Raw genomic sequence first — 72,089 nt, 5'->3', positions numbered from 1 at the left:
CTTAAAAGACCCCCCGACAAATGTTTCTGTTAGACTGACGGACACATGGATAAGGGAGTCTTCATCTTCCAAACTGTCCATTACGGAAGAATAGTAGAGCCCCTTGACTGAAGTATCATTGAATATAGCGTGTTTAGCAGTTTCTTTGAAGCAATTCTCTGGATCATCTTCGTAATGTAAGTAAATGTTACACTGGATGGAGACTGATTCGGGCTCGTGGATTCCGAGGGCCTTTGATTGGTTCGCAATCATTTCACAAAACAGCAGCCCTTTATTGGTACTTCTAAAAATGGATTCATCTCTCATTGCTCTGTAATGTCCCGTTACTTTGCTTATATTTCCAGAAATATTCTGGTCGTAAGTGAAGTTGTCCGGTGACCCAATATTGTCAAACAGATCAGCGATAAGCTTTTTGGGCAAGGGATAGTCCTTGCTTGAAGTTGATTTGAAATCAGCCGATAGTATTGTGATCATAGAATCCCTTAGTCCTTTGTCACGAACGCACTTGGCATCCAGAAAACGATAGCCTTGGGAACATTTTATGGGTCTGCAGATAGCTAAGATAGGGTCGTAGGTATGCCCTGTCGGGCACGATCTAATGCTTTCAACTAGCTCCGTGCTGAAGTCGTTGTCGAAGTCCAACAAAATTGTGAAACTGGGAGCGTGAACGGAGCCAGGCCCTGTCAAGCACTGTTGCCGCTTAACTCGGCTTCTCGTGGTCGGACAACTCGTGTTAAGTTTTGTGCTAAGTACTTTTGTACACATAGCACAGTGGCTGTTCTTGTGATCTCGCCAGTAATAGGAAGTGTGATGGTTGATGTCTTTGTACTGGATCGAAAGGAAGCCTTGATAAGTGTTACACGCTCTATAAAGCATTTCGTACTGCTCTTGGGACTGGAAGACTCCCGGACGATAGTGACACGGGTTGTCGTAGATTCTCATCTGGCTGCAGTATCGGATGTAATGCTCAAGTGACGTCGGCAGACTGACGTTGTAATAGCACTTAATTTGCAACGTTAGCCAACTGTCTTCGTCGTCAACCGTTAGGTTCTGCAAAATGCGGGATATTAGTGGATCGTCTGGACATTCCAAGGAAGCTGGTAGTTTCACGAGGTCATGTGACGTTTCTCCATGACACTGAGCGCAGTATTTGTTAGCGTAAATATAGCCTCGTTTTCCGTACACGGGAGCCATGTAACCCAAGCTGAATGTTTCACAACGTTTGCTTACCAAAGTCAGGTCGAAGAACGACGGACAAGCGGCGATCATTTTGATGGACACATGGCAGTGAGGACCTCCAATGGTTCGGCACACAAGTCTGTCTTGCGGCATCGACTTCTCGCGCGAGATTTCGAGAGTCTCATTTTTGCACGTGGACCAGTAGTCATAGCAGCAGTCTCCATACATTTCACAGATGGCGTCACAATGGCACGTGTCCTCGGCCTCGCGCAGAACGTAACATTGGCCTTCACAACTCGCACCGGGGCAAACAGCAATGGTTTGGTTCAAGAAGGTGTCATATCGAAGTCCTGATACTGTAATATTAAAACAAGACAAATGTTAAGCGCCCAATAGTCTCTCATCTATAGTTGAGTGTTCTATCTGTGTAAGGAAGGGGAGGGGAATCGGGATTTTTCAAGAAAGAATGAGCCGTTGTACGTTATAGTATGACGAAAACAAACATCTGATCCCACCGAAGGAGGATGGACGATAAGGCGATAAAGACGGTGCAAAAGCGGAAACAGATTTCTAGTGATTATACGCCCACGTTGGTAAAATAGCAAGTAAAAATGTGTAAACGGCTCGTGTAAGAAATTATTGTCACACTGGTGTAAAACTAAAAAACCGACAAACGGACATCCATTTGAAATGTTGTTCTTAATTAGCTCTACGTTTGTTTTGTACAGACCACTGTGGACCAAAATTTTATTTCGCATGCTGTCACAACTGCTAATAATCTTTGCATTAAGAGAAAATATTTTTGTCCAGGATGTCCCACGGGTTAACTTAAGAGAGCTGGGTTTCAAAACTAAGTTCCTCTTTAAAAGAAAAATCAAATAATTTTTTTTATCGAAAAGACTTGTAGTCACAGAAAAGAAAACCGCAACTTTTCTCTTTAAATGATAACCACATGCATTTAAAGGGGTCTCTTGTAGAGACCCATGTCTCTGTCCTAACTTTCACTTTTCTTGGCATTAGCTCGCCAAAAGCTTACATGTCACTAAAGAGATTATAGTAAACGGTTATCAATATTTATTCAGAACTTTAAGGTAAAATTCCTACAGATACAAATGGTGCGTGCAGAATACTTAATGGATGATGAGAAATGTCTTCATTTGACTGAAGTTTGTCCATATATGTCACCTTCTTGTGCAGGAACACTGCGTAACCTTTTTGGTTTTTCAACAATACCGGACGTAAACTCCCTAACAAACCCGACCGGGTTTATCTAACACAAACCCGGAAATAATCCCGAATAATTTTAAACAAGCTCCTTGTACCTTCGCTGAAATTATAAAATTAGACTGAAACAGAAATCTCCCGAGAATGTTTGTATTAATACAATCCTGGTGAAAAAGCTTCCTTTCAGCGGACGTATCCGATAAATTAGGTATTGGTGAAGGAATTTTGTACTTTATTAAAGTAAATATTAGCATAAATATGAACATTTCAGGCACATGCTAGTATACTGTTACAAAACGTGGTATTTAGGTACTATTTTTTTTTAGATTTTCGTACCATTTTTCGCATATATAGAAAACCACCGGATGAAAGAAATATATTTACAACTAAATGAAGGAGAACTGCTCGTTCATTCAAATAAAGTGTTGTACCAGTTGAATGAGGTCACCTGTCCGAATGCAGCTATCACTGACTCGAATCAAGCTTTCGTTGGTTTGCTTAAGGCTTTTACTCAGACCTTTTATACGGTACTTGATGAAGGGCGGTCGTTTACTCCTCACTGTCATCGTATCAGCGAAATATTCTGGACAACGCCATTGAATATCAACCATACAAAACAAGTCACCTTTTTGTTTTCATTTTGTTTTTCAATTCTTCTATGCTTACCTGTCAGGGAACCAAAGTAAAGCCAATGGGCTGTGATAAGAACAAGATAACCTTTCATCTTCATGGTATATTTCTTTTTTCGTTGATCATCCCCAGGTCTGTGCTTGAAAGCCGTTCGCTTCCCCTTGTGCCGCTCCGACTATGCTGATTGTAGTTATATATACGCAAAGGATTATGTCTAAGTATGTCTAAGATGCAAATATTGGCCAATACTGTATCCCATTTCACCAGCCCTGTGCGTGTCTTGTGTTATAGACCACGGACACGCGCGGAAAGCGAAGACTAACCCAATTTTGGTACCGGTACAGAAAAACCCAACTGTGCAATGTGACGTCATCATGTTCAGGTATCCAATTACCATTAGCATGATAATCCCTTTGGGTGTGCGTCCGGGCGGGCGTCTTATAGCATCGATTTTTTTATGAAGTCTGTTTACATTTCGTGGTGAAACAGAGCTGGATCAGTCCTTGCAAATGTCAAATGGAATTTGTTAAGCGGTAGTCGACGACCAGAACATCTTTTCTTTGTTTCATGGAGACGAGAAAACTTATTTTTGATAGCCAACCGGACGTATACAAAGCATCGGCTCAATCGTGTTCAAGGAGGGAATAACTGTAGTTTCTTTCATTTCTTAAGTATCAACCGTGCTTAATTTAAAATGTGCTTGTGGAAACAGCTAAAACTCTTATCGTTTAGGTACTTATCATACGAAAGCCCATGTATATACATATCATGTATACATAATATCAAACCAAATCGTGTCATCTTAAATATTAATGTACATGTATTAGTGGTTGACATCGATCTGGAAATGTCTAAGCAAATTTAAAAAAAAAAAGTAATGTAAATTTGCTAGTTTGTTGGTTGGCTACTTATATTCGACATTATAGTGGATTTTTTCCTCATATCATCAAGGACAAATCAATCACATAATTATTTAGTAAAATTAATTACTTTTTTAATTCAAAGCTGCGGATGGTCGTGGGTTTCCCCTGGGCTCTGCGCGGTTTCCTCCTACCATATAATGTTGACCGCCATCGTGTAAGTGAAATATTTTTGAGTGTGGCGTAAAACAATAATCAACTAAATAAATAAACCAAATTAATACATTTGAAAGTGAACGCTATACAGGTATAATTTCAAGGTGTAAAGGGGGCAATTTTACTTTTGTATCCTGTCCTAAAATTTTGTACCTGCATGAAATGGCAGAGGCGTGTTGAGAAAACATCAGAAACGTCTTTTTTTATCAACATGTCTGCACCATAATCCTGACTGTTATCGTGGAACAGTGTACAGTTATCTTGAGCAGTTCATGAAACATTAGCAAAAAATAAACAATTCTCAGATGTGAAGTGGAAACAGGTGGCATCTTTTATCACCTGATGTGAAAGCCCTAATCAGACTCTATAGCACTCCATTCGGGATTTTTCTCACCAGTTCATTGAGCGCGAAATGGAGTAATGGCGCGCCCAACTACTCGAGTGATAACGGGTTTTTCCGTTGACAACTTACCTGTTCAGGTGTGATAAAGTATCGCGGAGAAATAGTGGTGTTTCTGTGAGTTATGGTGCAGCTGCCGATCGGTCATGTCTGTCATTGCAAAATAAATCAATTAAATTTTAGAATAATTAATAAATTTTATATCCTTGACGAGGTACTTCGTAAACATCTGATATATTTTAAACCGGGGTTAATTGTTCAATGGATTTCAATACGTTTCAGTATTATTCCATGCTTAATAAAGTGTTTGAGACAATCTCTGGGCCTGTGAAAGTTATTTTGCACAGGAAACAGGACAGTGTCCGATGGAGGCCCAACACCTTTAGTAATGAAACGCAAGGCTGCGCACAGAAACTAGTCATTTTCAACATTACGTTTATTAAAAGGGTGACATGAGAAATTCTCTTTCTTATTTATAAAAGTAATTTGGAATGGTTCAAAAAACTTTCTTGTGAATTTCCAAGTACACATCAAGTGCATTGAAACTAGGCAAATATTTCCTGTAAGAATCTATTGGCGCTTAACATGTATTTAGAGACGGCTAGAACCAGCAGTGCGCATGTGTGGATCATGAGAATCTCTTCATTCCAATGCAATCTGCCGTTTGCATAAGGAAAAAAGAATATCCGCCCAAAAGCATATCCCCGCAATTTGCAATATAATTCATCTGAAAACCACTATCATCAAACAAGACGATATAGCCAATTAACTAATAATCCGGATAATAACAAGCTACGTGCCAGCTTTTATCTTAACTTGTAAGGAAACGCTAAAACGATCGCGAGTAATAGTCATACTGTTCACGTTTACCTGTGTTTGTACAGTTAGAGCTTATAGAGGTTTGGCCAGAATGCATTGCTAATCTGCGTGTGTCGGAAAGATCAATATCGTTCCTTGTGCTTAGAATTGATTTTGGTTTTATATCTAAGACCGGCATGGATTTCTATACCCAGGTCCTGTAAAATATACAAATGTGTCAAACGAAGTAATGAGGGAATAGAAAATAGCATCAATGAGCAACGCTGTGGTAGTCTCTGAAAAGACTGCTACCATTGCATAGGATTGAACAAGCCTCATGCAGAATGTTGAACTTTCACCAACGACGTCTGGTTCATTTTTGTCATGTGCTTAATAATGCAGAAATAATTGGACTTTTGAGGTGAATACTTTGTGGCTCAGTTATTACAGCACTTGTAAGATGTTCAGTATAGTGACGGGCTCTGTGGCTGCAGCACTTATTAGGTGTATACTACTGTGACAGGCTCTGTGGCTACAGAACTTGTAAGTTGTTCATCACAGTGACGGGCTCTGTGGCTGTAGTAGTTGTTAGGTGTTTAGCATAGTGACGTCTTCCTTGTTTGCAGTACTTGTAAGTTGTTCAGTATAGTGACGGGCTCTTTGTCTGTAGCACTTGTGAGTTATTCAGTATAGTGACCGGCTCTGTGGCTGCAGCACTTACTAGGTGTTCAGTATAGTGACGGCTTCTGTGATTGCAGTGTTTGCAAATTATTCAGTATAGTGACGGGCTCTGTGACTGCACTAGTTGTAAGTTGTTCAGCACAGTGACGGGCTCTGTGGCTGCGGCACCTAAAAATCGGTGAGGGACTCTGTGTCTGCAGCAGTTGTAATGTGCTCAGTATAGTGACGGGCTCTGTGTTTGCAGCACTTGTAAGGTGTTCGGTGTAGTGACGGGCTCTGTGTTTGCAACACCTTATACCACAGTGATGGGCTCTGTCGCTGCAGCACTTGTAATGCGCTCAGTATAGTGATGGGCTATGTGACTGCAGTACATGTAAGGTGTTCGGTACAGTGACGGGCTCTGTGTCTGCAACACCTTATACCACAGTGATGGGCTCTGTGACTGCAGCACATGTAAGGTGTTCGGCACAGTGACGGGCTCTGTGTCTGCAACACCTTATCCTACAGTGATGGGCTCTGTGACTGCAGCTCTTGTAATGTGCTCGATATAGTGATGTGCTCTGTGTCTGAGGCACTTGAATATTCTGAAATGGCATGGATTTGTATATCTCAGTCCAATCCTGTTAGTAAAACAAACAAAAACACACCGCAAAGCATTTAAAAACATGAAGTCGCTAGCCATTTGAATATCTGTGACATCAGCTACAGTGCTCGCATACTTTTCACAGACTATAAATAACACATTACATTCTGGTTCAAACCCAGCCCTGAGCAAGGTATTTTTAGATTAATCCTCTGTCACTGTCCGTGGAGACTTTACCGTCATTAGTGGCGCTAGCAGCCTGCAAAGGATCACTTTTTGTTTGCAACAATATAGTGTACATATATGTACGCCTACGTCAAACGTCGCAAAGTTCGTCAGTAATTTGACAAATGTATAACCAAGGCATTCAGGATTTCTACACTTATATGATGGCCGTTATTTTTAACTGACCAAGAAAATAAATAATTAATCAAAAAAGTGAGCTATTTGCTATCTGTAATTCACTGGCTTACATTTTTAGTTTACATGTAACATTTATTTCCTGTTTTGTCCGAAATGACTACAGTTAGTTGTTTGGAGTAAGGTTATCGTTTATGGTTCATATTAATACATGTAGGCCCCAGGAGTTGTTTCTTCCATACTCCATGTTTATATTCTTACTATAATTCATTGTCATGTATAACAAACTCATTTGATCCCGGAAATCTTGCCAGTGGCGTGGTATAAACGGTATTTAAACCCTGACGTACGTACATGTATATACCGTCAGTATCGTGTACACTATCGGCGTTTAAACAGCTTACAGGATTCTAATGTGAAAAATTTAATTTACCTTATTCACCCCTGTTTGGGAGCTGACAAAGATTAAGTTCTAAAGAAAACTTTTCATTAGTCTCCACTATTTCACTAGCAAATACTAGTAGTCTGGTAGGGTCTTACACACTACAAATATGTCCAGTTCTACCAGACTAGCTAGCAAAGATTTATTTCCTATGCTCAAGAAAAACATTACGTTAATTTGAACACAGTCTTTTGTCTGATGTTAGAATGTGAACTGTTTTATAACATAATACTGAGTCATATTCAACACTGTATACTGCTATAGTCTAATAAACCCTTGCGGTATTAATAGAATAAGACTGTCATATTTATCAATCTAAACTATTGCATTAGCAGAATTCATTGAAGCATCATAAACTTTCTGTTGTGTTTATGAGATTCCTTTCTGAAAGTACTTAAAAACATGTAATATGCTAATGAAAACCGGTGGTGTATATCCTATATAAATAAACGACATCTATTAATACTGAAATATTCGAGATGAAGGGTATATCAATAACACTGAGATATCTATTGAAGGAAACTATACTTGCGGACAAGTTTTAATCGTAATTTGTTCAGTCATATGCATGGAATCTGACAAATGATTGAAAGCTGACAAGTGTAAATGATAACTTCGTAATACATTCTATTCATATTTCCTTGCATACCAAGTAAATCGGGCTGAACTGTATTTATGTGTTTTAAGGATTATCATGACACGTTATTGACAGTTTAACTTTATTCTGTATTCAGTCATAAGTTATGCTATATCTTATTTTAGAAAATTATAAACACGAGCTGAAATACCCTCTTTTCTCTCTTTGAGTAAAAGTTTGTGATCGGAGCGATTATTCTTATAGATCTAATGTTAAAAGTTGACATGCAGTTGCCGGAGACGCACGAGTAGTTCCGAGATAAACCGTTTGCACGAACTTCTCATCCAGATGCACATAGCAGGGAAAGATTCACGCTGCACGATACGTATAGATTGTAAGATACGCACCACTGAATACAGCACCATACTATCACTCTTAGACAAGAGTATCACCCAATCACACATATAACAGCTTCTAAATTATGGAAATTTTTTTATCTGTTTTATTTCTTTTAACTTTTTTAATTACAGGTTTAACCTTGTATTGTAGTGGTTTTAACCATAACTTATGTCTAAAAGTTAATTAGTATTTGTAGTACAAAAATAAACCTTACCCGTTGGCTCAGATCTAGATCAACATCTGGGACACACAAGGTGCGGGTTCAAACCCCGCCTCGGACAGGGAATGTGTTTATTCCCACGCTCTCACCGTTAAAGAGGCCTTGGTGACAATAATCTGTTGACGACGCTCGTGTCGCTGCTTGAGCAGTCTAACATTCGTTTAAGACCGCTTGTCACCCAGCAATTTGGGGAGCATGTCTGTACGCGGGAAAGCTTGTTTGTGACATGCCAAAGGCTGGTGGTTAACCCCAAGTACTCCCAATTCCTCCACAAATAAGAGCAACAATCAAATTAAACTTCTGGGCCCAGTTTTTCAAAAATATAGTAGCGGTTAAGCCAGAAATTAAGTTTAGTCCAGAGCAAATCCCCATTGACTTCGTATTAGAACAAGACTGGTGTTAAGATTTAAGCCCGGCTTTTCATACACTTTTGAACCATCGACGATGTTTAGTCTCAGTTAAATAAACTACTCATACGTGAACTGCCGCCATGGAGTACTGTAACTCATTACTCTGGCGAAAACTTAAATGGACAGAGTGTGAGGGTTAAGCTAAAGCTGAAATTGGTACAGAGGTACGTTAAAAAATCACGTTAAAACGTTAGACTCGTTCCTGTACCATTTATAGTGCTAAAATGAGTCTAAATTTTGAAAAAGTCACTTTATAAATTTTAGGTACTTTATTGTCGACATAGAACAGCAAATAAAGGTTGATATCTTGTGATAGGTAATCATTATGGGCTACTCTAAAATAATAGCGAAACCATTGCGTTTGCACGCTGATCGATTTTTGACATATTCTCTTCAAAATGGTGAAGTAGAGTCTCTATCAGGCTTCTACGGCTATATGTTTACTCAATTGATGATGAGTACAGCCACAGGGAGACGGCCGGTAATCAATTAACCCACAATTGCATGTTGATATGTAAATACAGTTCGCATTTAAGATGAGTATTAGAAATCTGGCACAAAGTGTTCCACTTCCTACTTTTTTTAAAAATTGTTTCATGTTTTTTTATGATGTATATCTGCCATGCAATGCCAAGTAATTGTATATGGGAAATGCTCCATGCAGTATTGTTTAATTTTCGTGAGATTTGAAATTTTTAATACAATTATAAACTAAAAAGTTATTTTGTATTTTCTGTAATGTGTATGCTCCAGTATGTTTAAACAAATAAATTTGTGTAATAAAACAAAGTTGTATGATAAAACATAGGACATACAATCGATTAAGCTGTAGTAGGTGGACTAGGGAAAAAGATTCTTTGATACTGCGTGCATTTGTTTTCATACATGTTGCCTGCTCAGTGGATCAGCATTTGTGGGTGTAAACACTGACCTGAAACAATTTAATTATGGAATCTGGAGTTTATAACAGCTGTAACATTCCGTGACATAGTTATGTCTAATATTGCGTAATTTTGCGGCAATTACGCAATGAAACATTTGAATTCATCGATAGGTTCACTGCTCTACAATCCCACTGATTAAATACTGTAACTATATCTGAGCCAGTATGGCGTGATATTTCTTTTTACATATACTTTGTAAATCTGTTCCAAAATAGCTTCAGTAACTGGATGCTGTTTTAGTACACTACCAGTGAATGCATCTCACAATCTGTTAAACAGATAACAATTACTTAAACAAATCTATATAGAGAACAAGTGTCATTTCCGCCTGACAAAGCTGATTGATCAAATAACAAATTCACCAGCGCGCGTGCGTGAGTTGGTCAATACGCCATTGCCAGATTACATATGACTTTCTCAAAATCAAACCAAGCGTTTGAAACGGTTTTGGAATCTGTTAACGAAAACCTGCAAAGTAGTGTTACGGACAGATGTATTTGCTGAGTGAGATAAAGAATTATTATAAAACGAGGAGATCGAAATGTTCTCATCGGCAATATAACCAAGCTATAGCTATATTTTTTGCCGTATGCCCACACTTCCATGAATAATTATTCTAAAATAGAGCAGTAAACACTTTTGTGTTTCAAAGGAAAGGAACATGAAACATGAAGGAATCATCAGTACTCAGACAATAAAGAAAACTTTATTTTTTTTTAAATACCTTTTCATTTTTGAAATCTTCCCCCACTGAATTAAATGTAGTCAGGTGTTTGGGTTTTAAGGGAGGGTTTGTCCTTCATATTGATGGCGTATATCGTTAACATTTGACTTCACCTGTGTAGTTCTGAATGTAATTCTGGTGGACTTCATGTAAATCGTGTAAATCGTACCGCATTAAATTCATATTATAGACATGAAGAAAATAAATGTTTTAATGTTTCTTCCCCTTTAAGTCACCTGTTCACATTAATTATGCATGTTCTTTGTCTGTTATGAACTGTTACACTCAAAAAATTAATCTGTTAATTTTAACAGTAAGTATATGTTGTCTGAGTCATAGCAGAGTGTTTTCTGTTGCAGCGCATTGTTCTGTTGAATATAAAACACATATTCTTTAATTCAACATAAAGGTTGTATTACACCAAGAGGATATTATGTTGAATATGACAGAATATTGTGTTATAATATTTTGAGTGTATTTTTTGCATTTGGTTGTAGACCACAGTGAAAGATCCGTTTACAGACCACGTTACATGTTAAATCGTCCTCCATATGAAAGGTTTCCGGGAATTCAAGGGCATTTTTCTGTATGTAAGTTTTTAGCGTAGTTTGAATGTGTTAACAAGAAGATCGATTACCCTGAGGTCGTGCAGATCTCTTGATGCTTAACTCGCACATAACATATGTACACATTTCACGCACCGCTGAACCGAATCGAATCGGTATAAATATATACATATAATGTATTTTCAAGCACCTTCGAATTACTGAACCAAAGAAACCCGTGTATAACCTGTAATATTTAATACATTTAATATCTGACAAAAATACCTGACTATACAACGATCAATAGTTGTGGAAAGACTGCATGAATGGCCGTATGACGTCTTTGTAGGAGTCCCCCAGAAAGCTTTACGCAAAGAAGTATAAAAATCAATTCACAAACTCGCTCCGTTTGTCAATTCGAGATGATGATGTGCCTTTATTATTAACTTATCGCCCTGATCCCCATTTGTGACATATGGTTTGATTGAATGTATTGCGCTTGCACATGCCTGATAAAAACTCTACTGTGGAAAGATTTATTTATTTCTTTGACAGGTGTTTTACTCCGTAATCATGTATTGAATAACTCACTTCTACGACTACGCCCAAGGTTATGGTGGAAGGAAAGCGGACTAAGTTTGGCGGAAATCCACGACACAATTCCCACATACAACCGGAGAGGAAGCCAAAATTAGCTGGACACGAACTCAAACAGCTACCGCTTTGATGAGTCTCAGAAACTGTGGAACAAATCTCTACTGTCAAGCGCCTGAGAGGTTATGGCGGCATAAATGTGTTTGGTAGAAAGTTGGGATATTTGCAACACAAAAGTAAAAGCATTTTGCAGAAAAACACATGAATAATGTCCCCACTAAATCTAATTTTAACATTTGTAGCCCTATTTGCATGTACATATAGTTAATTGCAGAAAACTGAGAGATGAACATTGGCTGAATGGCATCCCCTTATATGTACTGGTGATATCTGGGGTCGAACTCACACTGGATGTATGTGGGTTATATGGTTTCTTCAAAACGTGCATACATGTCGCGTGTTTTCAGCCGCTTAGAACCGCGTTCATCATGACTAAGTATCACCGAGTTTCGCGCACAATCCCGCCCATTGCGTGAGGACATACATATAAACTGTTCCAGAGGGTTGAACAAATATGCAAAAAATATTTCCTATGCGCATCCATAATTGAACCTGGCATGCATTTTCATGAATAGTTTGTAGGTTTACAAAGGTTGTAAGGATCATTTTGCTTTAACATTTCCTGACTCATAATTGACGCTTCCCTGTGGATTTATGGGCCAAGCCCCTATGGCGTCTCCGGGGTGAAACGAAAGACCTCAGCATGCTAGGCAAGCCAGTCGTGAAAGATGAGTGACCCAGAAATCATCCGTTGGGACACGGTGAACAGAATGTGTCCACATTGTTTAAAACATAACTTTGTCCTTGATCAGGGTTAAGCAGTCAAATGTGTTTTGAGCCACATTGGACAGCGTGACTGTCGAATTTGTAGATATGCCGAGCCTACATTGTTTACCATTGTGATTTTAGGGTTTCCATTACTTTTTGATTGTTTAGCTGGTTTAAAAAGCTTGCGTTTCCTGTTTGTTTTAGTTTTCATGTGGAAAGACAATTGTATCCTTTTTCTAATACTTTCGTGCCACAATAAGGCTGAAATACTGCCGACGTGGTGCTTAGCCCTAATCATTCATTTAATCATTATAGCCTAAGGAAAATTCTTAACCAAAACAGTTACGATCGAGAAAAGGGATCTTCAAAATCTTGTATGCCATGAATGATCTCCCTCAGAAGAATAACAATATTTACTCGCCAAAAAGTATACAGTGTTTTTAAAAAAAAAAAATGCTCACATAATCCTTTATAACCATCCGATTTATAATGTGGTTGGGAGATATAGCGATAAAGTTGTCTCTCAGCCTTGTTAACACATCTCCCCCTTCAGTTTTCGATTGGATTTTCATGAAACGGAGCACGCATGAGCAGAGGCCATGTGAAAATACACATGTGCGATTTGGCTTGCAAATGGTTTTTTTTTTTGACAGAGTTGTTACCCTTTAAACATAGAATGTAGACTTTCAGATACCGGTAGTGAATTCTTGCCAATATAAAAGACTACACAGCATTTCCTCCTACAGGTATATGAGGATACGCTATTTCAGTTGCGCCACATCGATATTTTCATGGGTTATTGCTTTTTGAACATAGAATTTTGTAGTTAGGGAATGCTTGTTAGACTTGCATACTGGTCTCTCAATGCTGATGCATAGCATGTCCAGGCTCTTGATTTTCACTTCGTGATCATTGCTGTTTGGTTTATTCATGCAAAAAAAATGTGCTGAGCTTTCTTAGATTTGTTGACATGCCTCATTATGCTTACATATATAGCACACATGTATGGAGTGTGGTTCGACCATACCTTCCATTTTACTGTAAACAAACCTGCCCGTATTTTAAGACCGTAATGCATATTGCGTGCAGGCGACTGCGTCATTATGCAATCAGACTGCTGAGTAGCTCTTGGTGAGTCTCCTGGTAGCTCTTGTTTAGCAGAGAAGAACTGCAGCATAGTTTAGTGGACCAGCTGTTTTGTATTTTAATCGGCACGTACATGTACATATATTTATATCGGCACGTACATGTACATGTATTTATATGATTTTGATATAAATGTTAATAAGCATGTCTTTTTTCTGGTTTTAACGTCGCTTTCACCGTTATTTATGTATTTAATTATTTATTTTTATTTTTTTTTATTAACGTCGAACTCAAGAATTTTTGGCTCATATGACGGCGGTCAGGTTATGAGTGAAGGTGTGACCACATCAACCAACCCTCTACATCCGCGCAAGCAAGAACTGGATTCGAACGCTTTCACAGTTACTTCGGTCAATTCACCACGCTGTCTCCTGATTAAACGTCAATCTCTGTGATGACATTTGTGCTGCCTCAATGGAACCCCATGCCGAAGACACCGAAATTATGCCCTGCCCAGTCACATTTACCGACACAAGACCCACGGGTTTCTGTATATACACTGAGAGCCAATGGACTATTATAGTTACCAAAGTTTCCAATTATGTGGTGAACCGAGATTTTTGGTGTGTCAGTCGGTACGTACGATTGTTTAAGAGGATACCTAAATTTAAGCCATTATATTTTCCAAAATACCGTTCATGTTTTTCAATCTAGATAATAAAAACGAAACAAACAGCATTCTTAACTGTTGCTCAATATCGTCAAAAAAACAAAGAGATAAAATCATTGGTATAATTTCATCCTGACACTGGTATAAAGACATAAATGCAACTTGTGTTATTTAGGTTGCATACTGATAAAGACAGTTACCGTTTGTGATTCGTTTTAATGTTCGTGCAAGGTGCATGTTCATGCTGGGGAAATGCGTTGTAGAGCTCACATGCAATGTGCTACCTTAAATACACCTTCCCGTTCAGAGGATAACTGATGTTTGCATTAGATGTCTTATCAGATTTTTCCACACGTGTGGATCATACCCATTTATAACACAAATCCCATTAAAATGACCAGTTTTCGTCGCTTCACTGACTCGATGATAAAAAGAGAAAAAAAAAAACAGATATAGAATTTGTCCTGATTTACTTTGATTTTCATGACAGTTTCGTGACTAACTTTTAAAAGTGGTTTGCGCCGGATTCATTTGTTATAAAAGGCCGATGAGCTTAGAAAATGTATTAGTAAATTGACGATTGAAGTATTGGCTATAGCAAAGCCAAACCAAACACTGGACTTTAAAAAGGCTTTGTGTACACGTATATCCAGCTCATTGCTTTTCCAGGTAAGTTCAAGTTTTTGGTAGTATAAAGAGATTACGAATAATAATTACTATTTTCATTGTTCATAATGTGAATCGTGGAAGGTATTCACATGGACATGTTGGTACATACTATATCATCCGTTTCAAAACTGTCAAAGTGTAAAGATTTTAAGTTGTAAAATAATTCTTACTTATTATTGTATCCAAATGTTACCAATTGTACAAGAATAAATATTTACCTTTTGAAGTGATAAGTTACCCTTTGTGAGTTTGAGATGCATTTTCTGGGCTTCCCATTCTAATAGGGGAGTTTCGAGTTGGAATTCTTTTGTCATCAAAGGTAAAAACAGTCCCACTGTGTTATGTGAATGGTGACAAATGCTAGGTAACCTTTGTTGACATTAATTTACTGATCACCTGTCTGACAGGAGCTTCTGAAGTTCATGAACGTTCAGCACCTCTATTTTCTCCACCATTCGTCTAATCTAAATTACTTTTTATGAAGCTTTTTTCGGATGACCATGTTATAGTAGATGTGGTCGGATAGAGTTGCCTGACGTTTTTGACAGCTCACATGATACACATGATGCCTTTAGGCATAAAAGAGTTCGAACTCAAAACTCCTCTCATGAATTTCAAAGATAACTCACGTCATATGGCTGTTATGTTGCCGCAGAAGAAAAGCGTTAAGCCCTAATCATTGATTCACAAAAAGCGAACAACTTGCATTCACCAATAATGAGAACAGTGTCGGTTTCCGAAAATTGTATTTGTAGTCAGCAAAATCATATACATACATGTAACTGTATTGTGAACATATGACTAAAAGTGAATACAAACGTTGCTCGGTAAAAGCTGCACTAACCACATATGCAGTTGCCGGTAGAAGTGCTTTAAACCAATATGGAGTTGCGTTGAAGTCGATAGTTGTGCCTTATTAGCTGATACGATAATATATGAAGTGGTTCGGTAAAAGTGCGCTGAACATATATGAAGCTGTATTGATGTTCGGAAAATAAATAAAGTTGCAGTGAAGTCGAAAGTTGTACAGTAAAAGTTGTATTGAACGCAGGAAAAAAATTATTAGAGGTCGGAAGAAAAATGACAGCAAAACACAAGTCTTGCCGTTCGCAACTACACCAACCATTAGGAATTGATAACATTAGTTTTAATATTTTTAAGGTGGTGATGTTCAGGTTTAATTTAGCGCTGGCAATGGATAATTTATAATAATAAGGCTTTAAATTAAATGTCAGACAATCCATCTAGAAGCATATATCCTTTTTTCTATTTTGATAAATTTTAATGTCATGTTGGTACATTATAACAGTTTTGGCAACCGTTTTTTTTTCACCTCACAAAGTCTTATTTACTTATTAATTTACTTATTTATTAATTCATTTATTTCATGCTTTACACTATTCTACAAAACGTTACACTTAAATGATTGCGACCAGGTTTATGTAGAGAAAACTCGACAGCGCGCTGTGTCCATATACCAATGCCCTTCGCCACACCCCATTGATCACGCGCTCTTTCCTCTCGGAAAATCCATTAGACCTCCCTAACGTGTGGCTTATTAACAATGATTATTAACAGGGACATATCTTGTATACATGGAGTTGCATAGCAACGCGGCCTGTATCGCATAAGAATTTTGAATGCAAGTTTTAAGACTTGATAGGTTCCAAATGCATCACCAATTATAAAAAAAGCTTGTATTCAAAGTTAATTAGATATAATTCCACCTTCCCATTTATTTGGAGTTTTTTTTTGTTTTTAATTTGGAGAAGAGGAGCTAATTTGCATGCAATTTAGGGAAAGTGATGAGTGCGTTCAAGAAATTTATCTTAATAGTTTATATTTAAATAATTAAACAGAGGTTTAAAGCTGAGTGTCATATTTATTTATTTATTTATTTGACTGGTGTTTTACGCCTTACTCAGTTAAGAATATTTGACTTATACGACAGCGGCCAGCATTATGGTGGGAGGAAACCAGGCAGAGCCCTAGAAAAATCCCTGGCCATCTGCAGGCTGCTGACAGACCTTCTCACGTACCGAGGTAGCTTAATGTCATATTGCGTGTGCGAAAAATTGCACGCAGTATGAGTATGTGCACATTTCCGCCTGACTATTTCTATTGACAGTCATTTATTTGACTAGTGGTTAATTCACTGTTCAGTAATAGTTAACTTCTAAGGCGGTTGTCTATTTCTGTTGTTGATAAAACGACAAAGAGAACAAATTTAAGTTTTACTAATTAGTTAAGAGATGTTATCTCTTGTGATGACACGATAATCACAAATAGAGATCTCTCGAAGCGTTTTTGATGAGTGCATATCGTGAAGTATAGTCTGTAGTGTACGGTCTGTCAGCGAAGCGAAGATGTCCTACAAGGAATGTGACCAGACTAGTCGCGCGAACTCAGCCTCGCTCTGGTGAACAGCTCACGAGACACTGTCATTTGGTTGTCTGCTTCATGACAGTCATCTCCATGACGTCACTGACCACTTTGATGCAGAGTAGGTTAAGAATATGGAAAGCTATCGTGGAAGTCTAGGTGTCTTTCTTCATAGCGTAAGTTTATTAATAACTCAAGCACAGGCACTAATTTTCAAATTGCTATAGGTTTTCGAATTTGAAAGAGAAATAATCAGATTCACATTTCTGTCGCGTTCTGGGTACTAAGCCATACACAGGTTTTTTAGACAGCTATTTGATATAATTTGAAGAAGGTGCCATTGTTTGTTGCATGTGGTCAAATTCTCTAGTTTATCCTAAATGTCAGCAATAACCTGAAGCTAAATTATAGCAAATGCATTAATTTGTATACAGCTTGTTTTTCGTATACTAGTACTGCTTTAGACTCACAGTCGTCCGTGGGTTCATTGGCAATAATGAAAACAATAAATCATTATCACGTAAATGTAGGCCTACAAGGCCTCACAAGCTTCCGATGCTCTTGTCAAGTTTACAAATATCCCCCTTATAATATATAAATATCGATAGCTTGTGAAACATGTCTTTACGTCCTCAGTATTATCTTTATTTTTCGTCTTATAAGATTGCTATATCTTGTCAACTCTATGTACTTTGTAATTTATATATCCGCTCACTGATTTGCTTTATTGATTGATTGGCGTTAAAGTTCAAGGGTCGAGGAAACGTAGGTTATCCACGAGGAAACCGAATCCAGAGACACTAAAGATGAAATGCTGCATTTAGCTTGGCAAAGTCTATTCATATCAAATTACAGTAGACTAGACAGAAAGTTATCGAGTTATTACTTAACTAGTGGAATGGGCAACAACTCCTTTAACCACGGCATGTCAAAGACCTATTGTATTCACAAAAGAGCATTACCCACTTCCACAAAATGTTACAAATCAGTTCTTGGGATTTTACGTCAAGTCATACTAAATAATTTTTCCGTCATATGACGACGATGAGTCATTAGGTGTCATTAGGTTACATATAGTGTGCCACTGAATTATCATTCAGACATGAAACCCCACCTAGTCGCATTATCCTGACACCGGGTCAACCAATACTGTTTCCTTGCTCTAATGTCTCATTGCTGAGCGCAAGGCCAGGCGGCAAATATCACTTTTATATAATCCACCCGGGTTCGACCCCACATCTCGCGACGTCGAGGCGGACGCTCTAACCATTAGGCCACCGAAGCGGTTTCAGTTTGTCGTCACTTTTCCCGTAACTCACGTCGTCTTTTTTTACGACTAAAAGTTGCGAGAAGTATGATTTACGAAGTTTTGAAAAAGTGGCCCCAGAACATGAATGTACCGATACATAAATCAGGGTCTCTTACGTATGCAGCGGTGACCGTTTGAACTTGTGAGACCTAATTCTAAAGAAGCGAACTCCATGGATCTTACATGCATGTATTTTTTGAAGAAATTATTACACCCGCCCTAGAAAGTGTCCATTCAAAAAGTTATAACTGGGATTATGTCTTACTTTTTTATATTGAATACGTTCTATTTTAAGAGAACTGTTTGAAAACGAAGAGCAATATCCCTTTTGCATACTGTACATGTATTTTTCGGCTATTGTCCACTAGACCCAAAGTACTAAAGGGTGTGTTTAATTCTATAATTCATGCATTGTCTAAAACACTTACAGGGAAACACCTGACTGACGTAAAGTGCCATCATCATACGCATGTGGCGGTTAATTTATCATATCAATTATCACGCTATCTTCGCTGCATCACCAGCTCTATGTGACCAGATATCAATTGTGACACTGTCGTCGCTGCATCACCAGCTGTGTGTGAGCAGATACATTTTATCACACTGCCTTCGCAGCATCACCAGATGTGTGTGACCAGATATAAATTATGACACAGTTTTCGTTGATTTACCGTCTGTGTGTGACCAGTGACCAGTTATTACATTGTCGTCGCTGCTTCACCAATTGTGTCGGACCATATACCAATTATCACGCTGTAGTCGCCGCTTCAACGGCTATGTGTGAAGAGATACAAACTATCACACTGTCGTCGCTGCTTCACTGTCTCTTTGTGACGGGATACCAATTATCACACTGTCGTCGCTGCTTCACCAAGTGTATGTGACTAGATAAATTTATCACACAGTTTTCGTTGGTTTACCGTCTGTGTGTGTCAGTGACCAATGATCACATTGTCGTCGCTGCTTCACCAATTATATATGACCAGATACCAATTATCACACTGCCGTAGTAGATTTGGGTTTAAATAACCGCCATTCGTGTTTTCTTTATAAGACTTACCACTTGTTCATGTAAATTGTATAGCATCCATGTACATGAGAGTGGATGTGTGTGGAAACGACTCCCTTGTGGCCTTTTAATTAGTCTTACATTGGCTGTAGACCGATTGGCTTTCCCCCATATAGCGTGCAGCAAAGGACGCTAAGTGAGGGAAAGAGCTGTCAGTAGATTGTCACTAGTTGATAGTTTGCCGTGAATACTCTAGCACCCATAAAAATGACTGCCATCGTAAAAGTGAAACACTTTTGAGTGGGGCGTTAAACAGAAAAGTAGATAAATAGATAAATTTAAACTTATGTTTAACCGGTTTATGTTTACGTTACATGTAAACTATGCTTGGGACATGCCAAAGGGCACATTTTGATCTACTTCTTGTTTCCTACTTCTTTATTTTATCCTCACAGTGACTTGGCCTGACAGCCTGTTTCCGTTAGAAACAGAAATCAGATATTACCGTCACCATGGAGACAGAATTTGTCAGACCCTTGTTAGCCATACTCATATTTTTTGGTAAGTGAAAACATTCCATTTGTGATAAATTTGTGAAATATTGTTTCATGAAATCACCGCAGTCTACGTAATTAAATTAAAGATATTCATACATCTTGATAACGTTATCTTCCAAAAGCATTCGTAAAAAAATTTATAAGGCTAAGTGCTGCTCGGGTAGCACTTTAAACGAAATCTTTTACATTCGACTGTGAGTATATATTTTTTCCTGTGAAGAATTCATAAATTATATTTTGATATGTTTTTATCAATTTACTTGTATATATCTATAAACATAATTTTAAATGCCCCTGTTTATTGTATATCACTAAATGCTCTTTTTTATTTCATTTCAGCTATTTCCCAAAGAGTTACATTTGCTCAAAGTAAGGACTGTTATTGCATTATGATATTAGATTAAGTTTCCCCCCATCGTCTAGGTTTCCTCTCCGGTCGTCCGTAGGGAGATCTGTCAGCAACCTGTGGATAATTGTGGGTTTCCCCTGGGCTCTGCACGATTTTCTTTCCACCGCAGTCGTAAAAAGGGAAATATTCTTAAGTACGACGTAAAACACTAAAAAATGGGAAACCGAGCAGACCCCAGAGAAAAAGTCCACTATGTGATCATTACTGGCTTAGAATTGTTTCCACATCACAGTTTCAAATCTATATATCTTGAGTCCCAATAATCAATCAATCGATCATTCAAGTAGATCAAATATTTTCGGATTCTTGCTATTTTGTATACACCGTTTCCATAATTGTTCTTTCAATTGCATTGCAGTTTTCAGCATAATCATTGCCAATGTTCATACTGGCTACAATATGTTACATATGTTTGCCATGGGTACAATAATATCGTTTTTGTCATTTTAGCTTTCACATTGTCAACGCATTTTTATAATTATTGTGTTCAAAATGTCAATACCTTTTGTCATTATAACGTTGACAATGTCAACACATTTTCTGTCAATCACGCTCAAAATGTCAGTACATTTTCTGTCACTAAGGTTTAAAATGTCATTCATTAACGATCAAAATGTCAATATATTTTCTTTCATTAGCATTCACAGTGTTAGTACATTTTCTTTCATTAGCTCCAGCGCTGTTTTGCCTCCTATTGCAGATTGTCCTAAAGGCAAAGCGTATACATATTGTTTCTTCGATCCTTGTCGAACCGCTGACTGCCCCAGCTCATCCGTCAGCAGAGTGCAAGTAAGTATGTGCCATCCTTGGTGCCCGACAAGGTGTCACCATTACGTTAATGTTAATAATGTGGTAAATTTCTGTAATGCTTTTCATCGGTTTAAGTTTTTCGATGGACGAAGTAACATATATACGAGTCAATCAAATAGACAAATAAAGTCAAGAAATTAACACAGCTATACATGAATTTTACAATTACTTTATTATTACTCACCTTCATTAAAACTTAAATGTTTACCAGAGCAAACTACTGCGGTGGGTGTAAAGCGGAATTCACAATTCAAGGGGAACCCGTTGAGTGCGGTAAGACACTTTCACTTCTCCACAGAATCTCGACAGCAGTGTGATTGTCCAGTGTAACTGATCTTACACACCAATAAGCCGAATTCATGAGTTCTTCCCCCTTTCTTGTCATACTTTTTCGCACTATTTACGGGTGGTCTGGTCTCTATTTTTGCTTGGCGCTTACTACATGAGGCTTTGCCAAATACGGGTAGGTCTGTCCAAGTATATTGTAATCTGATCTGGTGTCCCTTCTGGTGTCTGAAATATGATGCTCCAATGCAGCAGCATTACCAATACGATGGTCGGGTCCTGGAGCTTCTTGCACTGAAATAATACTGAAATCGAAGTTCAATCTCAAGTAGACAGGCTTAAATTTATTTGATAAAAGGAAATCAAGCTAAACACAAAGACAACATATATTGTTTTCAACATACAAGTGCTAGTGCTGATCAACCTCTCGCACACAGAAGCTATTTTATAGGAGGGGTTTTTTTTCTTCCCATTTCAGAGTGTCCTAAATATCGTCCCCGGAAGTACTGTTTCAGGGACCCGTGCAAATCTGCATATAAAGGCTGCGCTGCATTTCCAGAAGCCACTTGCATGTGAGTATATGTGACAGTCCAAAAAAGGGTAACATGCACTGGTATGTGATATCCTCGCTACATCAGCATATGACGAGCGAGGTCTCAGTCTCGAATCCAGCTACTGCGAGTTTCCAACGGCATTGTGTTGGAAAGCTTGTACAGTATATTGTGAAGAACTCCAGTGTCCTCCACTGATAAACCTGACCCCTGCTGTTTTACGGAAAAATCATTGACTATATAGGCCTATAGGACGTTAAACTCAAATAAATCAAATAAAACTAAATTCGGTTCTGATCGGATACTTAGTTGTGATGTATTTGAAGAAGAAGTCCCAGTAGTTTAGCACATCATACATAATGATTGAAAGGGAATTTTTATTTCCTCCAATGTGTTAATTAGGGTCATGTCATGATCAATAATTATTCGCTCGAAATTAAGGCCCGAAAATAAAGATCGATCAATAACTTTTGCCAACCAGCTTTGTCCAACAAAAACCGACTCGTAAGGTTGTCTACAGGGTATTGTTAATTTGAACACTTTGCAAACAAATTTAAAGTAATAGAGAATCGACGCTGCTTGACCATCAGTAGATATAGGATTTCCTTGGTTAAACATTTCCGCTTTGGTCACGTTTGAAAAACACTTGCCTATCTCTCACGCTAGCCAATCAGAAACGATACTGTATATATCTTTAATAAAGTCAGGATTGGAGAAATACATGTATAGAAATGTATAAAATGCCATCTAAGCAAATCCGACATTCCCTTATCGCACCCACCAGTAGTCTCTATAGAGGTTCAGAGGTTAAGTTATTTAAACATTGCTCAAGAAATAAAATTAAGGCTGTTCTTTTTACTTTGCTTTCTGTTTTCAGAGCTGATTACTGTGGTGGATGTAACCCGGCGTATTTCGTTGATGGGAAGCGGGTGAAATGCACAGGTTAGTTCGCGAAATATGATATACATGTCAGAGAATTATATAAAGGTACATGTGACAAAAATCAGGAAAAACTCATGTACAAAACAATTGTTGTTTTGTCGCTGTGACGAACACTTAAATCATAAATTGCAAGGGGTTAATACTTCGTTAAACCTCAGTGACAGAATGTAATTAAAAAATCGACGTCATTTTGGACTTCGGTTGCAATCATTATTTTGTAATTCTATGCGTTATGATCACATCAGTGTAGTAAAATGCGCCAAGTATTTTGTAAGTGAATGAATAATGACCTGACCAAATATCATATCGTCAAGTCATAGATAACGATTTTAAGTGATAATGACTCAGTTACACATCGAGAATGATTCATTATCCCTCCATCCTTTCGTTGTTGTTGCAGTGTGTGAAGTGAATGACGTGAAATACAAGCCTGGTGAGACCTACACGGCTGATGACGGCTGTAACGAGTGCACCTGCAACGACGATGGCAGTGTGACCTGTACGACAGAGGAGTGCCCAACAGGTATGATATGTACGAAAGAGGAGTGCCTAACAAATATGATATATGCGTGCGATGAGTGTCCTACAGGCATGACATGTACGTCCGATGAGTGTCCTATAGATATGATATGTACGGTAGATGGGTGGCATATAGGTATGATATGTACAACAGATGAGTGCCGTACAAGTATGACATGTACGAAGAGTGCCGAACAAATATGATATGTACGTCCGATGAGTCTCCTACAGGTATGACATGTACGACGGATCAGTGTCCTGTAGGTATGATATGTACGTCAGGTCAGTGTCCAACAGGTATGATATGTACGACAAATGAGTGCCTTACAGGTGTGACATGCACGACAGAGGAGTGCCCTACTTGTATGATATGTAACGGCAGATGAGTGCCCTACTGGTATGATGCGTGCAACAAATGAGTGGCCTGTATAGGTTTATACTGCAACCAAAATAATATTTACTCACAGATGTCAGTACTCACATGTTACAACTTGATTAATACTCACTCACAGATGTCAGTATTCACATATTGAAACCAGATTAATATCCACATAGAGATTGTATGTATTCACATATTACAACAAGATTAGAGGGCCTAGGTGGTTAACACGTCCAGTGCGGCGCATGACACAAGAGCCTCCCACCAATGAGTTCGCTTGAATTGAATTCCAGCTATGCTGTCTTCCTCTCCGACTATATGTGTGAAGGTCTGACAGCCTACGTGCAGATGGTCGTGAATTTCCACCGGGCTCTGCACGGTTTCCTCCCACCATAATTCTGACCGCATGTTTAGAATAAAGCCCTCAAACTCGCTCTGTGGCGATATGAATCGCCCCATAAGTAGTGGCCATTGTCCACTACACGAAATTCGGGCTGTGTTTTTACCAACATGTTTGCTGTAGAAGCACTGATGCATATTTACTCATATGAAAATGTCAACGGACGTGAAATATTTGTCTTTGTCAAGAAAGTGCACCTAAAAGGTATTCATTTATTTATCTGATTGGTGTTGAATGCCGTGCTCAAGAATATTTCACTTATGCGACTGCGCCAGCATTATGGTGGGAGGAAACCGGGCAGAGCCCGGGGGAAACCCACGACCATGAGCAGGTTGCTGCCAGACCTTCCCACTTACTGCCGGAGACAAAGCCACCTAAAAAGTACAAATAAAAGTCATGAAATATTATATTTTTGGCTGAAAAATAAAAATTACATAATTTAGGAGTAACCAGTACATCATACGACTTTCCGAATAAACCGCCAAAAAATCTTCCTAAAATCGATAGAATCAACGCAAAATGATCATCTTAGCCATTTGAGAAAGTTTAGTCAGAGATAGTTTTCTTCCCTCGTGCACATTGTTGTTGTTGCATTTCAGAGTGTGAATTTGGCGGCATGTCCCTTCCCGATAGGAGAGAAGTTTACGGATCCTAATAGCTGCAGTAAATGCACGTGCTCAAGCGCTAAGAAAGTGTGAGTGCCATATGAGGCTTGTCCAGAAGGTATCACCGTACAGTCTTTAACATTATTACCATTGCTTATAAAACAATATGGTGAAGATTAACAGAATACGTGCAACTAAACCAACCATGTTTTTAATCACAAAACTAATATCAAAAACAATAGATGTGACAGGTATTTGAAAAAGTACTAATTCACGGACTAAGAACCATGAAGCAGTGCTCTTAGCAAAGGAGTTGTTGATGTTGTGATGGAGAGAGACGTGAGCTTGATGAAATCACACTTGTAGATAGACACGTTAACTCATTCTCTGGCACAGTACATTATTTGTATTCAGTTGTAGTGCAAGACCTATGAGAAGACTTACAAGGCCGGAGAAACATTCAAGGACGGATGTAAAGACTGCACGTGCGGGGAAGACGGCAAGATCACGTGTTCGGACAAAAAATGTCCACCCGGTGAGTTCACAGTATATTAAGTAGCTAGAGGAATAAGTCATACTAAGGCAACAATAAAGGCGTTAGTCACGTAGAAGGCATGGGACTGTAGACGTTGACGCTTTTCTCCTCAGGAAATCTGCTGTAGTACTGATTTAAGCCCCCAAGCTTAAACCACATTAATAACAGTAAGGCCTCAAGATAATATGGCATTTTCACTGCTATACAACATGATTCAAAGGGCACTGGAGTTAAGCGAACGCTGGAAAAATAATCTGCTAATTTTGACAGAAACTCTGTCATCAGAGTGATGCTAATGTGGCAGATTATTCTGTTAAATATTCTGTTAAACACACAAATTAATCAATTAATTCCCATAAAGATTCTATTAGAATAACACGATATTGTGTTAACTATGACAGAATATTTGTTATAACAACAGAATACATACTGGCATCCCTCAGAACGGATGACTTTCTGTTAAAATGGTGAAGGGCGGGGATTTTCTCCTCAATCTCTCTCGACTCAAAAGACACTTAATTCAAGGAAGACGTTCTCCTAATCACAATAAAGAACACAGTAGTTATGTTTTAATTTTTCACAGTTGTCCTGAGAAAGCCAAGATCACAAGTATCACTGCAAGAACCTATGTGATAACGTAAATTGTCCTGGAGACAAACAATGTGTGTAAGTATAACCTATACATGTTTGTTATGTAACTGCTATGAACGTGCAATCGTTGTAATTCTTCAAACCTGTTGGCATGTTTGCAAGTGTTCTGAAGTCGTTTGTCTGTGTTGGCTGATAAAATTGTACTTTTTGTAAAGCCCTGAAACTGGGCAATTCAACCAATGTAGTTTTTATTTCTAAAAATGTGCATAAATTGCTCTGAAAATTGTTCTTTGATATGATAGAATATCGTAGAATTAGGGTAAGTACGTGTATATCACGTAACTGCTGTGGACGCGCAATTAAGTACATGTATATCTTGTAACTGCTATAAACTTACAGTTAAGTACATGTATACCAGATGAAGGCTTGTGGATGGCCAGTTAAGTATGTGTATCTCATGTAACTGCTGTGAACGTGCATTTCAGTACAAGGACATCTTGAAACTGCTCTAAACGTGCAATGAAGTACAAGTATATCTTGTAACTTTGAGAGCTTATACCTACCAAAAATCAAAGATATGAAGAAAACGTCGCCCTGATAGGCTTATTAGGGCTAATCATCTGGAGCAAGTGATATGCTTCGTTATCGTCAGCCAATCAGTCCTACTGTTGCTTCACACCCTCATTTTCAGCAATGATATGCTTCTTTATCATCAGCCAATCAGTCCTGCTCTTGCTTCAACACCATCTTTTCAACAAGGTCAATCAATGGTCGTCAGTGACAAGTTGGGTTTCAAACCGTGAAGCATATACGTTCAATGAAAGAAAATGCTGTTACAGATTGATTTTTAAATATATATAAAACTAGTTCCAGCACACCTGACGGTATTACAGAAATTAGCAATAAAAGAAGAAAGAAGAAAGCAAAAAACGCACAGAAAAAGAAAACAAGACATTTTTGTGTCTGCATCATCTATATTAATTCAGTTATTGATTATTTCATCTATTTTCAGGCCAAATTACTGCACAAAACCTTGCGGCTTTTTGTGTGTTCCAAAAGGTAGGTTCAAACCGTACGTGGTCATTGGCCTTTGCAAAATCTTGCCAACATCATTGAAAACTGTTGACTGCTTCTCTTTGCACGGTTCGTCCTATATTCGTGCTTTATGTACTTTCTTAGTTTGTGCTATACGTCGTTTTTGAGAATGGCCTGCGATTATTGACCTGGGACGTTTTTTAGTGGTTGACGGCTGGTATACGAATGTCTGTTCCGACGCATAGGGCTCATGACTTCATGTACTTTCTGGAGTTCTTTAGTGAAATGCGCTGTTTTTGTAGTTTATCTTGCGGTTATTGAACTGGAACATCCGTTATGGTTGACTATTGGTATACAATTGTCGATTTATACGCCGAGCTTTGTCAACAAACTAGGTTGTCATCAAGGAAGGTCATCATAGTAGAACACATTTACGTGCAGTTATTGACCTGGAACTTCCATTAAGGTTGCCGGCTGGTCTACGAATGTCGGTTTCAACGCCTAGATTTGGAGTACGTACATGGCAAACTAGGTTGTCATCAAGGAAAGTTATCATATTAGAACACATTTACGTGCAATTATTGACCGGGAACTTCCATTAAGGTTGACGACCGGTATACGAATGTGGGTTTGGCCGCATAGATTGAAGTATATACATGACCTAGAAGGTCAAAGAAGGGCCATAATAGTGGAACACACTTACCTAAAACGTATGCAAAATCTCCGCTGTCTCAACTTCTTGGCTTTTGTTAGAAATTCGATAATGTGTGAAATGTGCGAAAACCAGTGTTATACATACTGGCTGGTTTTGACCACATTCTAACTAACAGAAGAGCTGACACCGATCTGACTGGGTTTAATTGTCGTTGTTGCTGTCGTTACGCTTCAGTGTGCAGTTATAACGGAGGCACGTTTGACGTAGGGACAGATTTTCAGGATCCTCTCAGCTGCAACATGTGCTTCTGCAAGTATTCAGGTGTGGTTCAGTGTGAAGACAAACATTGCCCCACAGGTAAGATTTCAATTAGTCCGATTAGTACCAGATTGTTATCCCTGGCTGTTCCTTACAACATTGTCAATCGGTAATAAAGATGTAAGTTTGCGGATCTGACAGTAGCTCCTGGTGAAGTTAATTGTCTGTGTCGTAGATTTGCTGACGTATTTTTATGAATCTAAATTGCTGGTAAATCATTTCTGATTGGTTTAAAATATCACTATAAATGATGCGGACTATGAGCTCTGATAGCTCAAAGGTTTAACCACCGTAGAAAATGCACCACAGGTAAAAAAGAAAACTGTATCTAAAATACCTTTACATAATTCTTTTTGACTTTTCTGAATAGAATTAAATAGATTTGACTATTTAAACTGTAAGATGGGCTTTATATTGCTTGGCAGGGATATTGTCTTATGGACGCTGTTACCTCTATGCCTGGTTGTTGTCTTAATGGGACGGTATTCCGCAATTTGAATTTACCATTGTTCTGTCGCAACACATGATTACAAGAGTCTCCAGTTTGTCCACAAACCGTCGACGAAAGGACAGAAGTGAACTATAGACTACACACTTCCTTTTTTCAAATGAGAAATAAATGTTGGACAATTCGGTTTATCACGTGGATTAGATACATCCAGCCTTAGTAGTGCGGTAGATACAGTGTATGGCCCACCATAGAACTGTAGCATTCATCTGATATAGGTTTCTTCGATCTGTCTTTTATGCCTTTTCATTCTTTTTACACAAATTATGAATTATTGCAACAATTATTTGCTCTGTCTCTTTTTTCATCTAGGCTGCTTGTGTGACGGCACTACATACAAAATCGAAGAAACATTCAAAACGGCCGACAAATGCACTACTTGTGTTTGCAACAAAAAAGGCCTTATTCAGTGCAACATGAAAAAATGTGGTAGGTATAAATCACTAAAACCTAAATGGCAAGACGATAAATTCTGTTGGGCTGGAATTGTTCTTTATATTGTACAATTGCATAATAGAATTAAAGACGTTCAGCATAGAGGGTAAAACCAGAGCAGGGGCGACAATGTGATAGGCCTACAACGACAGTATGATACGCGTACAGCATAGAGAGTAAAACCTGAGCAGCGACGACTGCGTGATAGGCGTACAGCATAGAGAGTAAAACCAGAGCAGCGATGAGAGTGTGATAGACGAACAGCATAGAGATCAAAACCAGAGCAGCGACGACAGAGTGATAGACGTACAGCATAGAGCGTAAAACCAGAGCAGCGATGAGAGTGTGATAGACGAACAGCATAGCGAGTAAAACCAGAGCAGCGACGACAGAGTGATAGGCGTACAGCATAGAGAGTAAAACCAGAGCAGCGATGAGAGTGTGATAGACGAAGAGCATAGAGATCAAAACCAGAGCAGCGACGACAGAGTGATAGGCGTACAGCATAGAGCGTAAAACCAGAGCAGAGATGAGAGTGTGATAGACGAACAACATAGCGAGTAAAACCAGAGCAGCGACGACAGAGTGATAGACATACAGCATACAGAGTAATACCAGAGCAGCGACGACATTATGATAAGCGTACAGCATAGAGAGTAAAACCAGGGCAGCGATGACAGTGTGATAGACGAACGGTTTAGAGAGTAAAACCAGAGCAGCGACGATAAAGTGAAAGACGTACAGCATACAGAGTAAAACCAGAGTAGCGACGACAGTATGATACGCGTACAGCATAGAGAGTAAAACCAGGGCATTGATGACAGTGTGATAGACGAACGGCTTAGAGAGTAAAACCAGAGCAGCGACGACAGAGTTATAGACGTACAGCATACAGAGTAAAACCAGAGCAACGACGACACGACATTGTGATAGACGTACAGCAAGGAGAGTAAAACCAGAGCAACGACGACAGTGTAATAGGTGTACAGCATAGAGAGTAAAATCAGGCAGCGACGACAGTTTGATAGACGAACGACATAGAGAGTAAAGCCAGGGCAGCGATGACAGTGTGATTGACATACAGTATAGAGAGTAAAACCAAAGCAGGAACGACAATGTGATAGACATACAGCATAGAGAGTAAAACCAGATTAACGACGACAATTTGATAGACGTAGAGCATAGAGAGTAAAACCAGAGCAGGAACGAGAGTGTAACAGCCGTACAGACTAAAGAGTAAAGTCAGACCAGGGACGACAGTGTAATAGAGGTACAGCATAGAAAGTAAAACCAGAGCTGAGACGATAGCGTGATAGACGTACGGCATAGAGAGTAAAATCAGAGCAGGGACGACAGCGTGATAGACGTAGAGAATAGAGAGTATAACCAGAGCTGAGACGATAGCGTGATAGACGTACATAATAGTGAGTAAAATGAGAACAGGGACTACAGCGTAATAGTCGTACAGAATAGAAATGTAAAACCAGAGCACGGACGACAGGTTGAATGCTGGCAAATGGTCGCTTGTAAAGAACGAAATACGGCTTCTTGTCAGTGTACCTCAGTTAGTGTTTTATTCTAACTGTTCATATATAAATGCTTAAATAGTAGCAAATTAACCCCTAGAACCAAGGCTTAAGCAGAATAAGGTTAAGAAATGCACTGATGTTATTTGCTATATATTTGAGGGCACAGGTGTAGTAAGCGTGCAATGATATAACGAGGTGTCTGTATGTTTTGAAAGGAAGTGGAGATAACTCTTGTTTATATGACACTCTCCAGTCCTTGTGATGGATGGATGCAGCTGGCTCCAGTATTGCTGTTACAACCTCAATCGGGATTATCTGAACTATTGCATCTAAGTCAGCAGTGACTGGCAGATTGTTCCATTTGTCAGTGGGTGTCATTGACCCTTTCCGAATGGAAGACTCTTTCCGAATGGAATACTCTGTCAGTAAATTATGCCTTAGATGCAGTAATTCAGACAATACCGATTGAGGTTTTCGCGTAAATTGTAAAAAAAAATTTATGCAGAGGTGAATGTAATGGGCGTGTCCCAGAAAGAATCCCAAAAAGCGATACATCAGCATATAGCTATTTCTTAGTTGTATAAAAGCATTACTAACAGATGGTCGCAAAATATAATGCAACTGACCATCATTTGCTGCATCCCAACTCTCTTTCCATGAAGAAACAAAGTCAGTGTCAGAGCAAGAACTCTGGTACTTGTGTCCATGAGAAAAAACTCCATATTTACCTCCCTTGAATTTGTATGCAGGGTGTGAGTACAAGGGTCGCTATTACAAATGGGGTGCGAAATTCTACGAAGAATGTCGTTATTGCGAGTGCCAAAGCTCAGGAAAAGTGTGGTGCGAAAAGAAAACTTGTCAACCAGGTATGACGGTTTAAATATTAGATGCGCAGGTGTCACGCCATTACAGTTTGTGTCTTCTGTTACACCATGTGATCGCTGCGCCCTTCATATTTTGGTTTTTATTTTAGTGACTTGCCTTAACGGTGATCTTAGGAGATAAATTGCGAAGCTGACATAGACTTAAGTCAGTGTTAGTCTAACCTGGTGGTATTACTGCTGAACATAACCTTGAAACAAAACAATTCTGATACGGTACAGTATCTAAGTTTAAAGTCTGACACATTCTTTATTTTGGGTTGCGACAAATCTCTCTCAGCTTTAACCTCATAACTCATACAACTCAACATTAAAATAAATTTTTAAAATTTTAAATTTTAATATGTCCGAAATTCTTTTCCGGAACTGGTGCGACGTCCTTTTTAACAATGTGCTTTATTTTTAGCCAAATCAAGTTGTGAGTACAATGGTAAGGTCTATGCTGAAGGCGATACATTTCATGCCGGCTGCAAAGTCTGTACCTGTAAAAAATACGGCGAATTGGAGTGTGATATCAACAAATGTCCCACTACCGAAACTCAAGAGAAAGGTAAAACCAAAGTTGTTGTTAATCCATTGATTAAAATGGCTCGTAATGTTTACCTAAGAGGTGCTTGGCGATGCTCTTTACAATTAAAAGCTTTGGAATACCATACATGACTGGCAAGTAATGTGAAACGTATAAGAATGGAGCGGAGTACTAAGGTACTGCTGTGAATATCTAATTATACGGTATATATTATATCCAACATTTAATGTATTTACGACAGAGAAGAGCAGCATGATATTACGTTCATTTTTCTCTAATTGCGTTGTGTATATTCCATAGTTGTTTGTAACTTTAGAGAATTTAGGCGGCAAAAACAAGCGTAAGAGACATACTTTTTCAGCGCCATTCTTACATTACTGCGCAATTTTGCCTGCAAATTTAGTTAGAATAGAGCAGCTTATCTACAGGCAAATAGTTTTGTAGCCCGAACCGCCAGCACATTTTACTGTAAAACCACAGTGTGTTCAGAGTAAGCCTTATATTAAATTACAATATAGTGGTATACTAGATTACTTTGGTAAAATTCTCAGTATTTTCACTTGTTAACAAGAACGAAATATTATTTTTCTCTCACAGAATGCAAGTATGAAAAGAAGATTCTTAATCCTGGTGAAAAGTTTTATGACGGCTGTAAGCACTGTACTTGTATGAAATACGGCGAAATCTCGTGTGATGTGTCCAAATGCCCCAAAGGTAATTAAACGTGCTTATATCTGTATTAATTTTCTATGTTGCTCCATTCGCCATCTTGAACATGCCTGATTTTTAAAAACCACTCCAGGCCCAAGAATGGCTAGATCCATTTTTAGTGAAGACTGCATGTAGAACACCACATAACCCGTCGTCAAAAAGAGAGACTATTACTTCCATGCAATTTGCCACACCGACCAAATCAGTTTATTAATGAATTAATTTAGGCCTAATTATTTGATTGGAGTTTTAGGCCGCACCCAAGAATATTTCACCAATATACGACGGCGATCAGCATTATGAGCTGGACTTGAACTCACAGCCTTTTTTTTCTGTAAGAGACTCCTTGCGTCACTGTGTTACACTAGCACGCTAACCACTAGATTTAGAACTGTGTGTAGAAATAATGATAGTTAAACGGCACAACACATATGGTTCAGCATATAATTAAGCGTTCTAGAATGCCGGATATTATTTCTATTTCTGCCTGCGTGAACCCCGGACCGGTTTCGATTTCATTGTTACACTGTTTGATGTGGAATTCTTGACCTTTTCACCTTTCAGTCTGCACAGTCGGTGACAAAACATACAAACCTGGCGAGCAGTACAAGGACGGGTGTAAGCTTTGTACCTGTAACGTCTACGCTAAGATCACATGTGAAGACAAATATTGTGATAAAACAGGTAATTTTATGTTGTTGTTTTTAAGTATTAATTTGAGTTATCTTTGGATAATGGTTCAAGTACAATATGACGGATATACGAATGTTGGAAAGTCGGAAGGCTTGATAACGTCATTTGGTCGGTAAATTGACGCCACTTTTATGTTTCTCATTGTTTTGGTTGTAAAGGAACAAATTGGTGTTGAGTGCATGTGTAATGTTTTTGTGATGTGGGGAAGTTAGGTTCTATTTGCAAACCTCTCAGGTCGTCTTTACCCAGAAGTTTTTACTGGAGATCCCTACTCACCGAGAACAAAGTCCCATAAAGTCGCAAGGATCCCTTTTGTATTACTGTGGCATCAATGAGATTTCGTGTTGCCTCAGATAAATCAGCTAAAGATTTATGCCAGGCACACATGGTCAATAGAAAATAAGTACAACATTGATAGTCATACAGAACAGTCAGTTGAACTCATTCTTGGATGTTATTGCGAGTAATTGTGACGGATGAAGTCCATTGACTTCATTGAAATTTACATCCTAATAATTTTCGTGATTTCCGTGTGTGTTGTAAACTACAGTACTCACAAATCAGGAGATAAATTTAACATTTCTTGAATATAACAACAATCAAATATGAGAATTTTCTTGAGTATAACAACAATCAAATACATGAACTATTCTTGATTATTACAACAATCAAATACGTTGAAATATTCTTGATTATAACAACAATCAAATAGGTGAAATATTCTTGATTGTAACAACAATTAAATACGTGAAATATAGTATAGAAATGAGTATAACAACAACGTGAAATAATAAAAGTACGACGACACTTTCAGTTTTTATGGTTTTGGCGAAATTACATGGCTCGAGAAATTTCTGTGATATGGTGACAATTTCTGCTCCATTGACTGAGAACTTTACACCACATCAGCGAGCGCCCTAGTTCACATTTAACAGTCCATGGAAACAGGATAATGACTATACCCGACTTTTCTGGTCACCCGAAACACTAAATAGATTTCAGGAATGCAAACTGAATATAATGGATATAAACCTTTAGGATTTCTGAAATTGTACTCCAATTTAGTTGACAACACGGGGTGCATATAACTATTGTATATGAAAGTTGAACAGATTTTTTGGAAATATATGTAATAATCATTTCACTCTAAGTAAAACTCGATCTCCATTAAAAATAACTCAGCTTAACTAATTTGTAACTTTCAGTTTGCAAAGTTGGAGACAAAACATACAAACCTGGTGAGCAGTACAAGGACGGATGTAAGCTTTGTACCTGTAACTACGACCTGACGGTCACGTGCGAGGATAAAGATTGCAAAGGTGAAGATGACCATTCTAGTCAAAAACAGCCACGTGACATGTTGTCATTTACTGATGTTCATTTTCTCATATAATAAGTCACTAATTCGAGTCATTCGCTTTTTATATAGTGCAGAATTTAAATTTTAATGAATACATTTAGCCTCCGAACTATTATTTTCGAGCACATTACTTACCGTGTAGTTGTGTTAGTTGGCATTTACGCAGTTTATAAGGATGGGAACGGTGTTGATCTAAGTGATCTGTTATTATTACAGACACTCATGATTAACATTAGCTGCATTCAGGTCGGTAGAGAAGGATGTTTTTCTGTGGAGTGGGAGGTTACATATATCTATTTTTGGATATATATCTACATTTGTATTGTATGATTTCTTCATGGCATCCATATGTGTATCTTGTTGTTTAGTTTGCAAAGTGGGAGACAAAACATACAAACCTGGTGAGCAGTACAAGGACGGATGTAAGCTTTGTACCTGTAACTACGACTTGACAGTCACGTGCGAAGACAAAGACTGCAAAGGTATGCATACATGTATCACAAAATCCATGACAACAACATCATGTCTTTTTGCCCAACGGAAACGGTCCATAGATTTGAAAAATACAAGACGATTATTCATAATTTAGCGCAGCTTTGTACAGGAATTAAAATTAAACTTATTTTACACATCCATTGCAGTAACAATTGCGTATGAAAACGTAACTCACAAGTTTCAAAATTTGTGTACTAAACACACAAGTTCTTAGAAATAAGTTTGCCTCAAATAACATGTCTTTTCAACTTTTAGTTTGCAAAGTGGGAGACAAAACATACAAACCTGGTGAGCAGTATAAGGAAGGGTGTAAGCTATGTACGTGTAAATACGACTTGACAGTCACGTGTGAGGATAAAGATTGCAAAGGTAAGCAATCAAAAGAGTTGCTTTCAGTCAGTGGCTGTAAATACGCACCGACTGTGTTAATTGTACAAATTGGTAAACATTGCAAAAGTGAGGATAATAGACACCTCGTAATCAATGATAACAACATAATGTTTTGATAATATTTCCTGGCCAGATTTCAGAAATGCAAGAAGTATTTTAAGTTTTTTTCTATTTCCTTGATACTCTTTGTTTCTTTTCTGATTAAATTAAATTGACAACACTTCATGCAGAAACCATTGCATATGAACACGAATTAGACAAGGTTTTACCTTTGATCTGATATGAATTGATAATAATAAGTCATCAACGTGTAAATATAAAAGATTTCGCAAGCGTTCCACCCACTTGCAGGGTCTTTGTCAAGATTGACCAAAATGTAAAACATTTCACAAGCTTTCGACCCACTTGAAGGAGTCTTTGTCAACATTGACCAAAATGTAAAATATTTCACAAGCTTTCGACCCACTTGCAGGGTCTTTGTCAACATTGACCAAAATGTAAAACATTTCACAAGCTTTCGACCCACTTGAAGGAGTCTTTGTCAACATTGACCAAAATGTAAAACATTTCACAAGCTTTCGACCCACTTGCAGGAGTCTTTGTCAAGATTGACCAAAATGTAAAACATTTCACAAGCTTTCGACCCACTTGAAGGAGTCTTTGTCAAGATTGACCAAAATTCAAATGGTTTGATTAGTTTTCGACGTGTCGCGAACTTTGTCAAGATTGACCAAATGTAGAAGGCTTCACCAGCTTTTGATCCACTTGAAGGAGCCTTTGTCAACATTGACCAAAATGTAAAACATTTCACAAGCTTTCGACCCACTTGAAGGAGTCTTTGTCAACATTGACTAAAATGTAAAACATTTCACAAGCGTTCGACCCACTTGCAGGAGTCTTTGTCAACATTGACTAAAATGTAAAACATTTCTCAAGCGTTCGACCCACTTGAAGGAGTCTTTGTCAAGATTGACCAAAATTGAAATGGTTTGATTAGTTTTCGACGTGCCGTGAACTTTGTCAAGATTGACCAAATGTAGAAGGCTTCACCAGCTTTTGATCCACTTGAAGGAGTCTTTGTCAAGATTGACCAAAATGTAAAACATTCCACAGCTTTCGACCCACTTGTGGGAGTCTTTGTAAAAGAATGATCAAATTTATAAAGATTTCATAAACTTTCGAAACACTTTCTGGGATCTTTGTCAAGATTGTCCAAAATGTAAAAGGTTTAGGAAGTTTTTACCCACTTGAAGGAGTCTTTGTCTAAGAATGACCAAAAGTGAAAGACTTCACAAGCTTTCGACCCACTTGAAGGAATCTGACAAATATTGACGAAACTGATGAAGGATTCTCACATAAAGGAGTCTTTGTAAAGACTGGCCAAAAATATTTTACTTTTACATTTACGTGGTAAAATCATTAAAATACTGTACACACGTACGACAACTATACCAAACTGGTATATCTTATATATTGTTTAAGGATCTGTTAAGTTCGCATTTCAACAAACACTATTCAACTCTCAGTTTGCAAAGTGGGAGACAAAACATACAAGCCTGGTGAGCAGTACAAGGACGGATGTAAGCTTTGCACCTGTAACAAAGACTTGACAGTCACGTGCGAGGACAAACACTGCAAAGGTAAGGATGATCGTATTCATGAAATTGTCGTACACGAATTATTTGATGGGGAGAGGCTGGGGTGGTGTATGGGGACGGGCAATTGTTAGATTTTCACCTACAGAGCGACAATTCAAAAACAGATTTTGTAGTTTTGTTTATGAAAAAATCTCCATAGAAATTTTTTTTATCCAATTAACAATTTCCGGTAAACTTAAAACTCATTTTCTACTATAAATGATAGTACAGATGTAAAAAAAATAATTTCAGTTTGCAAAGTGGGAGACAAGACATACAAACGTGGAGAGCAGTACAAAGACGGATGTAAGCTTTGTACCTGTAACTACGACCTGACAGTCACGTGTTCATTGCGTTGCAGAGGTAGGCCTAAAGATGAAAACGTGTATCTCGTGGGAAATTTTCGCGCTTTGATCTAGAAGAATGGTATTTCAGCTTCATTTAATTCTGACTGTTCCGATTATTAATTTCTTTATCATATTGGGACAGGAAATGGATGTAATGATTTTTCGGTGACATGGGTGTGTTTTCTCGGGTGTTTCAGTTTGCAAAGTTGGAGACATAGCATACAAACCTGGTGAACAGTACAAGGACGGATGTAAGCTTTGTACCTGTAACTACGACTTGACAGTCACGTGCGAAGATATTAAACATTGTAAAGGTAAGACATCAATAGAGATGATGCTCTCACTCAGTGGATGTAAGTACATCCTGACTATGTTCATCGTACAACTGATTTCCTCATTCATTACAACCGGTCAGTTCTTCAAATTGTGGCTGCAGAGAAGCCAAATTATTTGGTGCTGTGGATATGCTCTTGATATGTACCCTCTCGGGTCAGATAGAAAGACATTCACAAACCATTTAAGTCGCCCACCTGCAACTTTTGCATTTTATTTAATGCTTACTGTTTTAGTTTGATTCATTTGCCAGATTCATTTGTAAAATAATATATTAGTTCTTTTAAATGGAAATTACGGACGGACTGGTGCTTTCTTATGCGTGGTAATCAGAGAACAAAATTGGCGTATGCATTTGAACAATGCATGTACAATGGAATTTGTATTATTTGGCACTCTGCGTATGCTTTGGATATGCCCTCTCTCCTATCAGATAGAAGGACATTCGCAAACCATTTAAGTCACGCACCTCTAAATCTTATTTACTACTTACTGTTTTAGTTTGCAAAGTGGGAGACAAAACATACAAACCTGGTGAGCAGTACAAGGACGGATGTAAGCTGTGTACCTGTAAATACGACCTGACAGTCACGTGCGAGGATAAAGATTGCAAAGGTAATCGTCAAATGAAACGAATATGAACACCAGATTCATTTGTAACTGTTCATTTAGACTGGTAAATTCCTAAGCCATGTGATTAGAGAACATCTCTCTATATTGATATGCAATGCTGACATTTGCGTTTCAAGGTCAACATTAGAGTATTTATTTAAAATCACGACCTGAATTTTCATTTTCAGTTTGTAAAGTCGGCGATAAAACATTTAAGCCTGGTGAGCAGTACAAGGACGGATGTAAGCTTTGTACCTGTAACTACGACTTGACAGTCACGTGCGAAGATATTAAACATTGTAAAGGTAAGACATCAATAGAGATGATGCTCTCACTCAGTGGATGTAAGTACATCCTGACTATGTTCATCGTACAACTGATTTCCTCATTCATTACAACCGGTCAGTCCTTCAAATTGTGGCTGCAGAGAAGCCAAATTATTTGGTGCTGTGGATATGCTCTTGATATGTACCCTCTCGGGTCAGATAGAAAGACATTCACAAACCATTTAAATCGCCCACCTGCAACCTTTGCATTTTATTTAATGCTTACTGTTTTAGTTTGATTCATTTGCCAGATTCATTGGTAAAATAACATATTAGTTCTTTTAAATGGAAATTACGGACGGACTGGTGCTTTCTTATGCGTGGTAATCAGAGAACAAAATTGGCGTATGCATTTGAACAATGCATGTACAATGGAATTTGTATTATTTGGCACTCTGCGTATGCTTTGGATATGCCCTCTCTCCTATCAGATAGAAGGACTTTCGCAAACCATTTAAGTCACGCACCTCTAAATCTTATTTACTACTTACTGTTTTAGTTTGCAAAGTGGGAGACAAAACATACAAACCTGGTGAGCAGTACAAGGACGGATGTAAGCTGTGTACCTGTAAATACGACCTGACAGTCACGTGCGAGGATAAAGATTGCAAAGGTAATCGTCAAATGAAACGAATATGAACATCAGATTCATTTGTAACTGTTCATTTAGACTGGTAAATTCCTAAGCCATGTGATTAGAGAACATCTCTCTATATTGATATGCAATGCTGACATTTGCGTTTCAAGGTCAACATTAGAGTACTTACATAAAATCACGACCTGAATTTTCATTTTCAGTTTGTAAAGTCGGCGATAAAACATTTAAGCCTGGTGAGCAATACAAGGACGGATGTAAGCTTTGTACCTGTAACTACGACTTGACAGTCACGTGCGAAGATATTAAACATTGTAAAGGTAAGACATCAATAGAGATGATGCTCTCACTCAGTGGATGTAAGTACATCCTGACTATGTTCATCGTACAACTGATTTCCTCATTCATTACAACCGATCAGTTCTTCAAATTGTGGCTGCAGAGAAGCCAAATTATTTGGTGCTGTGGATATGCTCTCTCTCCTGTCAGATGGAAAGACATTCGCAAACCATTGAAGTCACGCACCAGGAACCTTTGCACTTCATTTAATACTTACTGTTTTCAGTTTGCAAAGTCGGAGACAAAACATACAAACCTGGTGAGCAGTACAAGGACGGATGTAAGCTTTGTACCTGTAAATACGACTTGACAGTCACGTGCGAGGATAAACATTGCAAAGGTAATCGTCAAATGAAACGAATATGAATACCGGATTCATTTGTATCTGTTCATTTCGATTGGTAAATTCCTAAGTCATGTGATTAGAGAACATCTTTCTATATTAATATGCAATACTGACAGTTGCAAGGTCAAGATTAGAGCATTTACATACAATCAAGTTTAAGCCACACACCTGCAACTTTTGGATTTCATTTAATACTTACTGAAATTTGCTTTTCTATTTGTAGTTTGCAAAGTTGGAGACAAAACATACAAACCTGGTGAGCAGTACAAGGACGGGTGTAAGCTTTGTACCTGTAACTACAATCTGTCAGTCACGTGCGAGGATAAACACTGCAAAGGTGAGGATAAGGAATACAGTACAATGTATCTGTTTTATCTGGGTTATGCTTTATATTTTGTTACCAGACGTTTAACTAATCCTGAAACATACTTAAAAAAACCCATTCTGTGATATCCATTGTCTTCTCCGACAAACTGTATTAGCCAAAATGTCATTTGCTTGTGGTATAAATTGTCGAAACTTTCAGTCTGTAAGGTTGGATAAATAACATACCTCTGAAATTGCTTTTCCACTTTTAGTTTGCAAAGTCGACGACAAAACATACAAACCTGGTGAGAAGTACAAGGACGGATGTAAGCTATGTACCTGTAACTACGACTTGACGGTCACGTGCGACGATAAATACTGTAAAGGTGAGATTAGAACATGTTGCCATGTGTAACTTACAAGATAACATACAATAATTACGAAGAATGAAATAATACCATATACTTCACTCTCTGCTCTAAAATGCAAGCTACATATGATTAGGACATTATTTTTATCCTTTTGAATCTTCTAACTTTGCTAATGGGTTTACTTGATTCAGTTTTTCATAAAGCTAGTGTAAACGATGTGATGATGTGAGTGTCATTCAAAGCGCTGGAGAACACACCAAAACTTTTCATTAATTTTTTTTTTGAATTGTGTTTTACACCATATAATGGATTTCATTAATTTTTTTTTTTTGAATTTTGTTTTACACCATATAATGGATTTATGGTAGGATAAAAAAAACTGGCCTTTTCGGATCATATCAAATTTATGTGACGTCACATCACCTTCTTCATAATAACTTCTCAACTGTAACAATTTCTTTACTGTAACAATTTCTCTACTGTAAGAATTTCTCTATAGATCATTCTGAAAGTAGCCCTTTTCTGTGTTATCGTAATTGGTGAACTACCTTTGGGACATTCAGGTGACTTTCAGTGGACTTTAAAATGCGCTTGAAATAGTGTGAACAGTTTGCGACACATGTCTTAAAACTCATAGTACGAAATAATTTCTGAGTGGAATTTTCAGTTTCAAAATTTCAGAGTTCTCTTGCCTTTTGTTTCAGGCGCACATTATTTTTGACTATATATACACTTTAATGTTGAGTCATTGTGAATAGACAGATCGGTAACCCGTCAAAGCCGTCAACCGAAAAGGACGTTCCAATAATTGCAAGACCAATTCCCAAACAGACGTATAACACAAACCTTCAAAGAACTAAGAAAGTGTATAAAGTCCAAAAAATTGAGCTATGTGTAAGATACTACCAGGCTTATAAAATTAAATGCATTCAAAATTAAATGATTTCTGATGTGGGCTTTATGGACGATGTTTTGCTTTTCTGCTCGTAACAATGATGTCTCATTCAGAATGCATTGCATACTGCTTTTCACAAGACCAGTCTGAGTAGCCAAATGTCATAGGAGATAAATCACACGTGACGTCACCAGGGACCACTTTAGAATTCAATCCATTTCATTTGGGAGGTTTAAGTCGTGTTTCTAATGGTAATGACTTGTGTTTTGTGTATTTTCTTTTTAAAGTTTATGGGTTTTGCCCGACTCATTTTCTTTCTGTCTTTTAATGACAGGTTGCGATTACAAGGGCTTGAAGTTGAAAAACGGTGAACACTTTTACTACGGCTGTAAGAAGTGCAAATGTGACGGCGACAAGATCACGTGTGATACCAGCTCGTGCGCACCAGGTCAGTCGACAGATTAGCCAGTAACATGTTGTTACAGTGACGCTCACGCCATCTACCGGGAGATGGTTCGATGAGCTTTGAAGACTAACTACATTGTTGTACATACCATTTTCCAATCCAGCAATGTTTTTTGTCATTAAAAGAAGTGTCTTCACAGTAGAACAGACATTTCAAAAGCAGAGACAGTTTTGAAGGAGCTGAACTGTAAAACAAGAACGGAAGTTACATGTTTTATTTTCAAAAAGGAAGTAAAAAAAGCAATCCATTTCCTTGTCCCAAATGCATCGATGAATTACTATTATTACGCTCCACAACATTTTTTACATATTATCTATCATTTGTAAACTTGTATACAGAACAACCATTTACCCTCAATGCAGAAAATTGACTACATACACATTTTGTTAAAATGACACAGTCCTCCGTGGTTGACGGGATTAGCACGCCAGCGCGACGCAATGACTCAGGAACCGCCCATCAATGCTGTAGCTGTGAGTTCAAGTCCAGCCTATGCTGGCTTCCACTCCGGCCGTAAGTGGGATGGTCTTGCAGCAACCTACAAATGGCCGTGGGATTCTGCCGGGCTCTGCCCGGTTTCCTCCCACTATAATGCTGGCCGCCGTCGTATAAGTGAAATATTCTTGAGTACGGCGTAAAATGCTAATCAACCGAATAAATACAATGACACAGTATATTTATATTCATATTTCAGTATGCGTATTCGGCTTGAGGGCCTATAAACCTGACGAGACGTTCAATGATGGCTGCAAGAAATGCAAGTGCAACGACGACTCGTCTATTACGTGCGACAAATGTGAAGAAAAAGGTCGGTCTACCGATGATACTTCACTAGCAGAATGGTATCGTAAGCCTGCGCCTTTCTCCAGTACATAGCGAAGCTGAGTCAGTTGAGTGACTGACTGATTTATTTATTTATTTATTTATTTATTTATTTATTTATTTGATTGGTGTTTTACGCCGTACTTAAGAATATTTCACTTATACGACGGCAGCCAACATTACGGTGGGGGGAAACCCACGACCATTTGCAGGTTGCTGACAGACTTTCCCTTTTGACTGATTGATTGATGTTTACCACGGTGGTCAAGGGTGAGTTTCGCCTATATCACAGTGCTCAGGCGTTTGGATGTAGGGAATAAGAGCTGCCGACTAAAGCACCTTTCATAGCGAATAGCGATGCTGGTGTGAGTGGCAGAGGGCGTTTGTGTGGCCATTTTCGCCCTCATGCTCATGATTCACTCAAAAAATTAATTTGTTAAATTCAGCAGAAAGTCAGTTGTCTGAGTGATGCTGGAATGTATTCTGTTATTATAGCAGATTGTTCCGTCAAATATAACACACATATTCTATTAATTCAACCATAAAATTCTATTAGATTAACAGAATATTATGTTGAATATGACAGAATATTGTGTTATAATAACAGAATACATTCTATCATCACTCAGACAACAGACTTTCTGTTAAAATTAACAGATTACAATTTTGAGTGTTAAACACAACTTACATTACCGTCCGTCAGTTTGTGTGTGGCAGAAAAAAGACCAATTATTCAGTCAGGTACTCAATCAATCATCTTGTCAGTCTGTATATTGTAACTTTTATTCCACATGTACGATTGCAGTATTGCCGACTTATCTTTACGTTCCATTCATTCATTTATTGTGCCTCTTATTAAAAAGAGCTTGGCCGCAGGTGAAAGTATTAAAACAACAGTGTTATTCAAAATTTGTGCACTAAACACACAAGATCTTGAAAATGAATTTGCTCCAAATAACACGTCTCTGAAATTTGCTTTTCCATTTTTAGTTTGCAAAGTGGGAGACAAAACATACAAACCTGGTGAGCAGTACAAGGACGGATGTAAGCTGTGTACCTGTAACTACGACCTGACAGTCACGTGCGAAGACAAAGACTGCAGAGGTATTAACCAACCTAATACAGACACGACATTAAGTGGGAGTTGACAAAGTGGATTGTAAGGAGTTCAGCTAAAAAGAAAAATAAGCCTAGCTTTCAAATGAGGCATAAGGAAATCACAATCTATGATACATTTCTCCACCGCTTTCAAATTGTCAGTTTCACAAGATTGATTCGTACTCGTTTGCAAAATTGTTCTGCATATGTTCTTTGAAACTATACGTATCTTCCGTGACTGAAATTTAACAACTCGTCGAATTTTATCTAAAGAAATTACAGAGAATAACTGACGTTGTTAAAGTTTTAATACCTGCTTTAAAACATCTATATATGTACCTGAAATAACTGTTGTGCTGTTCGCAGTTGAATGTTAGCCATTCTACGGGAATTATTTCTATAAATAGCATATTAGGCTATATCTCCACCAATACTGCACCTACAGACATTTTATTTGGTACGTTAATGATACTTAATGCGGGCTATCACGTGAAGCCAATAATTCTCGATTCTAACACCAGGGGGCGCTTCTGTGAATAGCAATCTGAATAGCTGTCTGGCCCATGTCTCCATTAATACTGCACCTACAGACATCATACTTGGTACATTAATGACACTTAATGCGGGCTATCACGTGATGCCATTAATTCCCGATTTTAACACCAGAGGGCGCCTCAAATAGCAATCTGGATAGCAGTCTGGCCATATCTCCATAAATACTGCACAGAATAGAATACGAGGAATATTTCTTGTTGATGACAACAATACCGTAACATAAATGGTTTTACACAGTAACTCTCCGGACAGTAAAGAGAATAGAAATACGGTATGCATATGAATGATCTGAGAAAAAAATGCGTCTTTATTTTCAGTTTGCAAAGTCGGAGACAAAACGTACAAGCCCGGCGAGACTTATAAGGACGGATGTAAGCTTTGCACCTGTAAAGACGATTTAACCGTCTCGTGCGAAGATAAACACTGCAAAGGTGAGAATCAAAAGCTGAAGATTCCTAGGCTTTTGTAAATGTTGATCTTATTGCATTCACGTGTATTGTTTCCGGAAATTAGGAATGTGCACCTACCTCCAGCTAAGGTCAACCTATTTATTTGATTTGTGTTTGTTTCTTTACCAATTGTTTACTGTTCCCTATTAACTGTGCCTTATATACGTTTTAAACTTTTTCACGATAAAGGACCTCGTCCCACTTTGGTGCAGGGGTGAGGTGTAATGTTTTTCATGCAGACAAAATAAATAAAACATACTTGAAAAAGAAGTGCAATTACTGAACAACATGTGTGTGGAAAATTGGAGTAATGGGATTTACACCTTTTTTTATCAAAAGGCAAATGTACAGTTAGCTTTTCTTAATGCATTTTCCTGAGAGGATTCTCTTCATAATAAAAATATGATTACGTGAACCAAAATCATTTCCACACATTTGGTGTCTAGTTAGGGAGTAGTAAGCCATAACAAAGTATCGTGTTGATTCACGCAATCATATTTTTATAAATCGAAAAAAAAATTTATTTAGGATAATGAGTTCAATTCCTATAATTGCTTACTTTTTTTTAGAGTTTAACAAAGTGAGGTAATGGAAGGGAGGGGGGGGGTGAACTTGACCCACACAGGAAAATTTGTTTATATTCCTTCATATAATGTCAAGCTATTTGTTAGATAAGTTTAAATATATTATTTTAAACCTATACAGATTATACACACAGCATTCTTCCAATGAAAGCTCAACGCCATTTACTTCGGCTAACATCATATCGTACAGTTACATGGAGAAAGGGGGCTGTTTTGTTCAGTTTAGCGTCGTAATAAAAGTCTATTAAATACCGTCATATATTCACGGAATAATTCTTAAGACAAAACTTGTTTCAAATACCAACATTAGGCGGCTATTATCCTATGTATTTAACGACACACAGTAGGCTGATGGATAGAAACGAATATTTTAGCTTGGCCTACATAACATGTTCAACCGCATACCGGGAAAACCCTTGCGCCATTTCGCATACGATCTGTCACTGTGAGCAGTTTGTCAGTCGACCTGGAAGAAAGGGTCGTTTACCTTCTTATAAAAGAGCTCTTTGAATCCGATTGAAATTGTTGTATAATATCAGAAAAAAGTAAAAGTATAACAAAGTGTCTTGTACACGACTGTGATCTAGATATTTGGCTAGTTCATACTTCTTTTTTGGATGATTTTAGTTTCCGCATATCGCGCGATTCATCATTTTCAGTTTGCAAAGTGGGATGCTCCACATAACACATCTCTGAAATTTACTTTTCCATTTTTAGTTTGCAAAGTGGGAGACAAAACATACAAACCTGGTGAGCAGTACAAGGACGGATGTAAGCTGTGTACCTGTAACTACGACTTGACAGTCACGTGCGAAGATAAGGACTGCAAAGGTCAGGATACCACAATGTCCATAACACCAACATCATGTCGTTTTTCGGTATAGATTTGAGGTATACAAGACGATTATCTAATTTAACGTTTCATTGACGCTGTACAGTAATTAAGATTAAGCTGATTTTGCACAGTTTACACTAACGATTTGGTATGAAAACGAAACTGAGAAGTGTCAAAATCTGTGCATTAAACATTAAGTTCTTAGAAATGAATTTGCCTCCAAATAACACATCTCTGAAATTTGGTTTTCAACTTCTAGTTTGCAAAGTTGGAGACAAAACATACAAACCTGGTGAGCAGTACAAGGACGGATGTAAGCTTTGCACCTGTAGATACGACTTGACAGTCAAATGTGAAGAGAAACATTGCAAAGGTAAAACTACAAGCAAACTGATCATAAAATTTATTTATTGTATTTATTTGATTGGTGTTTTTTTATATACATATAAAGAATATTTCATTTATACGGCGACGGCCAGCATTATTGTGGGAGGAAACCGGACGGAGCCCAGTGGAAACCCACGACCATCCGCACGTTCCTGGCAAACCTTCCCATGTACATGATCATAAAATGACCATGTTTATATTTAAACCAGGTCTTCATGAACATTTCCCTTTGTGTTCGATAAAATGAGCTCTTCGCATTTACCTGCGCATCAAACGAGCTCAAGTATAGGCCTACATCAATAATCAGGGAATAACAGTTTTTATGAGACTATGGTTTTCATTGAATATCCAAATATCTCATGAAATAATTCTGACAACTTCAGTCAATTCTGCTGCTATCAACGTTCTGCGATCTGAATGTTAGTTTTTTTTTTCATCACACCTGGATAGGACAGGATGTAATGATTTCCCTGATTTTTCATGCGGTGCAAATTTCCCATCAGATTATTGGTGTTTTTCTACGATGTTTTAGTATGCAAAGTTGGAGACAAAACATACAAACCTGGTGAGCAGTATAAGGACGGATGTAAACTTTGTACCTGTAACTACGACCTGACGGTCACGTGCGAGGATAAGCATTGCAAAGGTGAGGATGAATGACAACTCAACGATAATTTTCAAATGAAACGTCGGTGAATGCCAGATTCATTTGTAAAATAATATATTAGTTCTTTTAAATGGAAATTACGGACTGACTGGTGCTTTCTTATGCGTGGTAATCGAAGAACAAAACTGGCGTATGCATTTGAACAATGCATGTACAATGGAATTTGTATTATTTGGCACTCTGTGTATGCTCTGGATATGCCCTCTCTCTTATCAGATAGAAGGGCATTCGCAAACCATTTAAGTCACGCACCTCTAAATTTTTGCATTTATTTAATACTTACTGTTTTAGTTTGCAAAGTTGGAGACAAAACATACAAGCCTGGTGAGCAGTACAAGGACGGATGTAAGCTTTGTACCTGTAAATACGACTTAACAGTCACGTGCGAGGATAAAGATTGCAAAGGTAATAGTCAATTGAAACGAATATGAACACCAGATTTATTTGTAACTGTTCATTTACATTGGCAAATGCCTAAGCCAGGTGATTAGAGAACATCTCTCTAATTAATATGCAATACTGACATTTGCGTTTCAAGGTCAAGATTTGAGTATTTACATAAAATCACGACCTGAATTTTCATTTTCAGTTTGTAAAGTCGGAGATAAAACATTTAAGCCTGGTGAGCAGTACAAGGAAGGATGTAAGCTTTGTACCTGTAACTACGACTTGACAGTCACGTGCGAAGATATTAAACATTGTAAAGGTAAGTCATCGATGGAGATGGTGCTTTCACTCAGTGGATGTATATGTTCATTGCACAAATGATTTCCTCATTCATTACAACTGGTCAGTTTTTCGAATTGTGGCTGCAGAGGAGCCAGATTATTTGGTACTTTGGATATGCTCTGAATATATAAATTCCCTCTTTCCTATCAGATAGAAAAATATCGGAAACCATTTAATTCACGCCCCTCCAAAAATCTGCATTTATTTAATACTTGCTGTTTCAGTTTGCAAAGTGGGAGACAAGACATACAAACCTGCTGAGCAGTACAAGGACGGATGTAAACTGTGTACCTGTAACTACGACTTGACAGTCACGTGCGAAGATATTAAACATTGTAAAGGTAAGTCATCAGTGGAGATAGTGCGTTCACTCAGTGGATGTATATGTTCATTGTACAAATGATTTCTTCATTCATTACAAACGGTCAGTTTTTCGAATTGGGGCTGCAGAGAAGCCAAATTATTTGGTACTTTGGATATGCTCTGGATATAAATGCCCTCTCTCCTATCAGATAGAAAGATATCGGAAACCATTTAATTCACGCCCCTCCAAACCTTTGCATTTATTTAATACTTACTGTTTTAGTTTGCAAAGTGGGAGACAAGGCATACAAACCTGGTGAGCAGTACAAGGACGGATGTAAACTTTGTACCTGTAAATACGACTTGACAGTCACGTGCGAGGACAAACATTGTAAAGGTAAACCTGAAATAAAAGTACCTGCGCATGCACTACTGAGTTTCTGCATGTTGAGAACAAAATTAGGGTTTACATGTGAATATAACGGATGACATTTACATGTATCTTCAATATCAGTTTGCAAATTGGGAGACACAACATACAAACCTGGTGAGCAGTACAAGGACTGATGTAAAGGTAAACTTAGAAGTTAAATAAAGGGAATATGGAAACCAGGCTTACTTGTAGTTTCTTACTTAAATAGAAATTAGGGACTGGTTCGTATGTTCCTCTGTTTCGTGATTAGAGAACGTCTCTGCATATTAACATGTAATACTGATTTTTGCTTTTCAAAATGAAAATTAAGGTATGCATATCAATAAAACTAACGATGTTCATATTCTTGTTCAGTTTGCAAAGTTGGAGACAAAACATACAAACCTGGCGAGCAGTACAAGGACGGGTGTAAGCTGTGTACCTGTAACTACGATTTGACCATCACGTGCGAGGATAAACATTGCAAAGGTAATCGTCAAATGAAACGAATATGAACACCAGATTCATTTGTAACTGTTCATTTCGATTGGTAAATTCCTAAGTCATGTGATTAGAAAACATCTCTCTATTTCAATATGCAATATTGACAGTTGCAAGGTCAAGATTAGAGTATTTACATAAAATCAAGTTTAAGCCACACACCTGCAACTTTTGGATTTCATTTAATACTTACTGAAAATTTGCTTTTCCATTTGTGAGTTTGCAAAGTGGGAGACAAAACATACAAACCTGGTGAGCAGTACAAGGACGGGTGTAAGCTGTGGTACCTGTAAATACGATTTGACGGTCACGTGCGAGGATAAACACTGCAAAGGTAATTTTCAAATGAAACGAAACTGATTATGTTGCTGCTTTTTGAACAGAGATCACTGATGGTTTTGTTATTGTAATTTTGTAATTTTTGTAGTGTCCTATGTGTGGTGGATAGAGAATAGAATTAAGGTATGTATTATGAATGATCTGAAGAAATTTATTTTTATTTCAGTTTGCAAAGTTGGAGACAAAACGTACAAACCTGGTGAGCAGTACAAGGACGGGTGTAAGCTTTGTACCTGTAACTACGATTTGACGGTCACGTGCGAGGATAAACACTGCAAAGGTAATTTTCAAATGAAACGAAACTGATTATGTTGCTGCTTTTTGAACAGAGATCACTGATGGTTTGTAATTGTAATTTTGTAATTTTTGTAGTTTCCTATGCGTGGTGGATAGAGAATAGAAATAAGGTATGTATTATGAATGATCTGAAGAAATTTATCTTTATTTCAGTTTGCAAAGTTGGAGACAAAACGTACAAACCTGGTGAGCAGTACAAGGACGGGTGTAAGCTTTGTACCTGTAACTACGATTTGACGGTCCACGTGCGAGGATAAACACTGCAAAGGTAATTTTCAAATGAAACGAAACTGATTATGTTGCTGCTTTTTGAACAGAGATCACTGATGGTTTTGTAATTGTAATTTTTGTAGTTTCCTATGCGTGGTGGATAGAGAATAGAAATAAGGTATGTATTATGAATGATCTGAAGAAATTTATCTTTATTTCAGTTTGCAAAGTGGGAGACAAAACGTACAAACCTGGTGAACAGTACAAGGACGGGTGTAAGCAGTGTACCTGTAAATCCGACTTGACAGTCAAGTGCGAGGATAACATTGTAAAGGTAAACATGAAATAAAAGGTGACCAGCTTCATTTGTAGATCAGGTCATCATGCAGCTTTCACTTTAAATAGAAATCACGCACTGGTTGGCGGATCCCTATATGCGTGGTGATTAGAGAACATCTCTGTAACTAAACATGTAATACTGATTTTAGGGAGTGTATATCTAGTAAAACTAATGATCTTAACCTCCATTCTTTCAGTTTGTAAAGTCGGAGATAAAACATTTAAGCCTGGTGAGATGTACAAGGACGGATGTAAGCTTTGCACCTGTAACTACGACTTGACCGTCACGTGTAAAGAGAAACATTGCAAAGGTAATTGTCAAGTAAAGAACAGATTGATTTCTAAAACAGAGATCATTGCGAAGAGATCTTTAATTACAGACAGATTCGTAAGTTTCTATTCGTATAATGACCAATGAACATACAATGCTGATTTTGTTGCATGTAAAAAATATGGCACGCATATGAAAGCTGACAAAATTTATCTTTCATTTTTAGTTTGCAAAGTGGGAGACAAAACATACAAACCTGGTGAGCAGTACAAGGATGGATGTAAGCTTTGTACTTGTAACTACGACTTGAAAGTCACTTGCGAAGAGAAACCTTGCATAATAAAAGGTATACGAAAGCAGTGAATAATTTATAATCAAGGGACATTGAATTTAGTTTTAGTTTAGTTATTAAGTTTTGATTTGAATGATGTTTTACGCCCTACTCAAGAATACATTTATAAGACGGTGGACACCATTGTATGGTGGGAAGATGTAAATTTAGCATACAGCAATTATCGCTCGTGCCGGCTTCCTCTACTGCTTCAGTAGTTCAAGGTATATGGCGCCTGGCCTCGTCGCCAGGTGTCGCCTGTGTCTATAGATTCGTGGAATTCCGGCTGTTGCCACAACATTGCAATGTCGACCCGGCTTCAAAAGATTAACCATTATAAATATTATTTTATTGCATTGATTGCACTTCCCAAGTAGCCTAACAGAGCCTAACAGAGTTGTGACAATGTATATTTAGGTTATATATGCAGAATGTCGGATTAAATCGATTGGCTAAATTACTGAGTAACAATTGCGTCCATTTTCTTTTAGTTTTGCTGAACAGAGTCCAAAATAACTTTTGCAAGCCATTAGGAAAATTTTAAAACATTATGAAACGATCTCTTGATAATGAGAATAATCAAAGAGATAATTATTATGGAATCTTTAAAACTACTGTTTAAAAAGTTTTTCAATTAATTAAATTTTAAAAATTGCAAGTAGGATTTTGTCGCAAGTAGGCATGTCTGCCACCAAGCTGCGGATCGTGGATTTCTCCCGGGCTCTGTCCGGTTTCCTTCCACCGGATAATACTTGCACGGTGTATTCTTGAGTGCGGTGTAACACACCAATTAAATAAACAAATAACTAGGCTCCCGGTGAATTACTATCCATGGTCATAATGACGTGATGAAGACGGTACACGGAGCTTTTTTACTGAACGTGTTTACCGTTATCTTGCGTTTTTTTTCTTTTCCTATGATTCAAATGAATATGGCCATATTATAGTCTTATGAACTGTAAATTAGCAATTTTGGTAAGTGAAGCAATATTGTGTGCTTTGTGTCTGCCATCTAACTGAAGCCATTTATTGCAATGTCATTTTTCTTACCCGTTCCAGTTTGCAAAGTTGGAGAAAAAATATACGAAGTGGGTGAAATGTACATGGATGGATGCAAAGAATGCACGTGCAATGACGACAGCAAAGTCACGTGCGACGACAAAAATTGCAAGAAGGAAATGGGTGTGTTGTGTTCATCTATTCGTAGAATGCAGCCCTACATGATGCCCTTTAAAGTTAGCTAAGGTTTGCGGGGTGAACGTTTACCACAATGAACACCGCTATTTTTATGCTATTGGACAATAGACCGTTGCTCTTCCCAAAATTAAATGAATTCATTAACTGTACTTCATTTCAAATCTCTAATTGTTTTGCATGTTATCTATGATTAAGCCAGACCTATAATGTTTTGTGTGATATAGCGCTTTGACTATCCTTTTGTTTTGAATTTTCAGGTTGCCCCGCACGTGCAAGTAAATTAACGTGTGAAAATGCATGTCTCCGGGCCTACTGTGGTTACGGCAGAGAATGTGTGTAAGTTAAGTTAAGTTTTTGAGCAATGCGTTCACGTGTTCACCCAGGCCTGCCTCGCTGATTTGTCTGTCTAGAGAACAGGCTGGCCAAATACCTGCAAAGAGCGGGTGATTTACTCCAGATACTCTGGTTTCCTCGATCCACCCAAGGACATTCCCGGCCTCATGGAAGTGAAAATATCTTCAGTTCACCGTTAATCAGCAATCAATTGAATAAATAAATACGTAAAATACTGAACATTGGGTAAATGAAAAAAATATGTTTTCTTACGATTTCAGACCTGATTACTGTGATGACAAATGTAACATTATCTGCAAACCTAAAGGTAAGATATTTTCCTTGCATCTAGCTTGACAGGTCTATAAGCTTGGTGCTACAAGACCGGGGGCATTTTCACAAAGCGATTTTGGGGTTTAGCCTAAAGTTATAATCCATATTAAGCTCTTTAATAATGTTTAATAATCTTTAATAAATAATAATGTTTCACGACTGGTTCTGTTGTTTGGTAGTACAATTTCAGCCGTGTTTGAATTTCCAGCTTCGAATATTTTGTTTTATAATTGTTGGTTTTAAACTTTTGACCTGAGTACAAAATGCTTTGGTGAAATAAGCTGATGATCTTACAGTGGAATATCTCCTTAGATATATCTTACTGACGATTAACTGTATAACAGTTGAATGCTATTCAAAAGTACACCCGGACACTGGAGATTTTATGGTTCAAACTACTTGTCTAGTTTGTGGGTTTCAGCAGAACATGGTTACTGAGTGTGCTTGCATTTGAACTGTTTATTGAACGAATTACTGCATTCAAAAATTAATTCCTTAGTTTTAACAGTAAGTCTGTTGTCTGAGTGATACTAGAGTGTATTCTGCTATTACAACAGATTATTCCGTTAAATAGGGCCTATAAACACACATATTCTAATAATTCAACACAAAGATTCTATTAGACTATCAGGATATTATGTTGAATATGACACAGTGCTGTGTTATAATAACAGAATACATTCTAGCATCACTCAGACAACACTCAGGCTTTCTGTTAAAATTAACAGATTAAATTTTGAGTGTGGCTTACAAACAGTCGTGTAACCCACGAATACAGTCAGCTGAAACATTCACTAATCCGGCGTTTTAACACTCAGTATGGTTGGAGGGCCTTCATTTAACCTTCAGTTCTCCTGTGCAGCACCTATTTAAATCTGAAAGTTTCTGAGGCATTATAGGTAAACATCTCAATGGAGTTTGACGGATAAATCCGTATTTATCAAGCAATTTGAGACTTGATCATAAATTGTAAGTCTTTAAAGAGCCAAACACAGAGCAGGAAAGATCTCAAATTGTGGTTAGTACACTGCTCTGCCGTAAAGAATCAGTGCGCAAATTATAAGCTTTCTAGAGGAAAATATTTTAAATGTAGCTGTGTTTGAATTTTTCTCTTCAGTTTTAAGACGTTTGATAAATACGGGCGCTGGTTTTCAATTGTGACGTTAATAACTAGCATTTGTTCCAACCAAAACACACCTGGCAGTAAATTCCAAAATCTGTCCTTGAAATGTCAATCACCAATTTGGTAAGAATAAAGCAAAAAAAAAATTAAAAAAAGAAAAGAAAAAAAAATTAAAGAAAGAAATAAAGAAAGAAAGAAAAGAAAATATGTCATGTCCAAAGAAGGCCAACAGTACATATCCATAGTTCTCCTCTGAGCACTTCCGGTTTTTATACTGTTGTTCCCGTGTAGCGGAAACGAGGCTGTGGATAATTCGGTTTTACATAGCGCACGTAACGAATCTTCCTTGGCAACCAGCATTGTAGGTTTTAAGTCGTCATGGTAATTACATGAACGTAGCGCTACGCTCGCTTTGTGAAAACTAGGCCCTGGACCTTTGTTAACCTCCCCTACTATGAATTGGACTGTGATAACTCTTTTGTGACGTTGATTGGTTGCAGGTGATATATGCCCGGGAGGAGCGAAACCCCTGGACTGTTCTAAAGCTACTGGCTGTGCCAATTCATACTGCCCGTGGAAATGCATGTAAGTATATAGCCGTATGTAAGCCTGTCATGCGCAAAGTCGCCATCTTCTCTGAAAAAAATATCTCTGGCGACTGTCAAGAGGAGCGCAGGGATTGGTTATGTTTTGAAGAATGCATGGTGAAACAAAATTTTCAGTTGTTGACAGGGATGTCATATTTTGCGTGAAATGCTTCAGAGAATAGATCCGTGTCATTGAGAGTATGCGTAGTTTAATTAATTTCTACCAATGAGAAACATAGAGAAACGACGTTCATATCCCTTATTCCATGCAATAATTAACCGCTGTTGACTTTAGCCATTTTCTTTCTGTTGGGTTATTATTCAAGAAATTTTTTGGTTTAGTGGTTCAGGTTGACGTAAATGAATAACACTGGTGTGAGTTTTACACCTTAAGTGGCTAGAGACCGTACACCGCAAGTGTCCGGAGGTTGTAAAATGAACAAACTTGGTTTTCCATGGATCAAACACTGTTCAGTTAGGCGTCGGTATATTGAGCGACTGTGTGGGGCGTCATGTTTGATGTCTTCGGCATTGTATTCGAGTGAGGCAGCGCTTGGAATGAAACTCTACATGGAGAGCACGCCATTGCTAAATATGCATAATCAATGCGTAGCCTTAAACCTGCTGACAAAGAGCATCCCATCTGCAACCATTCTTGGATTCTTATACAAAGTACAACTGAATAATTTGTTATCTCATTAATAAGTATATACATATTCATAATTTACATCTTCTTTTTTTCATACAGGCACGACGCATGCGCATACTGCCGTCCTCTCTGTGTCAGTTACATGGGATAGACCGAAAGTTCCAAGATTCCAGATCATAGGATGTTACCTAATAAAAACATTGCTCTACCTGAACATCTATAACTGAAATGTAAAAAGAAAAATGTGAACATTATAAGTTGTGTTATAATGGAACAGAATTATGTTATTTAACTGAGTAATTAACTGTACCATGTCGTAGAAAAGCATAAATCTGTGTTCTTTATATTTACACATAATACGAGGAACTGATGCTGATTACTATCGGTATGTATTTGTAAGCACGGATAGAATTGTAATATCACTGTTCTTGAACTGATCACCATAAATTTGTCAATAGTATGTCGTAAATAAATACTTAAATATATGTTTTTGCGGATTAGGTTGGAGTAGCTCAACCTGTTTTATAAAAATTGATATTAGATACTTATATTTACATGTTTACACTAATCCCGGAAGCTATAAATGTAGTCGTTAATACTCATTTGCTTCATCCGACTTCAAGCAATCTGCTGAAGCTTTTAGACAATCAAAGGATTCTTTGTGGTATATTTTTCTTCATGGTAAAAGAATGTTACCCGTTTGCACTTCCCATGACGTATGCCAAATCGGCACGGACATAAAAACCACCACCATTATAGAATCACCCATGTACATGTATATCATACACCCCTTTTGCTGAACGTCCCCTCGATAATGGTTTGGTAAGATGACGGCGCCATAGGCCACGAATCTTCCGTTCATTTCGGATTTTCGCCACACCGGTTGGTTGGGTATAGTGGAAGCTTAAGTCCATTTTGGAATAATTCTTTAAATTACACGTTCAGTGGGTCGTTCCTGGCCAGAGTCGGGGTCTGATTCAGAATGTGCGTTATACCTTTTAATGATGTTAAGCTTCTGTAATGTTGATGCTGTTTTCCGGGTCAAAGCCTCACGTATCGTACGTATTTAGGCCTACCACAAGTGAATACAGAGCGTCAACTCCATGGAGTCGTCAGGCTCTGACCATAAACAGTACACCACAGACATTTACCTTTCTGCTCCATGTTGAAACTACGTATAATATTTTAAGACCGAACAGTATGTCACAAATTAAGAATACGGTGTTGTCTCCTAATAACAACGAGGCTGGAAACCTATATAGACCGTTTTTATTACGAACGCAGCCATCAGTACAGCTTGAATATTTACCTCTAAAATGATGAAAATACTGTAGTTCAGGTACAAGAACCAAAATTCCTACCGGACATATGTAGAGCACATCTTCCTACCGTTGTGCGCATGCAGCTCTTCATTTACAGGAAATGCCTTTTTGTAAGAGGCTCATGTGAAGCACTGACGGAAGAATGCAAAGGCCGGGGTGCGTGTAATTGACTTACATCAAACAAAACATTTGCGGAAACTTCTGAAGGTTTAAGTAAGGCCAAGCTCTATAATCATTATTATAGTAATAAAGAAATATCATGTAAAAACCCGTAAAGGTCGTAACCAATGTCCTTGCCACGTACTCTTATTCATTTAGGTTTGTCTTCCTTTGTATGCATATATAACTACAAACTGATATTATGGGATATTATGCTGGGGTGGTATATCCTTGCAGACTACACACCTTCTGCACCACAAATCATCAAACCATTTACTTGTAATGTACATGTACGTGTATTACAAATGACACATGCACCGTACACAGTATGCGAGTTTATACCGTTCTCCTACATGTATTTCTCGTGCAATTTTTAAATAAAAATTAAATAAATCCTTTTATACATTATGTGTTGTATTGATTTTGTTTGGTTTTGTTTGAATGCAAACATTGAAATTTGTCTGTTAAACAGGAAGTATTAGCCCGTGCAATAATTCCACTTTTAACCTGCGCAATAATTCTGACAAACTGCAAACTGCTCGCACACGTTTGCACACTCACGACGAGAATGTCATGAATTACGGCATCAGTGATTGCAAATGCTTCAGCCATGCATTAAATCATCCTCTGCATTTTCTTTGGCTTTTGATCATTTTGCTTTGCAATCTATTCGCGTTTAACGCCTTGCCCCGTGGTGTTTCATATACACCGTTGACCAACGGCAACAACCCTTGGCAAGTAACTGACGACCTGCATGTCTGCGCCATTATCAACTCACTGGACCATTCCTACGCCATACTGTTAGTTGCCAAGTAATCTGCAACGAAAACCAGCTAAATAGTATGCGAACATTGTCCACCGTTTATTGTACTAAAAGACTTGAGATGATTACAAGCCGTGGGATCTCAGATCTCAGATCTCAGAATTATATGGATTGAATCTGAGATCTGTTTCATTCTTCCTACAGTTTAGGTTTTCAAAAAAAAAAAAAAATGTATATATATATATATATATATATATATATATATATATATATATATATATATATATATATATATATATATATATATATATATATATATACAGCTATGCATGCGCTGTGAGGAGTATGGAAAGAAATCTAAAAAAAAAAAACGCCGACTCACAACTGTGTAAAACTGATTTCATTTATTTTTTTCAAATTATTTTAAGAGATTTAAATGAGTTAAGATCCTTGCAATCCATGATGGGCTTTTTGAACCACATAGCTGGCGTAACTCTGGCGTCACAAATTTATTTATTTATTTATTTGATTGGTGTTTTACGCCGTACTCAAGAATATTTCACTTATACGACGGCGGCCAGCATTATGGTGGATGGAAACCAGGCACAGCCCGGGGAAAACCTACGACCATCCGCAGGTCGCTAACAGACCTTCGGACTTACGGCCGTCACAAACCAACTGGCGTCACAAATAGATTCCCCACTCTTATCACACATGTTAATGTGGAAATAGCTCTTACTATATACCCGTAAATAAAATATTACTTCTACAGATAATGTTCAGAAAAATATCACCTGTAGGTGAATACAGAAAAAAATACATGTGACGTCAGAGTAGCCAAGCAGCCATTGGTAGTACTGACCATAAAAAGGCCACATAAGAATTAAAACATTTTAATGCATTTTATTTGAAAGAGTGTAAAATATGTGTGAATGTAGTTTACTCTTAGATATAGTTTTCAGTGCAAATCTGGTGATGCTTCCCGGTACTTCAGTTTGTTCAGGTTTTTTTTTTTACCCGAAAATCTAATGTTTAGTCAAAGAATTTGACTCTCCGGCTGTACGTGGGAATGTCTGCCAACAACCTGCGGCAGACATTAAAATAAATAAATCAATTATATAAAATCGGTTCTGTTATGATCGAGGTGCTGTTATGATCGAGGTAGGCATACGAAGCATTCAGTTACGTGTAGGCCTAATGTTTCACACCGCTGAAACATGTCATTCATATAAAATTTTTTAGAATTAGGGATATAGACCGAAAAATCCATCGAATGGAAAAAAAATGCCTTAAAAGGATATGTGTGACACAATTTTATCTGCCAATCCCAAAGCTCTGCACAATGTCACATTGTAAGCCAACTGTTTGGCACACCTTGAAAGATTCGCCCTTAGACCTATAATGCATGTAGGCCTACATACGTCAACAATCTGAACTCCTTACTTCACCATACACAGAATATACAGTACAACTGATTGGTGTATCGTGATGCGTCTGAAGAGTACACAGGACGACTAGAAATATGACCAAAATGGCGTATATTCCCCAAAAGAAAAAGCATGCAGTCTAATTGGTCAGTCCTAATCGACATACTCTGATAGGCCTGTTCTGTTGAGTTCACGTGTAAAGGCTTCCTCAGTGGCTCAGTGGGCCTAGTCCTATGTAGGCCTACATCCCATCCTTAATTCTTCGACCTAATACAGAAATTAGGTTAACAAGCTGGATTGATTAATTTGTTTATTTTTATTTACTGGTGCCGATATTTATTCTTTATGGGATGTACATTTTTTTATTTATTTATTTATTTATTTATTTATTTTGTTCATTTTTTATTATTGGCTTTCTACTTATTCATTATTTTTTTTAGTCCTATTTATTTCTTGAAAAAATAACTAGGTTTGTCGTTTTATGTGGTGAGGCCTTTATGAGAGAACACTTTAGCCATACAGACCTATGTACATATAACCTGTAGACATGTAGACCTGTCAAGACTCTACGCTACATGCACAGTAGACCTCGTTAAACTGGTAACGTAATCCTCACATCATCGTGATCTGAAAGCTAGGTGGGACAAGAACGGTCTACTTTATTCTGTATTTTAATTTCCTTGGAATTTTTTGGAATTGCTACGAAAGTATTTAGCTGGCGTATTGTAAGTATAGATCTACATTTTAAAAAAAACCCAATAGGCCTACTGCACGAAAAATCCAAGGGACACCTGTCGATAGTTGTCTCCCTTAAGACGAATCTCCATAGCAATTTTTGTAAACATTCAAAATGGCTGCCGAAGCGTGACTTCGGTTGGACAGGGGAACATTTGTCAATACAGACTGAGACATACTGTTGATTTCCCGCTGAAAACATGCCCTGAATGTGAAATCACAGACTCCCTTTCCATGTGGGCTCTCCTTGTAAGAAGAACCTGGGCTGAAGAGTGGGTTTTTGGAGGGTTTTTTTTTGACAGCTAGAGGAACCGCTTTTCGCAATGTCCCGTAGCGTTGCATGGCGTCGAGCGATCAGCGACGCTGCCAGCTGGCGTCAGGATCAAGCGTTAAACGCCACAATGTACATCCTCAGACAAACTGGACCCACAGGATTCCTGCTGAAAGAGGAAGGGGAGACGAAAAAGTTTAAGGTTATTGACATCACTTTCGATTTCATGTGTAGAATAGTGAAAGTTGTAAACGTGTTGTTGTTGTAGCAGAATAAACAGTTTTCCATCCCGTTTTACATTATCATGCTCTCGTAGATGCATTAAATTGTATGTATGGTAATAAATGGGATTACATCAAGTCGTATCCGTGCAATCTCGTACCCTGTACAAGTTGTACCCAGCCTAGCCTGCTACAGTTAACAGGATAATTGAATTGTACCCAGTTTTCATTTAATATGCAGACTGCACGTTTCTGCAAATTAATGTAATTATTTAATTTATTTTTTTGATTGTTGTGTTACATTGTACTCAAATATATTTCACTTAATTGTAACCAGAATCAGGTTTTTGTTTAATTGATGATTTATACTGTAAAACATATTTTGCTTATACGAAGAAGGAAACTGGACAGAGCATGGGAAACGCATGAAACAACCCTGTCCCTTTTACACAGTTGTATAATTTACTGATAAGCATTTATGGTGGTAATTTGATGACTTGCTGCCATGCATCCTCCTGTGTGCCTTAATTTGTACAGCATATATATTATCAATACAACAATTCAAGTGAAAGTTCAAACTAACAGGTAACTGAGGTACTCACATATAGACATCATGCAATAGTTTGTGATTCAGGTGTGATGATAAAAGTAACAAAAAGTGCCCCCCTCCCTCCATCTATTCACAGAGAAATCATTTATATTTCTTATTCTGACTGACCATACATCTCATACATTTCTGAGTGTTTGTGATTTTAATTCTAAATAGTCTTAACTATTAATGTCACAGATATGAATGTTGAAAACGCATCAGTTTACTTTCATTTTACCTGTTCTGTTCATACAACAGGTCTATCTTGGAGACCCCCACAAATGTAGCTGCTCTGTGTTTGGTAAAGAGAAGGATGTGTGCAAGCACATCTGCTGGCTTTTACTGAAGAAATACAGAGTCCCACGACATGATCCAGGTACTTTATGACAGCTGTATGTCTGATATATTGATCTTAATTGTACGTTAAGCAAGAAGCAGTTAATTTAAGTGAAGGTGTATATTTATATTTATTGGTGTTTTACGCCGTATTCAAGAATATTCCACTGCAACAAACATGACTAACCACCAAAGCCTGACAGGTGTGCTAAGTTAGTCGTTAACTAATCACCCTTCTGTACTGTATAGTTGAAGCAAAGACTTGGAAAAACTCCCATACAACCTAACATACAATACTAATAAACAGTATAATACATGTATTTTTTATCAACACCGTAATATTCTGTCTCTGTAGATGTGTGGATGCTCATGTATTGTTTATATAATTTAATTGCATATTGCTGTCATTGTGATATTTTGATTCTGACATGTTAAGTTTATTTTTTTCAGTGTCCTGGCAGTTAGGGCTTGTGGAAAGGGAGATAAATGCTGTGTTACGTGGTCAGATGGCTCCTGATGCCACCAGGGCACGCCAGCGTCACACACCTGTTCACAAAAAACTGATCACCAATGCCGCTGATGGACGAACAGTGCTTGAACAGAAGGAAATATCTGAGGAAGACGTGTGTCCAATTTGTCAAGAAGAGCTGTTGGAGAAGAAGCTGCCAGTGACATTTTGCAAGTAAGTCAGATTTGTAGTTTATATCTCACTCTGTTCATAATATCCATATCAAATGTATTACAGATATACATTTTGATTATCTTCACCTTACATACCTCGGTATCAGCATGGTACACGATTTGAAAACAGATTTCATTCAGTCGCGTAGAACATACCTTGTGTCTTTCCCACATCATTGCAAACTGTTGACTACCTCTCTTTGCATAATTCCATCCTAATTTCGTATTTTGTATACTTTCTTAGTTCTTTGGTGGTTTGTGTTATTTTGTGGGAATCGTTCGTGCAATTGTTGAGCTGCAGCATCTATTTTTGGTTGATGGCTGATATACATATACAAATGTCTCTTGTTTTGAAGCATAGATTTTGTTGTTTTTCTAGGTTTGGTTGTGGAAACAGTATCCACATCAAGTGTATGAAGTCTCCTTTGTGTTGTTTTCCAGGTTTGGTTGTGGAAACAGTATCCACATCAAGTGTATGAAGTCTGGCTTGTGTTGTTTTCCAGATTTGGTGGTGGAAACAGTATCCACATCAAGTGTATGAAGTCTCGCTTGTGTTGTTTGCTAGGTTTGGTTGTGGAAACAGTATCCACATCAAGTGTATGAAGTCTTGCTTGTGTTGTTTTCTAGGTTTGGTTGTGGAAACAGTATCCACATCAAGTGTATGAAGTCTCCCTTGTGTTGTTTTCTAGGATTGGTGGTGGAAGCAGTATCCACATCAAGTGTATGAAGTCTCGGTTGTGTTGTTTTCTAGTTTTGGCTGTGGAAACAGTATCCACATCAAGTGTATGAAGTCTCCCTTGTGTTGTTTTCTAGGCTTGGTTGTAGAAAGAGTATGCAAATCAAGTGTATGAAGTCTCCCTTGTGTTGCTTTCTAGGTTTGGCAGTGGAAACAGTATCCACATCAAATGTATGAAGTCTCCCTTGTGTTGTTTTCTAGGTTTGATTGTGTAAACAGTATCCACATCAAGTGTATGAAGTCTCGGTTGTGTTGTTTTCCAGGTTTGGTTGTGGAAACAGCATCCACATCAAGTGTATGAAGTCTCCCTTGTGTTGTTTTCTAGGATTGGTTGTGGAAACAGTATCCACATCAAGTGTATGAAGTCTCGGTTGTGTTGTTTTCCAGGTTTGGCTGTGGAAACAGTATCCACATCAAGTGTATGAAGGTTTGGGCCGAGCACCAAAAATCACAAGGGGAGACAACCATAAAATGTCCATTGTGTCGGGAAGACTTTGGTCCTTTTGAGCTGCTGCGCCAGGAAGGACGTAATGCGGACCAAACTGGGCGGGGCACGGGAAGCCACACCCACCTAGATAGACATTTAGGGACGACATGCAGGGCGTGTCACATGAACCCTATCATCGGCAAATGTTACAGGTACTGTAGCAAGTGATCTGAAGTTTAATACTGTGAAAAGTCTTAAATGTGGCACAAAAAATGTATTTTTAAAAAAAATTAATGACACAAAATTTTTTGGGGGGTTCTGAACCTTTCACTTTTTGGTAGGATACATGTATCATCCTACCTATCAAACACACTTTGACATGTTTCTAAGATTAACAGAATTCTCACAATCAGAAAAAAGGGACAACTTACAGTTGTGGACAAATTTTACGCCATTTATAGTACTTCATATGAAGAATGAAGTAATTGTAAAATAAGCAGTATTTATTCTGGCCAGGTATTCATACATATATACAGTAATCAAGATAAGATATGTATCAAATGATTCACCTTTCACTGCATGACCAAAGATTTAAACCATACAAATATGAGGGAAATTCAAAAATATTAATAAAATAAGAAAATGTTAATAATCAAGGTAGGAAGTGTTAATGGGACAGTTTTTAAGAGCTGGATTAGTAGTTAACTCATCAGATATATTTAGCTTAATATATTAAAAGAATGACCATACGCTTTGTATTGGTCTACTTGCAGGTGTTGTGTATGTGCAGATTACCACCTGTGTCAGGCCTGTTTTAACACCCCCATCCACACTGATCACGCCTTTCAGTTCAGACAGGTTAGTATCCGCAGAACCCATATTTTTTATTGTGTACATGCTTGTGAGAAGAGAAAACCAATATTTTAAACCAACGGCTGCTTTTCTTATGTCTACATTGTACTGTAGTATTGACGTATACGTACTTGTATTTCTTGGCATGATCAGTGGAGTGCCTCCATGGCCAAGGTGGTTAGCACACCTACGCAGCTCATTGATCCAGGAGCCTCTCACCAATTCAAGGCCAGCTCAAGCTGGCTTCCTCTCCGGCCATACGTGGGAAGGTCTGACAGCAACCTGTGATTTCCTCCCACCATAATGCTGACCGCCTGTTAAAGTGTAATTATATGTCAGTTACTAGTAATCAACCCAGTAAAAAGTAACCCAGTGACGTCATTTGTTGCCATAAGTCAGTGATGGGCTACATCAAATGCTCTTGCATGACATCACACCAAGCAAAATTGGAAATGGCAGAAAACTTTTGTTGCGGTATCTTCCCAAACCAACAACGGCTTTTAATACAATGCGTTTTTTCTACAATTTATAAGAAAGCCATTCCCAATAGCTCGACCCTTGTCATTTAACCTTACCTTTAAGACAAACATGTCTTAACACTAAAGTAGCTCTTTAAATATAAAAATTTCCTGAGTAGGACATTAAGCACCTATGAATAAATACAAGCAAACTTATCACCTGATCCGTTTGCTGACGATGAAAACTGGGAATCCCCAGTGTGACTTCAACCACCAGAGCAGTAGTGTGTTGTTCATATTCTCAGTTGTATTGTGATGTGTTTTGGAGGCTCTTTTAAGGCCTATATTCCATAAATATGTGCAGATTATGGGTATTAAAAAGTTATAATCATTAAGACCAGGGCCACTGTCACAAATTTTTGTGAATTCATGTTTTGTAATTTGTCTTTTAAATCATCTTATGCCACTAATAAGATAGCACCAATAGAAATTCGATTTTGTGGAACCAAGACGAACCATCATGATTGCAGTCTAAACCATGGACATGCTTGTGTCTTCCCAGAAACGCAATCAAAGATGGCGTCCAGCACAGCGAACTCTGGGTTTTTCCCTACCAGAGGCAGTAATGAATGATCTACTGAACAGGGAAATATCAGAGAATGACTATGACTTGTTGTTACAGCTTGACAGGTACGTGATCTGGATTCTGTGTGAGGTTACATGAACTCCATTCATGGCTCACCCTAAACCTTGAAATTTTCCCGATGTTTTCAAGATCTTAAAAACTTGATTTTTCAATATTAAATGTCGTATTGCACTATTTTCTACATGTATTGATAAATAAGCCGCCAAAACACAGGCATTGGAAGGTTTGTACAATACTGTCTCTAAAACTGAAACTTTGAAAGTCATTATGTGCTTTAAATTCTTTGAGAGATACTTTTCTGTCATGGGTGCATGGGGACCCTGTGACAGTTTACTTTTTGCTCTCATTATTGAAATTGACATTGTGTGCGTTTTTAGCCAGGGTGAGGCTGGTCTGAGGAGTGTGCCTGAGGAAGCTCTGGAGTTATTCCCCTTGGAGCGGGTGCGTGAGAGCAGCCAGTGCCTGGCCCCCGGGGTACAGTGTAGGATGTGTCTGAGGGGATACCAGGTGGGGCAGTACCTGAGGAAGCTGCCCTGTAAACACAAGGTATTAACATAAAACATGCATGCTGCAATCATAAATCCATGTTGGTGTACTCGGGATTACCTTGACAAGCTGCCAGATGTAGTCACTGACTCCTTTCCTTGTGGAAGGTGGTGTTATTCCTACACCTGACTAGCTACTGACCAGTGGGGTCACAGACTTGAATCCAGCTGCCTCTGCAATGGGGAACTTGTAAACTCCTTCCCTCCAGTATCAAGACGGTCCAACGCTCTGAACTCATTTGTTCTTTTCCCCATTACGTCACAATTATCAGTGAACGTATGCTCATAAAACATATATGAAGTACACGCACAATGCAACATCATAGAAGAAAGTGATGTTCCACTGTCATTTGGACCCTCTGTGTAGCTCGCCCTCTAGTCTCCCATTGTAGGTCAAAAGGTCAGCAATTTTCAGTGGTTTACTTTTGGTACTCTGCTTTCCTCCACCCATAAACCTGACTGCTGTCATACATACATGAATGAAAGATTCCTGATTACTGACAGTCCACATGGTTGATATAAAGATTCCTGATTACTGACGGTGCACATGCTTGATATAAAGATTCCTGATTACTGACAGTGCACATGCTTGATATAAAGATTCCTGATTACTGACAGTGCGCATGCTTGAAGTAAAGATTCCTGATTACTGACAGTGCGCATGCTTGAAGTAAAGATTCCTGATTACTGACAGTGCACACCCTTGAAGTAAAGATTCCTGATTACTGACAGTGCACATGCTTGAAGCAAAGATTCCTGATTACTGACAGTGCACATGCTTGAAGTAAAGATTCCTGATTTACTGACAGTGCACACGCTTGAAGTAAAGATTCCTGATTACTGACAGTGCACATGCTTTAAGTAAAGATTCCTGATTAGTGACAGCACACACGCTTGATATAAAGATTCCTGATTACTGACAGTGCACATGCTTGATATAAAGATTCCTGATTACTGACAGTGCACATGCTTGAAGTAAAGATTCCTGATTACTGACAGTGCACACCCTTGAAGTAAAGATTCCTGATTACTGACAGTGCACATGCTTGAAGTAAAGATTCCTGATTACTGACAGTGCACATGCTTGAAGTAAAGATTCCTGATTACTGACAGTGCACACGCTTGAAGTAAAGATTCCTGATTACTGACAGTGCACATGCTTGATATAAAGATTCCTGATTACTGACAGTGCACATGCTTGAAGTAAAGATTCCTGATTACTGACAGTGCACACCCTTGATATAAAGATTCCTGATTACTGACAGTGCACATGCTTGATATAAAGATTCCTGATTACTGACAGTGCACATGCTTGATATAAAGATTCCTGATTACTGACAGTGCACACCCTTGATATAAAGATTCCTGATTACTGACAGTGCACATGCTTGAAGCAAAGATTCCTGATTACTGACAGTGCACACACTTGAAGCAAAGATTCCTGATTACTGACAGTGCACACCCTTGAAGTAAAGATTCCTGATTACTGACAGTGCACACGCTTGATATAAAGATTCCTGATTTACTGACAGTGCACATGCTTGATATAAAGATTCCTGATTACTAACAGTGCACATGCTTGATATAAAGATTCCTGATTACTGACAGTGCGCATGCTTGAAGTAAAGATTGCTGATTACTGACAGTGCGCATGCTTGAAGTAAAGATTCCTGATTACTGACAGTGCACATGCTTGAAGCAAAGATTCCTGATTACTGACAGTGCACACCCTTGAAGTAAAGATTCCTGATTACTGACAGTGCACACCCTTGATATAAAGATTCCTGATTACTGACAGTGCACATGCTTGAAGCAAAGATTCCTGATTACTGACAGTGCACACACTTGAAGCAAAGATTCCTGATTATTGACAGTGCGCATGCTTGAAGTAAAGATTCCTGATTACTGACAGTGCACACCCTTGATATAAAGATTCCTGATTACTGACAGTGCACATGCTTGAAGCAAAGATTCCTGATTACTGACAGTGCACACACTTGAAGCAAAGATTCCTGATTACTGACAGTGCACACCCTTGAAGTAAAGATTCCTGATTACTGACAGTGCACACGCTTGATATAAAGATTCCTGATTTACTGACAGTGCACATGCTTGATATAAAGATTCCTGATTACTAACAGTGCACATGCTTGATATAAAGATTCCTGATTACTGACAGTGCGCATGCTTGAAGTAAAGATTCCTGATTACTGACAGTGCGCATGCTTGAAGTAAAGATTCCTGATTACTGACAGTGCACATGCTTGATATAAAGATTCCTGATTACTGACAGTGCACAAGCTTGAAGTAAAGATTCCTGATTACTGACAGTCCACATGCTTGATATAAAGATTGCTGATTACTGACAGTCCACATGCTTGATATAAAGATTCCTGATTTACTGACAGTGCACATGCTTGAAGTAAAGATTCCTGATTACTGACAGTGCACATGCTTGATATAAAGATTCCTGATTACTGACAGTGCACATGCTTGATGTAAAGATTCCTGATTTACTGACAGTCTGCATGCTTGAAGTAAAGACTCTTTTAACAGATATATCAACACAAAAAAAGTTACACAGTATAGTTTCTGCAGCCTATGTCCACAGCATGTAGTTTCCTCAGCCTGTAAATCTTACCACTGTCATATTAGTGAGATACTCTTGTGGCCCAAGTTAAATGTTGGTAGCAACCTATGGATGGTCATGGGTTTCCCTCGGGCCCTGCACAGTTTCCTCCAACCATGATGCTGGTCACCGTTATATATAGTTGTAAGTGAAATGTTCTTGAGTATGGCACAAAGCACCAATTAAATAAATGAATAAATCTTGGTAGCTCTAATGAGCAGCCTATATGCACTTGATTCCACACAAAAAATGTATCACTCTAAATAAATTTTATACTTTGGACTGATCACTTCCCTGCATGGGGATTATTTATTATCTGTTGTGTTTTTTATTCCCTGTGGTCAGTTTCACCGTGACTGTATAGACCCCTGGCTACTTCACTCTCATGTCACCTGTCCAGTTGATGGTCAAGTGGTTTGGACTCCGAGTGACCAGCACTCAGAAACTGGAGAAATGCCCAGCACCCATGGTCAACTAAACAGGCGGTAAGCTGACCATAGATAAAATAAATAAATAAATAAATTTATCATATACCTATGGCTGGTACCCAGGTGATGCAGAGGCGTCCTGTATTTTGCCGTATAGAATGGTTTGTGTATGTATCCTTTGAAAACAAGGACTAATTTCAATGTTTACATTTAAAGCACCTCTACCAGGGGAATCCCTGAACTAACATCGGAATTTGGTGAGATGTAACTACAACAACAACATTAAATTGTAAAGACACATTTAATGAAATATTCTTGAGTATGGCGTAGAACACCAATCTAATAAATGAATAGAGAAACATTTGAGCTGAAGAAATTGTGCTCATTTATAGATGAACTTAGCATGTTGTTGATGCAGGGTCTCTAGTTGTAGCAAGTCGGTCTACTGATCGATGAAAAACCGTGTGCGTTTTGACCACTTATTATGCAAAAATAAAGGTATATGTTAAATAGATTATCATAAAAGTGCAGGTTCTGCGATGTTGTATCAGCTCTCGTTGTCTCGGGTCAGCCTGTTCCATCACCCTTGCTATTTGAGCTCTGCTGATACGACAGGCCGATACATCATCTGGGTTCACACTTTGTTATGATACGTCATCTCGGATCCCACACTGCTATGATACATCACTCTCGGATCCCACACTGTTGTGATACATCATCACGGATCACACACTGTTATGATACATCTTCACAGATCACACACTGTTATGATACATCATCACAAATCACACACTGTTGTGATACATCATCTCGGATCCCACACTGTTATGATACATCTTCACAGATCACACACTGTTATGATACATCTTCACAGATCACACACTGTTATGATACATCATCACGAATCACACACTGTTGTGATACATCATCGCGAATCACACACTGTTATGATACATCTTCACAGATCGCACACTGTTATGATGCATCATCGTAGATCACACACTGTTATGACACATCATCACGAATCACACACTGTTGTGATACATCATCACGGATCACAGAGTGTTATGATACATCATCACGAATCGCACACTATTGTGATACATCATCACGAATCGCACGCTATTGTGATACATCATCACAGATCGCACACCGCTGTGATAATCTCTATAAATATGCCAACAGAATATATGCCATGGAGCTACATGTTCCTGTACCTACAGTAAAAGTATAACACAAAGTAATCCTTAATACTAGAGTTGAAATATTGGGAACAGTAAATAATTACTAATTTTGTCATACCTGAAGTTGCAGGTGTATGTAATTGTTGGTCAGGTTGGCCCAGCCTTTGATGATCTTTGAATAGAATTTGTCATTATGGCTTTCATTTCTTATATTATCTCTTTCCTACATGTAAACTTTCAGGGAGGGTTCTGTTCACTCTGATCCAGGCCACCTGGAGATCCCAGGGGTGGGGCTGGCCAGGCTCCACTCATTAGGCAGCAGGGTTAGGGGTCCTGCTTCACCCTCACAGAGTGAGCCATCAAGCCACAGGCCACGCCCCACCATACCCAACTACAGGGATGGGGAAGTGCCAACAGGACTGTCAGGAATACTGTTTGGCCTGAATGGAACAGCCCTCACAGGAAATTCTGGGTATGACAGAGCTAGGCGACAGAGGCATGAAGTAGGCAGGATGAAATGCCCATGTTATATATTCTACATAGCTTAACGAGCAATATTTAACGTACGAAAGGAAAAGTAACTGTATCATTTATGATATGCCTCCTTTTATGTGAACATATGACTTTTAAATTTCAAGCACATCCTTTCAAATATGACATATATCAGTTTTCATTTTAGCATCACACTTGGATAAAACATTTCCTGTGAATAGGCCCACAAACATGTTTGTCATAAAGAGTCTTACAGAGGCAGTTTCTGAATCATTGTGTCTGTAGGCAGGAAAGGGGATCATACACACATGTACACGTAGTTAAGCCCAGATATGCTGAATTGACACAGACGAATGCAGTTTCATAGAATGTGTAGAATTTGATAAATCGCACCATCTGAGCACGTCTGATGAAATAGAGTATATTTTCATTTGTCTTGTCCATCATATTCTCTTGAGTTCCGATACTGAACTGTGCGATTAGGGGTTTACATGTGCTTGTAGGAATTTTGTGTATTTTATATCATTTTATGTATTATTGTTTGCTGTGTAAACACCAGCTTATCTGCACCTTTGCATATGTCACTTGATACTTTTTGTGGGGGCCTCCGTGGCTCAGTCGGTTAGCGCGTTAGCGCAGCGTAATGACCCAAGAGCCTCTCACCAATGCGGCCGCTGTGAGTTCAAGTCCAGCTCATGCTGGCTTCCTCTCCGGCCGTAAGTGGGAAGGTCTACCAGCAACCTGTGGATGGTCGTGGGTTTCCCCCACCATAATGCTGGCCGCCGTCGTATAAGTGAAATATTCTTGAGTACGGCGTAAAACATCAGTCAAATAAATAAATAAATAAATAAATGATACTTTTTGTAATTTTAGGCCATCAGGGGAGATAACAACATCTTCCAGAAATCACGAGTCAGACAGCATTTTAGGCAACAGGCTGCTGGCTAGAGCTCGGATACGCAGGAAGCGGATCAGTCAACAGTTGGCTAACATTCCCTCTGAGCGGATACATGTGGATCCCGTGGCACCATCAATCCCGGCTCCTCACGGATTGGATGGCATCTCAGCGGGCTTCTCCACCAGTCAATGTGCTGGTGCACAAGGCCCTCGGGTGGCAGGCAGGCCTCCGAAAGCACAGACAACTCCTGATGGTAAGTGTATTAGGGCATTCCTAATGTTACAGGTGTTAGCTGTGTAAGACTCGGCGAAGTTTAGAGACGTCTTAGGCCAGTGCATTGGTTAATTTTTAGATTATAGCTTATTGAGTTATACATAACAGGTCAATAGATTCATTAATGATTAAGGTTGATTGTTTTAATCCAGTTCCAGTTGGTTGTGCACCATCGGGATCAGGTTTATACAGTCAGATACTTGGTGGTAAACAAACCATCTGCGCTTAGTTC

General features: G+C 38.2%; 2 protein-coding genes across 2 annotated transcripts; both read left to right on the top strand.

The window, feature by feature from the left end:
- The first annotated feature begins 20,251 nt into the window (after positions 1-20,251).
- LOC135478214 (kielin/chordin-like protein) lies at positions 20,252-55,138 on the top strand. The gene is made up of 38 exons (XM_064758486.1): positions 20,252-20,300; positions 20,636-20,665; positions 22,279-22,372; positions 23,229-23,293; positions 23,694-23,816; positions 28,247-28,369; positions 32,810-32,926; positions 33,488-33,607; positions 34,822-34,875; positions 35,345-35,458; positions 35,727-35,840; positions 37,388-37,501; positions 38,043-38,159; positions 38,680-38,793; positions 38,979-39,095; positions 39,616-39,729; positions 39,915-40,031; positions 40,277-40,330; positions 40,620-40,733; positions 40,975-41,088; positions 42,303-42,416; positions 43,129-43,242; positions 44,247-44,360; positions 45,227-45,340; positions 46,660-46,773; positions 47,037-47,090; positions 47,697-47,810; positions 48,123-48,176; positions 48,421-48,537; positions 48,785-48,901; positions 49,147-49,260; positions 49,651-49,764; positions 50,282-50,395; positions 50,566-50,619; positions 50,844-50,897; positions 51,159-51,272; positions 51,459-51,512; positions 55,050-55,138. Exons 1-38 carry the CDS (start codon positions 20,252-20,254, stop codon positions 55,136-55,138), a joined length of 3,711 nt encoding a protein of 1,236 aa, XP_064614556.1.
- Positions 55,139-60,341: 5,203 nt separating this feature from the next.
- Positions 60,342-71,884, top strand: LOC135478213 (E3 ubiquitin-protein ligase ZSWIM2-like). Its single transcript, XM_064758485.1, has 10 exons — positions 60,342-60,664; positions 61,531-61,648; positions 62,059-62,290; positions 63,413-63,664; positions 64,226-64,310; positions 65,325-65,452; positions 65,786-65,954; positions 68,928-69,067; positions 70,436-70,666; positions 71,560-71,884. Exons 1-10 carry the CDS (start codon positions 60,515-60,517, stop codon positions 71,882-71,884), a joined length of 1,830 nt encoding a protein of 609 aa, XP_064614555.1. The 5' UTR covers positions 60,342-60,514.
- Positions 71,885-72,089: the final 205 nt, after the last annotated feature.

The sequence above is a fragment of the Liolophura sinensis genome, chromosome 11, assembly GCF_032854445.1.
Source record: "Liolophura sinensis isolate JHLJ2023 chromosome 11, CUHK_Ljap_v2, whole genome shotgun sequence".
Taxonomy (NCBI): Eukaryota; Metazoa; Mollusca; class Polyplacophora; order Chitonida; family Chitonidae; genus Liolophura; species Liolophura sinensis.
This window is presented reverse-complemented; position numbering and strand designations above follow the sequence as displayed.

Excerpts from the sequence above, each read along its gene's own strand:
- LOC135478214 (XM_064758486.1), top strand. The coding sequence starts at position 20,252 with ATGGAGACAGAATTTGTCAGACCCTTGTTAGCCATACTCATATTTTTT. Across the intron at positions 20,666-22,278 it reads AAGAGTTACATTTGCTCAAA|AGTGTCCTAAATATCGTCCC; the intron begins GTAAGGACTGTT and ends TTCCCATTTCAG. Across the intron at positions 40,331-40,619 it reads TGAGCAGTACAAGGACGGAT|TTTGCAAAGTTGGAGACAAA; the intron begins GTAAGCTTTGTA and ends TTCTATTTGTAG.
- LOC135478213 (XM_064758485.1), top strand. The coding sequence starts at position 60,515 with ATGTCCCGTAGCGTTGCATGGCGTCGAGCGATCAGCGACGCTGCCAGC. Across the intron at positions 63,665-64,225 it reads ATCATCGGCAAATGTTACAG|GTGTTGTGTATGTGCAGATT; the intron begins GTACTGTAGCAA and ends GTCTACTTGCAG. Across the intron at positions 65,955-68,927 it reads AGCTGCCCTGTAAACACAAG|TTTCACCGTGACTGTATAGA; the intron begins GTATTAACATAA and ends CCCTGTGGTCAG.